This window comes from Anthonomus grandis, chromosome 14 (assembly GCF_022605725.1).
Source record: "Anthonomus grandis grandis chromosome 14, icAntGran1.3, whole genome shotgun sequence".
Taxonomy (NCBI): domain Eukaryota; kingdom Metazoa; phylum Arthropoda; class Insecta; order Coleoptera; family Curculionidae; genus Anthonomus; species Anthonomus grandis.
Genome location: NC_065559.1, coordinates 10,086,525 through 10,153,655, shown reverse-complemented (window position 1 = coordinate 10,153,655; position 67,131 = coordinate 10,086,525). Strand labels below are relative to the sequence as shown.

At 32.5% G+C, this 67,131-nt stretch overlaps 1 protein-coding gene across 1 annotated transcript; it reads left to right on the top strand.

The window, feature by feature from the left end:
• The first annotated feature begins 12,935 nt into the window (after nt 1-12,935).
• LOC126744494 (membrane alanyl aminopeptidase-like) lies at nt 12,936-66,045 on the top strand. The gene is made up of 15 exons (XM_050451930.1): nt 12,936-13,071; nt 30,897-31,302; nt 34,543-34,771; nt 34,923-35,049; nt 35,294-35,478; nt 42,676-42,859; nt 42,917-43,152; nt 43,289-43,451; nt 48,639-48,828; nt 48,892-49,172; nt 49,465-49,649; nt 64,941-65,114; nt 65,189-65,335; nt 65,405-65,483; nt 65,538-66,045. Exons 2-15 carry the CDS (start codon nt 30,921-30,923, stop codon nt 65,952-65,954), a joined length of 2,979 nt encoding a protein of 992 aa, XP_050307887.1. The 5' UTR covers nt 12,936-13,071; nt 30,897-30,920; the 3' UTR covers nt 65,955-66,045.
• The last annotated feature ends 1,086 nt before the right edge of the window (nt 66,046-67,131 follow it).

Genomic DNA, 67,131 nt, shown 5'->3' with positions numbered 1-67,131 from the left:
AAACAGTTACAAAATAATTAAAAATATACTTCAAAGAAAAAAAACAAAAACAAACCTAAAAAAAGAAAAGAAAAGTTACAATCTGAAGAATTATCCAAAAAATTAAAACAAATAACTATTAATATAATATAAAAACCCAGTTATAAAAGTTTAACAAAAATTAACTAGATAATCATATATTCAGCAAAATTAACAAACTCTAACGTACTTGGTAATAAATGAATGTTAATCCCAAGAGTAATGATCCACCAAGATATTGACAATCACATGAACTGGAGAGAAATTTATATCACACATGTGACAGATCCGATTAATTATAGCGCATATTGCATATAGTGGCGATTTTAATAGGATGTTAGTATGAGGCCTTGGTAGAAAGAAAGTTAGGGGATGTCTAGCATTAATTTACACCAGATAACTTACACCAGAAAGAAGTACATGACTATCAATTAATCCATTCAATAACCCATGCATAAATTTTAGAGAGAAGATCATTCTTCTGAGACGTAATGGATGTAGATTGAAGCGTTCCAATATTTTGCCTCTAACTGGATATATGCCATCCTACCTAATCGTCAAATACTTAGCGAATCTACGCTGAACAGATTCAAGGAGACCAATATGGTTTTGATAGAGCGGGTTTCATATAATGCTGCCAAACTCCAATTTTGATCTCACAAAGTAAGAGAAAAGTAATCTTAATGTAGATTCTAAAGTAAAACTCTAAGATTTTCTAATTATGAACCCAAGCCTTCTCAGAGCTGACTTGACTACGTTGTTAAGTGTGAAATGAATGTAAATTCAGAATCAAAGATCAGTAATTTGCTCTAATCTATTCAAAATAGTATCCTTAATGATGAAATTAAAAATGTGGCTAGACAGACAGGATAAGTTAGTAACATAGGTCTACAGAGATGAACTCTTTTGCCTGACTAAATAGTAACCGATTTAGGATAATTTCAAAAATTTTTAAAAAATTACAAAGTAATGAGATTGGAATGCAGTTCATGATTTAAGTAGAGTCCCGAGCTTTTAAAATAGGTATTATTTTAGCAGTCTTCCAAATACCAGGAATCTGTTGTGTTAGCAGTATTAAATAGAAAATGTAGGTAAGCGGATCAGCCAGGACACCAATGCAATCTTTAACTAAGAAGCTAGGTACACTGTCTATACCAGATGTTAACTTATTTTTGAGTTTTTTACTAGCCAAAATAATCTGCGAAGCATCAACCTGGAAATATCAAAGTGGGGTACATTATCAGACGTCGACGAATGGTTAATGAAATTTAATTGTATAAATGTCTCACCAAAGAACAATGCAAAAGCATCAACTATGTCTTGTGGGTCTTCAATAACTATTCATACCAGGAATCCTGGTCCCACCCTTCTTAGAACCGATAAAATTCCAAAAGCTAGATGGATCCGCAGAAATATTCCTTTCAGTGTTTGATATATATAATTTATATTCGTTGCGTATTTGTAGTTTGATAAGGCGTCTAAGAGAATGGGATTATTTTATGGATATAATGGATTTCGAAACAATGAAGAATTGTACCTTTAGTCCTTAAGGGCCTTTACCTTCCTATAAATATTACTAATCAATTCTCGAGAACAATAATTTGAAAACCTTCTTTTACGTTACTGCTTGAAGATAAAGATGGTGAACAAGTGATAGGTTATTTTAGTAAAATGCTATCAAAACCAGAAAGAAATTATTGTGTCACGAGACGAGAACTATTGGGGGCTGCAAAAACTATTGTACATTTCTATAAACATTTGTATGGTCAACGCTTCATCCTTAGGACTGACATACTTTTCTGAAATTGCGATTTCAGTTCAAAAACCCTAAAGGACAAATATCAATGTGGCTTCAATGATTACAATTATATTACTTTACAATATAACATACGAACGGTGAATACCGTCAAAATGCTAGTGCTTTATCGAGAAGACAGTACATTAAAATATGTCAACATTATCTAAAAAAGGATTCGAAAGAACATCCAGAGATATTTACTTTCATATTTGCCTTAACAATCCTGAAGAGTGACACGCAGCTAGTTTAATCCAGGATCAGTGTGATAAGCCAGTATTTGGTCTTATTTACGAACTAAAGTCTCGAGAAATTTCAAAACCAGAATGGAAAGATATTTTGGACAAATCTCTAGAACTTAAAGCTTATTGGTGTCAATGGAATTCCTTGGTTATAGAAGATGGATGGTTAAAAAGAGCCTGGGAGAGGGTAGATGAAAAAGAAAATACCTATCTGACAGTCCTTTCTCGAAAACGCATTCTAGAAATTTTTGAAGTTCTCTCTATGGTGGTGTGGGCGGAGGACATTTTGGAGTTCGTAAGACCTTGGCAAAAGTGAGAGAATGGATTTCCTGGCTGAAAAGTCATGAATGTGGAACGCTAGTGCCAACAATGTGAGCAATGTACGTCAAGCAAGAGAAAAAATTATGTAGTATCTTGTTGTTGCACCCTTTGAAAGAATTGTCATAGACGTAGCTAAACCTTTTCTTACTGACGGTTTCGCAAATTGATATGCTTTTATTGCTATAGATTATTTAAGTAAAAGCCAAGGTTCATCCCATTCCAAATCAAGAAGCAACCACAGAGGTTAAAATGCTATTCCAGAACTGGATAGATCCAGATAGACTCATTCAGACCAAGGAAGGAACTTTAAGTCACGAATATTCCAACAAGTAAACCACTTGCTGGGAATCAATAAGCTCCACATAATTTCCCTACACTCTTAGTCTGATGGAAATATATTTCAAAATTGTGGTAAGCTCTAAGCAGAAAAACTGGAATACCTGTGTACAATCATTCTTCTATCCACAACTCTACTGAAAAAAGCCTGGGAAAAGTTGTATTTGGTAATGAACTTCGTTTACAAAGGGTCGATGAAAATGGATAAGATATATAGAACTCCATATAGAATATCAAAAAAATGTCACGGAAGTCAAAGAGTAAGTCACCAAAGGTTCAGAAGAAATGGAAATATCCGTTTCGTGTGGTCATGTTAAAATGTTATGCTATGTTAAAATGTGCATTTTAAGTGCAGTAAATGTGCATGTTAAAATGCTAAAATGCCAGCGCCTTATCATGACCTAAGTAGCTCGGGAGGTGTTAATTGATTGGGACGATGAAACTTGAGAGGGGAGCAGTATTATGAAAATGTAAATAGGAAAATTATTGTTCTAGTTTTTGTACCATTTTATTTATATTTTGTAGTTAAACGTTTAGGGTTCTACTTATGTTTAGTTTAATCTTTTTTATAGTGTCTAGTTTTTCAGTAGTTCATTTTGTTTAACAGTCCTATTTCGGCCCCAATTTAGATTATTTAGGTTATATTATTGTAAATCCCTGGATTTTTAATTTTCTAGATTGGTGTACTTGCTTGTTTTGATTGTCAGTATTCTCTTAAAACTATTGGTCTCCTTCGTCAAAAACAATAAAGAAAATTCTAGACGTTTTTAAAAGGGACGCGTTTCGTAATATTTTATTCATTTTTAATTGTTTAAACTATCTTGGAAATAATTAAACGACATTCAATGCGAGCCAGGTTAAAGTTTTTGACGTTGCTTATAAATTTGTGTCTCTGAATTTTGTTAGAATATGTTTGTTACAGGATTACAAAATGAATGAAATGGGAGCTAGACGCTGCCCGAAGCGTTATCATCGCTAATGTAGAACATGGTTCTGGATAGCTTTCTTGTCCGCCTAAATAATTATTGATACTACAAAAGAGCTTATGCAGATGACTTAGTTATTTTGCAAACGGGCAAATTCGATTACTCGCTTTGCAAATCTATGCAAGGGGCTCCTCAAATATTAGAGAAATTACACGCGAAATACTCCCTTTCCTAATCTTTTAACCTCAAAAACTCTAAGATAGTGCTATCCACTACAAAGAAAAAATTTACATCTCTATAAGTATCAGAAATATAAGACTATAAAAGTATAAAATATAAATTAATGTACTTTACTAACTTTTGCTTCGGAAGTCGAGTACACTCGACAGCAACCTACATTGAAAAATCATATCACAAAGAGAATACAGAAAGCATTTATCTCGTATAAATAGTGTGGGTGTACCATTTATTACAACAAGAGACGCATCAACTAGAGCTTTGAAGGTAATGGTGTGACTGACAAATACCATTAGAATGGTAGGTATAACTTACACCCTGAAGACCAGCAATTAAACATTGTACCGGGTATACACCAAGTGTTCTTCAAAGGGAAATATATGGCGTAACCTTGGCGGCATAACATCTTATTAGTAGTAACGTAATTGACAAAAGAGTGTATATTCATACCGAGGACAGACAGGCAGTTCTACCGTTATCAAGAGCACTAAGCCAGCAATGCTTCCGCGGAATCTCGTTCCGATAATACTAAGGTAAGAGTTACCTGGATTAAGGAACATAACTCTAAAACGCCTATCAGGCGGGCAAATCCACGGACCTGGCCCTACACCACCTCGTTAGGAAGGTGGAGGGTGCTCTGGGTAGTGACAAGGCCTGTCTGGGTGCGTTTCTAGACATTGAAGGGGCGTTTGACAACACCCCTTTCGCATTAATCTGCCAAGCATTTGATTAGCTGGATAGAGGCCATGCTCTCGAAACCTCATGTATCTGCCCAGCTCAACAATGATATTGTCGAAACGCTGGCGGCTAGGGGCTGCCCGCAGGGAGGAGTATTGTCCCCTACCTTGTGGTGCCTTGTGGTCGACAGCCTGATAAATCTTTGAAACAATGCTGGCCTATACACACAGGCCTACGCTGATGATCTGGTAATCCTTTGCCCAGGGAAAGACGCCGTCTCAATGCGGGGCCCTATGATGAGAGCCCTGCGTATGGTGGATATATGGTGCCTCTCGGAGGGTCTCAGGATTAACCCCAAAAAAGCAGAGCTCCTACTATTCACGAGGAGACGTAACTTTGGCACGCCCCGTGTTATATCTCTAGGTGGCATGCAGCTGCATTACTCCAGGACAGTTCGATTTCTGGGAATCAAGTTAGATCCCAAACTCTGCTGGCACGATCATGCAGACACCAGAATAAAGAAGGCCACCTGAGCGCTATGGGTCTGCAGGCGGGCTTTCGGCAATACCTGGGGTCTGTCTTCTAAGATCCTCCACTGCGCATTGTGAGACCTCTTCTCACATATCGCTATCGTTTGGTGGCCATGTACGGAGAAAGCGAAAATTCGTGCTCAACTGGACAGAGTCCAACGTCTTGCATGTCTCAGCATAACGGGTTCCATGCGGACGGCGCCAACTAGAGCGCTTGAGACTCTGCTGAGCCTTCTGCCTCTGGACCTTGTTGTGCAATTCGAGGCAATGAGGACTGCGTACAGACGAACTACGTGCTGGCGAGACCGGTCACGCAAAAATTTGGTCACGGGCCATACAGGAATGTCCTCTCCTTCTGATGGGCAGTGACTGCATGGCTCCAGTGACTGTGGACTGCGAGGGATTCGTGACGCAATTTGCAGGCAGAGGGGAGTGGCAGCATTCCAACAGACCTGCATTGCTAAATAGGGGGACCATCTGGTACATAGATGGCTCCAGAATGAATAACAGAGCTGGATCAGGGCTTTGTGGTGGGATCCCACATACCAGTAGTAGGGCTTACTCGCTGGGGGAGTACGCCACTGTCTTCCAGGCCGAAGTATTCGCTGTATTAAAATGCGGACAGAAAATCCTAAGTTGTGGACACCGCAATACAGTCGTATCAATATGCTCGGACAGCAGAGCTGCCATTAAGGCTATCACGGCCGCAACCGTCTGCTAGACAAGTGGACCCACCGAAGATGGACTGAGTCCCCTATATGAGACAGGCCAAAGCGCACATAGGTGGACCCTCTGCCTGTCTCACCAAAAATCTACTACGCCTAAAAAGATGCGAAATTCGGCTAGTGACAGGTCTTTTAACCGGTCACTACTTAAGAAGCCATCTCCATACTATCGGTATTGCGGACAACCCGGAATGCCGATGGTGCTGTGAGGAGGATGAAACCGTTGACTAAATATTTGAAAAAATACTTGGGTAGTAACGTAATTGGGTAACGGTCCATCAGGAGACCTATATGCACAACTGCCTTGGCAGCCCACTGTTTCGACAATTCAACCCTAAAATCGATTATCCTCGAAGTTTTTCGTGGGTCTGACAGGAAGGTTAAAAAAGTTTTAATTTCACCTAAAGTGTGATTTATGCAATTTTTGATAAAAAAGAAACAGTAATATATAAGGTGTACGACTCAATTTACTATATTATTTTAAAATATATATACAAAAAACTTTTAAAATCTTAGAATTTTGTTCTGCAGTTTAAGAAATATCAATGTAAGTTTCATCTAATTTTTGGAAATCATAAGTGATCAATTACCAAAAAATGTCAGCTGATGAAACTCATGATCCTTAATATATTTGGCATTAATAAGCTGACTCAACGCAAACAAAATACAATATGGGGAAAAACATTTTTATCAGACATTATAAAAACTTATTGCTGATAAAGAAACAATTTCCTTGTGCAATAATTATTACCAAGGTATTATTAGGCATAAAAATTACGCTGCAGTGTCTAGATATATTTCTAATACCTACTCTATGATCTAATTTATAATTGCCTTTTGTCTGATAAGGCTAAAATATAAAAGAAAAAAAAAATTGCAGTTTAGTAATAAAAAGCTTTATTCGAATAAGACTTTTCTATAAGAGAATTAAAGATGAATAACGATGAATTAAATACATTGCAAACATTGCAATCTAAATATAGCTCTTACATAAATGTTAGGTCTATTGGTGGTAACATAAATGAGATTAAACATTGTATTAATAGATATCTTGATGAATTTAAATGTGTTATTTCTAAAAAATTGTTGGAGTGTGCAATTTATTATGCGTGGGCGTTTTTAAAAATAACATGCTTAATTTTGATAAAGCACACACGTAAAAGTTTCTTTTCTTATTAAATGCTTATAATTTAAATCTTAAGACTAAAATTGGATGAGGCAGTGCAACACTTATAGATTTTATCTTATGTTTAACATACAATTTTTTATTAAATTTTAGTGTATCAGATCAATTTCTTGTTAAATACAAACACAAATTTAATGTGTTTAGTCCCAAACCGGTTTTAGAAACTTACATGCACCTTATTTCTTTTTGAAGTGCCCTTTCAAAATATTAATGCAAAATATTATTACAAAAAAAATTGGAATCTCATAGTCGTTTATAAATTAATAATTCAAATGATAACTGAAAACTTCTGAAAGAACCTAATGAATATTTCAAGGCATCTACTTTTAATCTATCGGATTCTTTGCAAAGATTGACTATTTCATGAGTCTAGCAGTTTGCCTCGAGCAGAAGCGGATGAATTTTGCTATGAGATAAGAAGTACTCTGGACCAATTGGTAAGGAAACTACCAAAATCAAATTCATGTTGAGTATTATCCAGCTACTATAAGGAAACATGGACTTTGTACCTTGTACAAAACCTATTTCATCGAACTCCTTTAGGCCACGAAGGTTAGATCCTCCGATAAGCTAGTAAGCTTTGATGTGAGTCCTTATACAAATCTTATCGGATAATCTCTTAACATTATTAGGGAAAGACAGGACGCAACACTTGCAGAACGTATTAAGCTTCCACTGGAGAGAGTGATGGACTGTTTGGAGGTTTGTAACGCTAACTTTTTAAGAAAAAAGACTTCCAATAAGCTCGTCGTTATCTCCAGTGGTAGACAACATTTATATGAGAGGGGTTGGGGGAGCATATTATAAAGATAGCTCAATCTAACAAGAACGTATCACTTCGATAGGTTCATCAAACATTGATTATTTGGGACAAAAGCAGTAGAGACCTACCGAACTTTCTGCAGTACATTAATAATATTATTCCAAGTATCAAGTTTACGATGGAGTTATAAACTGAGTTAGCACTGTCCTTCTTAGATGTTCTTGTAAAAAAATAATAATGGACGCCATAGGACACCAGTCTGTCGCAAACCAACACACACATGACAATACCTCCACTACAACTTCAAGCATCCTGGTTAGACAAAGGTAGGATCATTAAAATCCTGTATAGAAGGGCAGGCACAACTGAGAATTTTTTTTTTAATTGATGACAATAAGAATTTTTAGGGATTTTTTTTTTTAATTTGAGATCTACAATATTGCTTTATTTTAAGACAGGAAAATGAAATATGCAATAATGAGAGTAGATCAGTAGAGACCATTATTGTGATATAAATTTTATTATAAGGTTACAAAAATTACAAAAAACATTTAAGTTTTTCGAAAACTGCGTTAAAGTTTTCGAAATACTTGAAAACTACCGTTACCACATAATGAAAATGAAATAAATAGCTGCATTCTGAAAAAAGAAACGATGCTTTTTAAGCCTAATATAAGCATACTTTAGACATCGATTTTAGACTCATCAGACAGATTCATGGCATTATCGTTGGAACTATGTACTCATAGGTTCAGTTAGAATTTCAGTATAGAAATAAGAAACCTCACTGGTAACATCAATATCGTTCAAAAGCTTTTTGACGTCGATTTTTTTAAGGTAACTAACGTAGTTAACTGATGAAAATCTGCTATTGAACTGCCGATATCTGATTTGCATTTTTGACTCCTTTTTTCAAAATTCTATATAATAGAAAAATGTAATACCACTACTTGAGGCACTAGTATAGCTACTTATCTAGATTTCCCTGTGTATGATTAGCCATTATTAAAATTATTACACAGTATGCTACACAGTGGTATTGTGATATCGAGGTCATTTCATCAAATATTTGAGATGTAGTAATAAAGCTTAAAAACTAGATTATGTAAATCCAGTTTTAATTTTTTTAAATGCCATAATTTCCTTCCTTTTGTAAGCAAAATAGTAGATGATATACGTATATTCTACAGTTTGATAAATATACCTTGCCCATATACGGTTAATAAATACACCAAAATCAAAAATGTACTAAAAAATCGTTGAGTAAACTTACCTATATTTAACGATAAAAATGTATGGTATGTGGCTTGGGATGTCATATTTTGTATAAGTAGTACCATTTTCTACAGGCGACTGCCTCATTTATTTTCTGATATCTAACGACACGAGCTTTAGTTATTTTAAAAGGAAGTTTTTCCTCAAAATATTCTGCAATATGGACTAATAATCAAATGTCTTTAAGTCTTGTCCCCAAACATTCACAGTTCCACGGCTTCTCAATATTTCGCAGTATTTCCTTGGCACTAAAACTTCTCTTGTTTTTAAATCTGTTTCTCAACTCAATCAATTTTTTTAAATGTCTAAGGCTTTTTTAAAAAGCTAATAAGAACATCCATCGTTATGTTGTTCTTATTATGCGAGCTGCAAGAGTTTGAAAATCTAATTGGAACCTTGCCTTTATATAATTTACTTTCAACTTTGCTAATATAATGTAATAATTCAAAAGCTATTTCGGTACATCCCCGACCTGCCTGCGTTTCCAATCAAACGTAGAAGCTAATATTATCTTTTGTTTACTTTATACCTTGATGATGCACAATACCAAAGAAAATTTAAAAGATTGATCTTTAAAAATGACATTGGACGAACCTAGACACATATTTTTCAAAATTCTCTAAGCAAATTTCAAATAATAATATTTACTTATTAACCAGTTCATTTCTTGCTAATTCTCCCACTTTACAAACTACGCCTATCGCTTTGTTCTCGTAATTATTACAGTAAATCATCGATCGATTAACCAGCGAATATTATAGCGCGTAATTTTCATATACTTTCACATTTAAAGTACGAAACCCTCCTAGTTACGCTAATAATCTACTAGTAATTTTCCTACAAACCCCTAGTTTCGGTTTGCATTTATACCTTTTTACATTTAAATACCAGCATTCAAGACTTACGAACCCCTACATTTTTTACTACGCACTCCTACTTTTTACTTTGGAGCATTTTATTTTTAAAGATACAATTACGAATTCATTACTTATTAAGTTTTTAAGTAGACCACGTAATTATCGAGTTTCAAAAAAAAACGCAAAAAATTGTCTATACTATATCTTTTGAATTTATCGCGTTTTCGGGTATCTGACACCAACAGTAGATCAAGTATAGAATTTTAATCTTAAATCTATGTATAACTTTTTTTCGGAAAAAATTTACTTATGGTTTGTTTAGAAAATAGTCGTCAATTTGCAACAATAATTTTGGTCTTAACAGGAAATTATAAAATATTATCAAAGACTTACAACAGAACGGGTATTCAATAAGGGTATATTAAGCAACAGAGATAACAAGAAAAAATATACAGTCAACATGTATTCTTTAAATTGGAAATATCCGTTTTGGTATTCTGTTATTTTTAATATTCAGTTTTGTTTCCTTTTCGTATAGGTCATACACATTTTAGTTTCCGCTATCTAGTTTTGCTATTGTCTATCATCCTACACCTTCATATAAGTCATTTTCAAAAGTGGAGTTCTCATATTCAAATTTCAAACACTTCCATCATCAAATGGCCGCAAGAAATGAGGAAAATATTATATCTGTGTTGGCTTATGTTGCAGTAAATCCATATGTTTCCATTCGTACTATCGCAAGAGAATGTCATGTTGCAAGAAGTACCAGTTAGCGAATTCTTGGGCAACACCAACATCGCCCTTTTACAATCCACCTAGTACACGGACTTCGTCGTACTGATTACCAGCGAAGGTTAAAGTTTATTGCAAACTCTTCGGCTTTTCATTCATTACAATCCCGACAAAGTTTTGTCATAAATCTGTTGTAGTGATCAAAGTAGATTTCATAATAATGGGATAGTTAATAGACATAATGCACAATATTCGTCTGAAAACAATCCCCGGTGGATAATGGAAACTCGTTTTCAAAATATAATTGGCATAAACGTGTGGGCCCGTGTATTTAATGGACATTTTATTGGACCCTTTTATAAAGGTACATTAACTTCAGAGCGGTATTTAAATTTTCTTTAAAATTCACTGTGTAAACTATGAAGACGTGCCTATTTGAGAGCGCAATTTGATGATTTAGCAACAAGATGGCGCTCTACCCCATAATGGCCAAATTATTACAGATTATTTAGACAATATATTTCAATAGGTGTATTGGAAAGAGGGTCCTACAAGGTGGCCAGCCCGCTCTCCAGATATGACCCAATGGCTTTTTTTGTCATTTGTTTGGTTATTTAAAAGATATTGTTTATCAGCAACTATCCAACTACTGCTCCTATGATTACTGCAACTTGAACAAGACTAATTTTTCAGCGATATGAAGCTTGCGTGGAAGCTGATGGAGCTCAATTTGACCATTTAATTGAATAATAGATTTAAATTTTGTAAAACAGGTTAATATAATTTTAAAATATTGTATTATAAATAAATTATATTTAAAAAGAAACTTGCTATTTTAATTTTTGCAACCGAAAGCAAAAGCCCTATTAAGAGTATATAGGTTTTTTAAATTTTTCTCTCATTATACTTGTTTCAATTATTTACCCTTTCGGCACCAGGTTACCTTAATTATTGTATTAAGGCGTGACTGCTAGATGGCGTCACGATATAAAAATAAAAAGGGGATACATTGTTCCATGGTTTACCTTTCAGATACAGTGACTTTAATTCTCTTTTGAATAAAGTATTAGAAATTATTATAGAAACATATGAACTATTATAGGAACATTTTAATTTTAAAGTTTTAAAATTAAAAGTTGGGGTGGTTTTTAGGGAATGACTTTGTCGCGGGTAGTTTTTTTAAGTAATTTTGGAAAGCGGTCCTATAACTATTAAATAAAAAAGTTACAATCTATGCTGTTGATTGTGGGATACCCTGTATTAGAGCCAGAAGGCTAATACAATGGTCAAGAATCAACCAACAGAAGAAATGAAGATCGATCGTGGTGTGAGAAAAGGTCGCATCCTATCACCGCTGTTTTTTAACCTCTGTAACAAAACTTTTTAAACACTGGAAGATGAGTTAGCGGGAATATTATCGCGGATATTATAGCAGAGTTAATAATCGAAAAGTATTAATCATATGAGGTACGCTGATGACACCGTCCTATAACCAAACAATCGTAAGGGCACAAAACACCTATTGGAAAAGTTAAATGATCAATGTATACGATGTAATAAATACAGACTAAAAATTAATCGATAGAAAACCAAGTTATTGGTAGTTACAAAATTCTCAGCGAATCTAAGCCATGCGAACCTGCCGATGGCAAATGCCGCGATAGAAAATGTACGGATATAAATGTCTAGGAACTTGGAAAGAATAATTAGATGACTGAACAAGAAAAATAAGAACGAGGATAAAGATAGCCAGATCCACATTTGAAAAAATTAAAAATACCTTTACGCGTATTGGGTATTATGTATTTTTTCAAGCTTTTGTTTGAAGTTTAGAACCATGGATAAGTGAGAAACCTTTGGAATGTTGAATGTTGAAAGACATGGATGCCTAAAGGGCGTTTAATAAATAATTTTTTTTGATACGTTATAAAAAATGTCTATAAAAGTTATTATAAAAAAAAAAAGATTTTTTTAGACTTGAATACGCTATATCACAGAGGCTTAAAACCTCAAAAAGTTTAGAGCACATCTGTTTTGTATGTTGAATTTTTTATTTAAGCCACCTGAGGATTCACCCTCTTAATGAAAACCATCTTACTATAAAAACCCGATATGTCTAATGCATTTTAATTCAAAATATTACAAATTAACCTAATGGATTCTAAAATTAAAACACTCCCAGAAGTATTATTTTATCGATACAAAGTATTTACGATACATTAATGGAAATAAAACCAGAATGAATAAGAATACAAACATTAAAGGCGACTTAATTGTTTATAGACTTTATTTAAACGCATACATATATAACTATATTGTCGCAGATTTTTCAGCCGCAAAAAGATTAGATAAAAGATCATAGTTAAATATATGTCGCTGTGAAAGATCGAGCCACAGTGATTGTAGACGTGATCCCTTCTTTTTAATATTAAGAGAATACATATGAGGTAGGTTTGATAAATTTATTTTTAATTATTTTAATTAAATTTGTGAATGACTACAAATATATAATTTCTTTATATTATTAGTGCACAATTTAAAAAGAAAATAAATTGAAAGACCTTATTAATGTGCAGTGTTTGATGTGAATGCTCGTAATCGAAAGTGTCCCATAAATTAGGAACTACATAATATGAAATCAGCAGTTAGTTTTTGAAAAAAATAGCGAAAATATGTTGATTTGTTTTTAAAATTTTATCCCGAATGGGACCTTTTTTGTTTCTTATATATAGGTAAACTATATATTATATTATCCCAATTGGCTTTGCATAATTTTAAATTTTTATTTAAGATATGCTTACTAGACTTTTCCACAACTTCCATCTTGCACGAATGAGATTAATTATAATAAAAATTCTTGGATTAGTTACTCAGATTTGCTCTCAATGTATGTCTTCCAATATGATTTACTATGAAATGTAAACATTAGAAAAATGGTTTGTCAGTGGTTGCATAATATAAAAAAAATTATTTCTATCTTGTGTGTGTGAAATTAAAATAAGTATCTAAGATAAAAATTAAGATGCAAAGTAACGATTTAGATTTATAAAGCTATTGAGCAAAAGTATTTTCGTCATTAAGAATTTACCTATTCCAGGGGAATGCCTACTGCTAAAAGCACTTTGCACTTTTAATTTTTTAAGAATTATTCAGACTGTCATTTGTTGGTTGTTTCTGGACTTTAGAATCTAAGGCTTATTAACTACTATAGCAAGAAAGTAGATAAGTTGTTATACACAAGTATTATAAGAATTATAAGGTAAAACATTATGTATGATTTTCGTCAAATATTCAGTCCTTAAACTTTTGCACTACATTAACTAACTATTAACTAATAAACGTCTTATTATTATTAAAAGTATCCATAATTATGAATTTGAGCTTTTTCATTTATTTTTATCTTGAACCGAATTTTTCGAAAAAAATGCAACTTAATTATTAATAAAGTGCTAAGAAAACGTACTAATATATATTGAAATCATTTGTTTCTCTGAACAATTACCTGTATTTTGTACTTAATATATAAAAATAATAATTAATAAATTTAAAAGATAAATGAAGAAAATTAAAGAGTATATTTCTTTCTTTGGGATTTTACATTTAAGTCTGTTATTAGAATTAGGTTAGCATTATATATTTTTTTAAAGTTAGATACATTTTATAATTCATAAAAAAATAATTTTTTTAAGTTTTATTTCTGATTTTTTGTTAAAATTTATAAAATTAATTTTATAAATTTTAATTTTGATTTTTTTGGGAATAAATATTTAAGTGGAAGGAAAGTGATTTTTAAAAAATTGGGCTTTTTAAAAATTTTTTTTAAAGATATCTTATATTATATTATTGATATTTTTTCTTAGATTATGATTATTTTCTTTTTCGCATTTTTTATATTATCCTGGTTCTTAATGTTCTTTGCTTTTCAAGTTTGCTAAAGTCATATAACTTTATTTTATGTATTAAATGCCTGGTATAATTCAATAAAAAATTTGGTTCTTAAAATTCTAAAGAACCACTTCTATTCTACTTACAAAAAAATGAGTCATGCCTAATATTAGTTTTTAATCTCCCTTTCCAATCGCTTGATTTCCTCAAAACAAAGTGACTCTATTGTAACAATTTGTCATGTAATTAAAATATACAACATGATGCATTCAAAAACCAAAAGTTCTTACATGCAAAGGGTTGCTAGATTTAATTTCTTCATCCTAAAAAATAAAAATGTAAAGGGGTGAGACATCTTTAAGAATATTGCAGTACGAGGGTGGTCCCAGAAGTACCCGGCCTGACCTAGAGATGACTGTAGTAGTTTGAAAAATATCAGTGTATTAGAAAGTATACAATCTATAAAGCATATGTTTTAAGCCTGAAGACGCCACGTTGTTTAGTATTTGTTTGGGAGCCATCAATAGTGAACGTTTTCAGTGAATTTGTGAAAATGGAGAAACTTGGTCATTGTTATGTGATACATTTACAATACATTTATTTGAAAGGCCTCAGCCCAATCAATATAAAAGCTGAACTGGATTCTATTCTGGGTGAGTCTGCTCCTTCGTTAACAATAGTAAAATATTGGGTAGCAGAGTTTAAACGTGGTCGTACGAGCTGCCAAGACGAGCATCGCAATGGTCGACCAAATGAGCTGACAAATCCAGAAATTTTAAAGAAAATTCACAAAGTGGTACTGGATGATCGTCGACTGAAAGTGCGCGAGTTAGCGGACATAGTAGGCATTTCAAAAAGTACGGTACATCGCATATTAACTGAAAATTTTGACATGAGAAAGCTGTGTGCAAGATGGGTGCCGCGTTTGCTCACACTCGAGCAAAAACAGTGTCGTGGAGATATTTCAATTGAGTGTTTAGCGAAATTTAATAGCAACAAAGCAGAATTTTTGCGTCGTTTCATAACCATGGATGAAACATGGGTCCATCACTTCACACCAGAGACAAAAGAACAATCAAAACCATGGACCTCAAAAGGGAGAACCGGCTCCAAAGAAGGCGAAAACCGTTTCATCTGCAGGCAAGGTCATGGCGTCGGTTTTTTGGGATGCGCGAGGGATAATTTTCATTGACTATCTTGAAAAAAGTTAAACTATCAACGGCGAGTATTATGCGAACTTATTGCAACCTTTGAGCAAAGAAATCAAGAAAAGACGGCCGTAGTTGGTTAAGAAGAAAGTGTTGTTTCATCAAGACAATGCACCAGCTCACAAATCCGTTATTGCAATGGCCAAAATTAACGAATTAAAGTTTGAATTGCTACCTCATGCACCCTATTCGCCAGATTTAGGCCTATCAGATTATTTTCTGTTTCCAAACTTAAAAAATTGGCTCAGTGGTCAAAGATTTTCCAACGATGAAGAAGTGATGTCTGCAGTTAATGGCTATTTCGAGGCGCAAGACAGTTCTTATTATAAAAAGGGTATCGAACTTATAAAATATCGCTGGGAATAGAGCTGAAAGGAGATTATGTTAAAAAATAAATTCATTCTTATCCAAAATTTTCGTGTTTTCTTTCTTGGGTCGAGTACTTCTGAGACTACCTCGTAGATATAAAAACCTAATCTGGCTAAACAGTTATTAAAAGACATATTAAAAGTTATTAGGAGATATAATCATTTAATTAAGAAACAAAATAGCAAAGATATTTATTCAAATCCGTTTTCAATCGGATTCTGGATCTTCTTAAAATCATAACTTTAAATAATAAAAAAAGAAGAACTCCCAAATGCTTAAATGATGATGGTCCCTCTAGTTCAAAAGCGTAATACAGATAATGTGGAGAACTATTGCCAAAGCTTCTTTCTTCTTCCTATAATTTCGAGAATTGTTTGAGGGTCGAAGTCTGTTTGCTTCTTGCCTGTGCTTTGGTTTTTATAAAAATAAAGCACAGCTCAGAGTATCCTTGATCTAGTTCCTTACATAGTGACGAATCATGATTAACGATGTGATGTTATGCTTTTTTGTGACCTCAGTAAGGCATTTGACTTTGTTGACCATGGACTTCAGGCTGCTACTTAACCTGAAAGCAAAGCATTCAACTATTGAAAAATTAGTTATCAGAAATATACCAGATACTACAGCATGGTGGGGTGTTATTGGCCAAAGGGGAGGTTACTCTAGGTCAATTCTGTTTATTATATATGTAAATGATTTAACTCTAATAAATCTGTCAATACGCCACTGGAATACATAAGTAGAGAGTGTGGCTTCAAAGTTCAACAAGAGTATAAATATTGTATATTTTTCCACATTTCACTCAGAACTATCTTATGCCATTCTTGTCTGAGGTTCCTAACACCAAACGTCTTTCTAATCTTCAGAGAAGTGCTATTAGGATGGTAATTTAGAATGTAGGGATGATTGCAGAACTGGTTTTATGGAGCTAGGAATTTACCTTGCCATTCTTATATGTTCTTAGAAACCCACTACATTTTTTCAAAAAATAGAGATGTATTTGTCACACACGGTGACAGTATAGACGCGATGCAAGCATACGAAACCAAAAACACGAACAATGTCATACTATCATACTAGCGTATAAAAAAGTGTCAAAATGGACCTATCTATTACGCAATTAAATATTTAATGTTTTAGCAGAGAATACAAGGAGATAAATGTATGCCTATAAATAGTTAAAAACAAATTTTAATGGAAAGTGAATTTTACTTAACTAAACATTATTCTAGTTACGTCTGAACATAAAATTTCATTGAAATTACTTTAAATGTCTAATTGACAAAGTATTGGTATTTCTATTGCTGTAAGGTATCATGTAATTTTAATAGATATTTGTGTTCACTTTACTGTAATATGTAAACATAACATTTGGTATTTTATTATAAAATATAGTTTAATAAAAATAATTAAATAATAAATATTCTAGTTTTTGGAAAAAAATTCACGTAAATATTGCTTATTGGAAAATGTAAAGGATTGGGACGAAAGTTCAATTAAAATTATCACTTAAGTTTTATATCCTTTTAGTTAAACATTACTAACCTCGCTTACCACTGTTACCTCGACATCTATGTACCCAAACAACTTAATCAAACAAACTGCCTTTACTGAAAAACGAAATCACAGATTACATTGGGGAAATAATTTTTCTTCAAGAGATAATTTTTCTTCGGAGAAGAAAGGGGAAGGAGAGTTCCAAGGGAGGGAATTTTAAGTCATTCTTCCTTTTTAATATTCAGTAACATTTGTCATTTTCGACTAGAGTTTTGGTAATGTTTTCTTGTTTTTTGTTGGGGTTCTCCAACGTATGAATTTTTGTTATCGTTACTAAGTATGTACAATTATTTTCTTTTGGACAGTTTATGTTTTTAAAAATAAAATCGTGTAATATGAGCACTGATTTTGCGTTTTCCTATAGCCCCTTTTAATATATTTTAATCTATAATAGAAGAGATAAGTTAGAATACTTGTTACTATGTTATTTTGGTTATTGTTTTGTTATTGTAAATATTTCTCTAGTTTATCAGGATTAATCTAATCTAAAACTATAAGAGAAAATAATATTTATTTAGATTTTATTATGAATAAAAGCACCAAATGCAATAAGCTTATTAATTTATTATCACATTTGCTCTATTAATTAAGGAGATATTTATGATTTAAATAGATTTTGCTTTTAAACGGCTATAGTGGTAATTCACGAACATAATGATGCGGTTTAATAATTACTTAGATAAAATATATGTTGTTGTGATAATATGTAACATATTTTATTTAACTCAAAGAACTTTTGTAGCACTCATATAATAGGAGAAACTTCTAAAACTATACTAATGTTGTTCTTCTACTATGTGGAAACTAGCCTAATAGCTAATAAATTAATATTATTAATTAATGGGCATTTTCTTAAAAGCTTAGGAATTTTAAATATTAATACAAGTAACAAATATTGTTGAAATAAGTTTGTTATTATTATTAAAGAATATTACTGTGAGAAAAATTAATGGCATTAATTTTTTAAATATGATTTTCATCACATACTCGCCTTGACTAAGAGTTATATGGTCCTTTCGATCTTTATTTACTTACATTAGATTTTTATCTATTTTGGCTTTTTTCAATAAATCTGGCCCTGTGGGATCAATAGTGGCTTAAATACCGGGCGGGCCATCGAAAACGTACCGCAAAGCATCACTGCTAGAGATTTTTTTTTCAAAAAACTCAAAAACACGTCAATATTGTTTATAATAGGGACAACTTCTACCACAAGATTAATTGAAAAATAAAAAAAAAATTGAAAAATCTTCAACCCCTTAAGTGGGGGGTGTCATCGATACCTTATTCAAAAGTGCTATTATAATTCCCTATACGTTGCTGCTTAGTTTTTTGATAATCGATCGACTGGTGTAGAAAATATAAAGAATTGAAATTCAAAAAATACATATTTTAAAAAACGCATAAATTAAATCAAATTAAAAAAAAACTTATCGAATTATTCAAGCAAATGCTAAAAATATTGCCCGCCAATCTCCATACATTAATACAAATTGACTTCAAATCGTTCTCGAACATTGTGAAGTACTTGCTTCGCACTTCGCGACAAATATCAATAATTCGTCTTCGTAGGTCTTTTAATGAGGCAGATGGAGTGCGATATACCTTACTTTTATGTGTCCCCACAGAAAAAAGTCTAAATGAGTCAAGCCGGGTGACCGGGGAGGCTACTCAATTGCACACCTTCGACCTATCCACCGACTTGGAAAGGTATTGTTTAAATAATGGCGCACATTTTGAGAGTAATATGGGTACCGTCTTGTTGATAAAATAATTCCTCTTCAATGTATCAACGATTGTTCCATAAAGTATTTTCCAGTAAATCCAAGACATAGCGCCTAAATTTCCAGGAAGGAACTAAGAAGCCACAATGGAATTTCCAAAAATACCAGCCCACACGTTCAATTTCTGAGGGTTTTGTGTGTGTACCTCGTGAATAATCCTGGGATGGCTCTCGGAACAGTAATAAAAATTGTGCTGATTAACTACACCATTTAGAAAAACGTACACTCATCCGAAAAAGACACATTAAATAGGAAATTGTTATTATTCGCCACTCACTAAAATTTCATAATAATTTTTAATAAAATAAAAAAAACACCAAATTTTAATGCGATCTTGTACCAGTAAAAATTGTGTTTTTTTAATACTCTTCGGACACTTGTACGACTCACGCCGGTCTATTGGCTAATTTTTTTTTATACTCAGTGTATTATCCATGGCAACTTGGCCCAATACTAATACCTCCATAGCTTCATTTACTACAGGATTTTCATTTTGCTTTTTTTTTTATTCATAACAAAACCTGTTTCCCGCAATTTTGCTACTAACTGGTGAACAATTTTGCCAGATAGGTGTTTAAGAAAATGGCATGAAGTTCAATATTTTCTCTACGAGTTGACAGATTTTCAAAAAATAAGCAGCAGCGTATAGGGGGAATTAATAGCACTTTTTAATTAGATATTATTAAACCCTTATTCCCATTTGAACAAATGTAGGGAATGACACCCCCACTTAGAAGGTTAAAGATTATGCACTCATTTTTGGGGCAAAAATTGTCCTCCTTACAATCAAAATTGAGTGTGTTTTTGGGAAAAAAAATCCCTAGCAGCTATGCTTGCGGTATGTTTTCAATCACCCACCCGGTATTTATAGGCTTTCAATGCTTCAATAGTTAATAGTTGGTCAGCATAAACCAATTACTCAACATATTCTCATAAAACGTCAGGTCAGATAAACGTAAAGGTCAGTTGTTGCCAAATTAATTTTGTAATAAATGGATGGTTAAAGCCGCTGTATTCAATAACAATTATTCGCTGTATCCATAACAATAACAATCGCTGCAATCAATAACAATTACTCCGATTTGAAGTTGTTAAGGATCGATTCTGGGACCTCTTTTATTCTTGCTATATACGTAGAATCTTCCTTTAGTCGTAAATAAGTTCTAAGGTGTACCAGTACGCTGACAATATTCAGTTCTAGGTTTAACTATTGATTCTTCTTTAAGATTTCAAGGATATATTAGTGCTATCTTGCAGAGGTGCTATTTGCGTACGCGTTTGCTAACAAACATATTTTAAATTTTAACACAAGAAAAAAACTCTCAGTATCGTTAGTGTTAGCCATGTCAAATTACTGATTTATCGTTTATTATCCTGTCTTTGTCTTGATAAAATAACCCAACAGAAACTGCAACGTGTACAAAATACGTGTTGTCGATTTGTGTGTAATTTTAACAACTTTGATAAAATGTTTATACATATCTATCGATTGCAGTGGATAAAAATGTATTTCTTTTTTCAGTTGTATTTTCTTACATTTATGTATCGACTCTATATAAACCTACAAACCACAGGCCAAAATATCTATCAGAAAAATTAATTTCAAGAACTGCGATTCATGATAGAGATATACGATATAATACTCTGATATTGCTACACCATAGCACAGCTCTTTTCTCACGTAGTTATACTTACAATGACTTTTACAAGAGCTTTTTTAAGAATTTTTAAATTTCAATGTCACGCTTTAAAAATTATTATAAAACTTTGTTCTTGGAGGAACAATTGCACAATTAGTTTATTTTTTTCTCTGCGGATTTACAAATATTTTTAATTAGTTTTTTTTTGTTATTTTCTTTCAACTTGTTCTTTGGTTAATTTTTATGTTACTACTTGTTTGTCAAAACATTTGTAATTATTATTATTAAGGTTAAGAGATAAAAGTCTAATCTTCGCCATTTTGGGCAAATGTGCATTTGATACCAAATAAGGACATAACCAAATATCGTCGATGTTTAATTTTTGGGAAGAAAAAAATCATTCAGCATGTAACATCAATGATGCCGCCAGCATGTAAACCGCATAAAACAATAAATTTTAATGGATATAACGGTGATTCGTTAACAGCGTTTGAGGATTTTCTTCGCTCTATATATGAAAATTTTGCTTGTGGATGAAGCCATTTTGCCACAAATGAGCTTCACCAGTAAACACAATTCTTCGATAATAATGCTCATCTTCTGCCACTCTCAAATTAGTCCAATCGACAAAAATGCAACGTAAACAAAGGTCATTTGGCTTTAATTCTTGCATAAGCTTTATGTTATAGGCACGTAAATCAATAACCCTCGATTCCAAGTTTCGATCGGTTTTTGAAATAATCTGGTTTTCACTGAAAAGATTTTAACAGCAGAACGAATATTTGAGTAATAATATCAAATAACTATTAATAGAAAGAAACATCAAATTCTGGAACCCATTGTTCATCCACGCGCTACATATTTTGGTGAAAATTTTGTACTTATGCACGTCCACATATTGCAAGAAAAGCTAGAAACATTTTGAAGTAGCACAATATTTAGGTATTGCCATGGTGTGAGCAATTTTCTGACTGGCAAGCACGTTTGGGATCTGTTGAAAAGCTGTGTTTTAAATCAAGGAACAAAGTTCTGCAAGAGCAATGGCTGTTACAAATTGAGGAAAACGATATTGATACAGAACCGTAGCTAGAGTTCAATTTCAGATAGAGCAGTGGTGGTTACAGGTAGGGCGCAAGTTACAAGTAAATATTTTACTTAGTCTGATATGGTCAATCAATTTTTACCGTATTGCTCTTACTTGATTTGTAAATGTGAGTTAGTGAGTTACTTATAATGATCGGAATATTTATTTATTCGGGCTTATATACATATAGAGTAATTATATAATGAGAACTCGTATTTAAAAAAATCTGAATTTTTCGATTCCCAATAATAATAAAAATGCGAAGGACTTTATTCAATTCAACCGATTTCGGTCTTTTCTTTTAAAAGGATAAAAATACCATGTCTGCTATTCTTTAATGCCTAATGATTGAAGTCAATGTTTTGAGCAGTGTCACATCCTATAGTCGCCACAGAAGCAAAAAGTGTATTAGACCACAGTACCCTCTTCCTTTAATGGAATTGTTAGACCTAAAAATTAGTTAAAATTATGAACTGGATATAATTATATTACGGTAATATTTTACAACGAGCAGTATAGTTTTGTTTCATTTTCGTACATTCACCTAAGTTGTGTAAAGATATCATTTTTATCCACATACGGCTCATTAAGACGTGCTATTAAATTTATAAGATCGTCGTTGTCCGAAAATCTTCTTTGTAATTTAACAATTTTGAAAAAGACTTCTTTCGAAATACTCAGATTTAAATGGCTGAATATCTTGTTCTTCTATATTTTGTCTTATGGCAGATGCAACAAGATGAACCATGCTGATTAATTACTTCTCCCTCCGATTTTATTTCTTGATTTGCCTTCTTCGCCGCTTATATTATCGACTTAGCTACTTCCAAAAGTCGACGATACATTTCATCTGATTTCAGTAAATCAAATAATATTCCTGTAAATAGTTAATATAGAATGTCGATTTGAAAACTTCTCACTCCGATTATCTCGAAACGGGTTAGATTTTTATACAATCGCTAGAATACGTTAATTTTATTATCGAGGGGGAACAGCTTTTATATAGAAATCACTTCGCCTCTTTCAACCCTACCCCACAGAACTTCCCTCTCAAAAATCCTAAATGGCAATAGGTGTTAAAAGATACCTTATTTAAAAGAAAGTTTCTACATTTTGGCGCTATATTTTTTAAATTTGAGTGCTGCACTGCTAAGTTAGGGTTATTTAAACATTGTATATTACTTAATATTAGATATTATTCCTGTAAGTGTTTTAATCACGCTAAAGCTAAGATTTGTATTGGAACATGTTTTTTTTTCAGGTTAGTAAATTATTTTAATAAATCAATACATCATTTTACTAACCTATTAACTCACTGTTTTTTGACATGACCATAAAGAGAACAGGTGCATTTATCACTGAAAGCGTTTATTAATCTGATAGATTCTTTCGGTCATGAAAGATAAACATTTACATTTTTTACGTTTCTTTTTTGTTTATTTCCGTTTGCAATGGAATTCGTCTCAATACAGTTTGATAATATGATCCGAAATTCAAAATCTTCATTAGTGAAATTTCCAGTCAATGTCACTAGGTATTCAAGTCAGTTAAAATTTATTGCGATTATTTGTGTGGTATTGTTAGTAACTAAGATATACACGCGTAGGTAAATAATTAAACTGATTTTGGTTATGGCGAACAAGAAAGATATGCAGAAAGAACGGCAGAAGTTTTTAATAACAGAAATCAACTTACAAGTTGTTACATTAAAAGATCTTCAAGAAAATATTTTACAGCAGCACTTCTAACTAGAATATTACATGAAAAGCATGAAAAGCAATAAAGTAACATAAATATCATCCGTATAAGATGCAAATTTTACAAAAACTTCATGAAACGATTTTGATAGGGAATAAAGTTTTGCGAAACAATGCCTAACTTAATACTCGTGAAATTCTGGTCACCAACATTTGCTTCAGTGATGAATGCATCTTTTTCCTAAATGGCCATGTCAATAAACAGAATTGTCGATACTGGAAATGACGACAATCTCCACATTTTGAAAGATGGTGCTATAAAAAAATATTGTTTGATCGGGTATTGGTACACCTATTTGAAGATGTAATTGATCCTTTAATAACAACTATACTGGAAAATCAAGTTGGTGGAAACATTTTGCAAGAAAACGAACTAAACTTTTAGCAAGATGGAGCTCCGCCGCATTATTTTTTATTTACATGGCCAGTGCAAGAGTGGTTGAATAACAGATTCCTCAACCAATAGATTGCTAAAAGGGGACCGATAGAATGGCCTGCTAGGTCATCAGACTTAACGCCGTTAGAGTTTTTTTTATGGGGGAATATAAAAACAGTTGTTTACAAAACACAGCCTGATAATACCGATGATTTAAAAAGAAGACTCACAGGGGCATCTTGCAAAAGTGGTATTTCAAAATGTTTAGGAAGAATTTAAGAATAGACTTTATTTTTGTTTGGAAAACAATGGAGGACACTTTGAACACCTCGTAAACTAAACGTGTTAATAAAATAAATTTTAAACGTGCTTCTGTAAAGACTATTATTAAAACAACTTATTCAGTCATAATTTGTAACAACTATGCAAAAGTTTAATCAAAATAATATTACCCTACAAAGACATGTTTGGATAAATAATCTTAGCTTTAATGTAACTAAAACACTTACAGGAATAATGTCTAATAATTTTTTTTTAAATGAGTTACATAAACATAACCTATTTCGAGATACTAGGGGTGGGAAATTTTTAAATTGACACTCTGTATATTTATTTTTAATAAACAAGGTAATGCTATTTTCACTATCTATTATTTTATTTTTAATGTTGGCGAAACTGCTAAATATAGCAACCGTGATTTCTTTATATTTTATTAAAGATTAACGTGCTGTTTGTTCGTTTTATTGTGTTAAATTAACCGTCGTTACCCTTGTTTACACAGTTTATTTTTGCAGTTCACAAATATAATTATGAGACATTTTAAAACGACCTATACCAAGAATTTTATTAGTGCATTTTATAATTATTTATAATTTTACAAGGGAAATACAGAATTTTACAGTTTTACTAATGCTAATAGGTACAGATGATTTTTAAATAATTTTGGCTATTGATAACTGCACTTGGTTCGTTTTTAAATGTCTATCCTGTATGTGTAAGAAAAAAAACTTTTTTTAGATTAATTAAAATTAAAATACCTATATTTCTAATAATTATTAGTTCTATAAGATTTAACATATTTTAATTTCTCTCTATTTATGTTAACCTCCTCAGGTAACGAGAACAAATGAATCAATAGTTGTGTTCCTTAAATAACAGTTTTTTTTTGCACTGAATTACGTAAGTAAACCGGCTTATCAGGAAATTATAAAAACATGTACCATATAGTTTGTTACGTAATTAAAATCTGGGAAATATTAACCATTATTGGTGCTATAAAGATGATGATCGTTTATTATTTTATGAGCATGAACGGATAATTAGATGTTATTTAATATTATTTCGTAATGCGTTGAGATAATTTTTATAAAATTCGAAAAATCATAAAATGTCGATATAAAAAAACGGTGTACATCTTGATAATTTTCATAAAATAATTTCTTTAAACTGAATAAACTTTTCATATTTAATACACTATATCTTAACTGCATACAATTATATTATTTTCTTTTGATTTGATATCATTGGGTAGCAGATTCTATACACATTATAGAGTAGTCATTTAACTTATCAAAGTGACGTTAGCTGGAGGTGAGAAGGTGTTTGACCAAACTTTTTTAACTGAAAAGTTAAACTTCCCTCTATATATATAAATAAACATGATTTTTTTTAATAAAGTTATTAAGGATTATTCGTTTTGAAATGAAAGCAGTGAGCGCGATTTTGCCATATCTATCCAAACTGATCTTAGGTACTTTTGTAATAATAGGAATAATATTTGAGCTGCTTTGATGGTATTAAATATAATAATTATGAATATAGCTATTATATATTTCGAACTATTGAGAGCTCTATGGTAATATTCTTGATGATGTAATTGATATTGAGGGATATCACTTGTTGGGACAGGATAGATCCACACGGGGAGGGAGAGTTGTTGTTTATATGAGTTTATAAAAGCAAGATAGTAATATATATTGAATACCTTTGGATTAGCGTGCTTATTATTAACAGGGGGAGCTGTCTTATCCTATGTGTAATTTATAGACCCAATACTAACTATAATGAATTTTTATCCTGCTTTGAGAACACTTTATTGCAATATTTCATATGCGTTTGCTTGGGTGATCTTAATATTAATTTTTTAATACTCTACTAATACTGTGGCCTTAAATAACATTTTGAAAACGTTTAATCTTAGTCAGTATATGTGTGAACCAACTATATTGACTTAAAATAGCAAAAGTCTAATTGATTTGTTTCAAGAGTGACCTTAGAATTGATATTAGGTATGGTAAAAAAATATTAAAAATATTTCTGATGTATAAGATGTTCTTCACCTGATCAAGAACTTTTCATCAAATATTATAATTTCAAAAAATTAATATGGGTCAAGTTTAGCAAGACTTGGAAGCAGTTGAGTGAAATGCTGTTTATATTTGGCATACAGTACATGAAAGAGTTGAAGTTGGTACTAAACTATACTGTGCGTGATATACTGATAATCTTCATTTATTAAAAAGACTAAGAAAAGATACATTAAATTGAATTCTTCTTACAAGTTTTCCTCAACATTAATAATATTACAAACAACTTCGTAATACTTTTACAGCAGCATATCGCGCAGAAAAAATAGGTACATCTAAATTTAAAATTCCAAATTCTAACTCTAGGCAAAAATCGGCCAGGTACTAATATAAAACATAAAAACAAACTCTAAAAGAGTATTAGATGAAATATTGCGTATGAGAAAGGAAAATACACTTAATTGTCCAACAGCCCATCATCTATTAAAAGGTCTTCCAGTTCTCCATCAATATTTTTTAGTTGTAATCGTTTTGTTACTGATACGTCATGATCTTTATGTTTTCAGTAATATCCAGATAATACTGCTGATATACAAGAGGTATGTATTTAAGCAGTTTTTTAATATCACCAATTTTTTCTGCGCATCTTCTGTTAAATTTTTGTTCGAAAATGGGATATTTTTAAGAAAGAAGACTTACTTCTAGAAACAGCGTCGTTTCTAGAAGTTGTTCTGGACAATAAAACTGCCTTAAATAATTTTGATGGCTTGATACCTAAAATCGGTGTTCAATGTTTTTTTTTCTCGTACCAACTGTACCCATAGCATAATAAGCTGCAAATTTTTGTTCAGTCCTCCACATTTGTCTGTATATACTATCAGATCTTCTTGACCTGTAAAGGATCGGGATGTTAAATGTTTTAAAATGCAACTTTTTCACTGACACGCTTGGCAATGTCCTCAGTCCACATATACATGACCATTACTACAGTTGTGCACACCAAGATTATACATCCAAACCTTACGCAAATAAAATGCTTGATCAACCGTAAGTAAAGAAGTGGGTAAAGTTTGCTGCAAATCAAAATAAATGTCTAACTTGTTATCGTTTAGTTTCGCATTTTCCGTTTCCCGTTTTAAATCTTCCTGCATTGCAGCGGCTCTTCTCTAATAAAGTTCAAGTTGGAACTTTTTGTCTTGGTAAATAGCGTGATTTTCCTTATTTGCAAATAGCGTGATTTTCCTTATTTGCTTCAATGACATTATTAAGTTCATCACACGTGGCACAATTATCTACTTTGGGTAATTTAAATCCAATATTAAATTTTGGGGAAAATATGCGCCTGTATCTGTCTGCTTTTACTGGTTCTCTTCTTGACATCAAGACACATAAGAATCTTTGTAAAGAATCGAAATATTTATTTCATGGTTAAGATATACTTTATTTTTGGAAAAAAGAGAAAATTTCTATCAATACAACATTCGGTCAAAGCAGAACTATAATATTCAACATGTTAAAACCACTGCTTTACAAAAATCACTGTTTTTTGAGGGAATTCGAATGTTTAGTAACCTACCAGTAGAGATTAAAGAAGCAACATCACTGAAAATGTTTAATAGAAAGGTGTTTAATTTCTTAAAGAATCAATTATAATTTAATTTTAAGGAATTTATTATATTACACACATGTATATTAAATGTTTGTTATAGCATTATGTACTAGCCAGGTGCTAAATAAAGGATTATTATTATTATTATTATTATTATTAGAATTCTTTTGTTAGCTGTAATGGCTCACATATTTTGGAATAGACTCTATGTGCTCAAAGACTGACCGGATTCGCTTCTTCTAAATTTTATTAGAATGGTGTTTTCCGCGTGTATCTGCTTTTGCTGTAGATTGTCCGTCAGAGATTTGGGCTGTTATGTTGCGAACCCGCTTTACAGAATTTTGCAGTTCATTTACTGCCAAAAATGGCTTTTTACATATTGGAATATTAACTCCATTTAACAAAAGTAAATGTTCTTGAAGATTCTTGCCATTTTGTTTTTTTTATACGGCATTTTTTGGAACAGATGTAATAGAAGCAAATAAATATGTAATTTGTTTTTCGTAGGAACCTAATTCTCAAAATGAATGAAAAATCGACTCTTCTCTGCCTTGCAATTTGGTCCTACAGTTCTTTTGGCACGAACATGGGGCTCCCAAAGTTCTTGGTTCTACGGTCTTTCCTCTTAAAAATGTATATTATTATCCCAATTTTTTTTCATATTTGATTTGTACTTCTTTTGGCACTTTCCGTTAGATTGTGCCCTAGAAGAGCCTGCTTTTTCGAGATTTCTGATTGTACCTCTTGATTGCACGGCTTCATCTAGAACAAAAAATAAATCCAATTAATTTTATGCAGAAAGGGCATAAGCCACCTACAGTTTAAAAGCGCATTTTCTTATTAAAAAGTATTATTTTTAACACATTTGGTTAAATTTGTATTCATCAATAATATACAGGGTGTCCCGAAATTACATCGCAATATTTTACCAGCCGCATCTTTGTCTAAAAATAAGACAAAAACTTCATATACAGGAAGCTTGAAAAGTGAATCGTTTTCATGTTACAGGCTGTTTTATAATTCCTATTAAGATGGTTTTTTGTTAATATTTTCGAAACGCCTGGTCGTTATTTTTCGAATTTTTCATCGTATACTACTGTTATTGTTACTAACTGATTTTATAACATTTAATGCTAAACAACCACTATAAAATGGCGGCCATCAGGCAGTGGTCATTTTTGGGTATCGTGGGCATGTGCATTAGCAGTCCAGTTATATTTATTAAGGTCGTGCTTTCTTGCTACAAAAATTGGTCGCTTGTCAAATTTTGTCAGCAAGGAAACTTTTACACAGTGGCGCCATCTGCTATCAAATAGTCAACATTTTAGTTTTATCGTATAGGGACGTGATATACCAAAGCTCATTTTCAGTGAAAATGTGTTTCATGTAACTTGTTGCCCCGAGTGATTCAATTTAAGTAGATACTTTATTAGTAATAATATTTTACAGTATACACTAACTGTATAGTGTAAAATATTATAAAAAGGTTCGTAAGCATGATCAACATATAAAAGCTCATACATCGACCAGTCAGTATTAAGTATTTTATGATATAGTAAGGGGAAATTTGCTTTCCTAAAATTAAAAGATACCTGTAAAGTTTTACAAATTTCGAACGGCTCACATGATTGAACACTAGTCAGAAAACTGTCCACCCTCGATATTGATAAAGTATCCTCAATAACATCACTAATTTAATTTAAATTAGAATAAATTTGATCTAATGTATGATCAAATATTAAATAATTTATTAGCAATTTAAATTTAAAAAATGAATTGCATTAATCTCCATGTTCGGCGCTTTTAAGTCACCAAAAATTAATAATTTTTATTTTGGAAAGAATCTTGTAAACACGGAGCTTCAAAAAAAGTAATAAGCTAACAAGCTAATTTTACAACCTACGACCTCAATTAAAGAAAAGTGACTTAAATCCAAAATAATGATTGGTAGAGGTTTATAGGCACTCAGTTTATAAGTTTGAAAAAATTTTTAAGCGGATTGCTTTGCAGCCAGGTCTCACTTATGGCATAAATATCATAAAAAATTGTTACCCACGTACAGCGTTGTATATTGATTTAGTTTTTTGTATTACATCCACGAATGTTCTGGTAATAAATGAATATTTCCTTTTGAAGGCGGCTCTATTGGTCTAAGTCACCTACTAGTATAATTACTTTAATCAATTTACAGTTCTATGCCTATATCTAGAGAAGTCTAATAACAGATCCTTACTTTGTCAGCATTTGTTTTCAGAAAAAAAAGCAAAAGAAAAATTTTAATCTACGATTTTTTAAAAAACTATTAATCGCTTTCATAATAATCATCGACAAACTTATTTTTTGTTTTGTTTGGTGGGCAGGTTTTTTACGTCTGACCAAAAATCTTTTCGCTTCTATCGTGACCCGTAGTCTTCTAAAAACAATTGAATTCTTGGGATTTATAATAATTTAATAAACAACCGAATTCTCGTCTTTAACCATAATAATTATTACTAGCATCTTAAGCAATAGAAATATTATTAAATGTTCAATAACGTTCACGTAGCCACCAATATCGATGGTCAGAAAAAAACAATTGCGGTATTCCAAAACATAATTTCGCTTCGCGGTCATGACATTAATAGTTAACCATTTGCTCATTGTTATGCATATTTACTAATATTGTTATCTGTAACTAAAGCAATTATTGTTTCGCAGGTAACGTCGCAGGTTCACATCAACATGGTTCTATCAAGAGCTTTAACTGCGTTGCTGTTATTAGCCCTTTCGTCTTCCGATGGTTATAGACTTCCGACAGTATACAGTCCCAGTTTTTACAGTATAAATATTACACTACCTTCGGATATATTTACACAAGAAAATGCTACGAGTTATACAGGAACAGTAGACATAACGTTTAAGGCTTTGGAAAATGTTTCAGAGATTGTGCTTCATGCCAGTGCTAAATATATTGGATTAACAGAAATAACTTTGATTCATCAAAATGATTCTGCCTTAAATATAGTTGCTAATAATTCAATAAATGCCACTACAGATATTTTAACTATTACGTTGAATGATACTTTGGATAATAATACGACTTATGTACTTAGCCTGGAGTTTAGTAAGTATTTTCAAACTTTTTCTATATTAATCATAACTGATATTTTTACTAAACTACCATCTTTAAAAATCTTAGTTAAGGGAGTCTATTTTCCAAATTATTTAGTGTATTTTAAAATAAAGATACTGTCTGTCTTGACTAAGAAAAACATTAAAATAGTAAACCAGTAAGCTGATTTATATAAAACTAACATCATTAAGGCTTATTCTCTTCTAGAATTCTTGCATTCAGTGTAATTTACTTGATTTTATATTAACAATTATATACCTAGTTAGCCTAATCAAAAGACCTATTACTACTCTATTTTAAGAAATATACAGGGTGTCTGCTAATTAATGGTACATGGAAAAACCACAGACTCCTGATGTAAAAATATTACGATTTAACTATATTTACCTATATCCAAAAGTTGATATTAACTGAGATACAGGGTGTTAAACTTAAAACTTTTTTTTTGTTTTTCCCCAATAACTTTAACAAAAGTTAACTTTTTTTCACAAAAATTTGTAGTTAGGGGTTTTTTAGGTCGAAAAATTCATTTTTTTAACAAATTGAGTGTACAATGTAAGGGGCGCTGTCTGCGACATCTTTTTCTCTTTCATAAGGTCATAACTTTTTTGTGCTTAACTGTATTTAAGTTTTTATTGAAAATAATACTTTTTTCATATTTTTTACGTAAAAAAGGTATACTAAGTTGAAGTCGCTCAGAGTTACCGTTTTGGAGATATTTGTATTTAAATTATTTAGTGCACCATGCACTCGACCCCGGCTGAATAATTAATATAATCGGGAAATAATTCGCTTTTTTAAAGTGAGCTATGAGAAAGCAAATGAACTTTAGAGACGCAGTTGTTAGGAAACCGCCATGTTGTTGTTGTTTGTTGATTAGTTTAAAAGTTGTCAGAAAATATTTAATTGGTGTTTTCTGTGATTTTGCATCCAGTTTACTGTTTTGCTGAATTTTTAAATTTTTCGTAAGTTGATAAACAATGCCGAGGCACAATCTTTTTTCAAATGCCGAAATGAGGGATATGTTGTGTGTATATGCGCAGGCAAATTTTAATGCACGCGAAGCCTATAGACGATATTCAGAACTCTATCCAAATCGAAGACAACCTGATTTCAAGATCTTCAAAAATCTTAACGATCGATTAGGAGAAACAGGTACATTTCGTCCTAAACGGAATTCCGCAGGGCGCCCGAAGGTTGCCCGTTTTTGCCGTGCCCAAATAAATGCCGACCCCATGTTTCTGAATAAGATACTATTTACTGATGAAGCAAAGTTTACACGTAGAGGCATTTTCAATTTTAGAAATAAACACACATGGGCATTACAAAATCCACATTCAGTACACAAACGTCATTTCCAACATGAATTCAAAATTATTGTATAGTGTGGTATATTCGATAATCATTTATTGGGCCCTTTCGAACTACCGCCCAATTTAAACGGGGAACTCTACCTTGGGTTCCTAGAAACACATTTACCAGATTTTCTCGATGATATTCCGCTAGACATAAGGCAACATATGTATTTCATGCAAGACGGAGCGCCAGCACACTTCTCTAGAGCTGTCAGAGAGTACCTGAACAACCGTTTTCCTAATCGCTGGATAGGTCGTGGGAGCCAGAGGCCATGGCCGGCGCGAAGTCCCGATTTTAACCCGCTGGATTTTTGTGTATGGGGCTATATGAAGTCACTCGTTTACAAAGAAATAGTGAATTCCAGAGAAGAACTATGGCAGAGAATTTTATATGCTGCACAAAAGCTACGAAACGAACACTTATTTTTTAAAATTAGGAGATCTTTCAGCAAAAGAACTGTTAAATGTATTGAAGTGAATGGTAGACATTTTGAACAGTTTTTGTCAAAAGCAGATCTATTTTTTTACTAAATCTCGTCACAGTTTCAAAATGGAAAAGTTATCAGTCGCATAGTTAAGTTTGTTTTCGTTAATGTTATTTTCTTTCAATAGATTTTCTAGTGTCATAGTTATTTTAAATAAAGTTAATTAAATGATAATCCAATTTTTGTCTGCATTATTCTCAATGACTTATACTAAAACATTATTTATGATGTAAAAAATGATTGGTAAAGAGTAACAAGACATTATTGCTTGCTTGAGCTGCTGTACTAAATAATTTGAAGGCAGATATCTGGAAAACGGCGACTCTGAGCGACCCAAAAGTAGTATACCTTTTTTACGTAAAAAATATGAAAAAAGTATTATTTTCAATAAAAACTTAAATACAGTTAAGCACAAAAAAGTTATGACCTTATGAAAGAGAAAAAGATGTCGCAGACAGCGCCCCCTATATTGTACACTCAATTTGTTAAAAAAATGAATTTCTCGACCTAAAAAACCCCTAACTACAAATTTTTGTGAAAAAAAGTTAACTTTTGTTAAAGTTATTGGGGAAAAACAAAAAAAAAGTTTTAAGTTTAACACCCTGTATCTCAGTTAATATCAACTTTTGGATATAGGTAAACATAGTTACATCGTAATATTTTTACATCAGGAGTCTGTGGTTTTTCCATGTACCATTAATTAGCGGACACCCTGTATATTTATATTATTAAATTAAATTCCTATTAAAAAAAAATAAACTCCTAATATAATATGCATTATATAAATGAACACAAAATAGATATATTTCTTAGATTATATCTCTTTAGGTAACAAATTATATGCTTAAGGCCCAATATTTATTTGAGGTTACATTATTATAATTTATTAATAAATGTTGTGTTTTATAGGTAAATTGGTCAAATGTTAAAGAAAACTATATTGTCAAAAGGTAGTTCATTATGATCTTTAATATTTACCATAATTTCATGTGTCTTTGTCATATGTTGCATCTTTTCTTACTTTATAAAGGGCATCGTTTTTATTGGAATTAATTGAATTTTTCTGATATTAATTTTTTTATTTCTGAATCACTTTTTTCACCTTTATATTCGATATCTGTTTTTTATAGATGTAACTATATCCTTTGCTATCCTTTTTTTAGAAAAAGGAAAAGGATTTTAATTTTTAAATATCGTGTTTCGGCTGCTTAACAATGCAACGTACCTCTTCGGTTAATATTGTTTTGTCTAAAAAAAGGTTTTCTTTACGATTTATTTCTTTAATTAATGAATATTTAAGTTATAGCCTGAGCGTGCACTTGTTAAGCAGTTAATAAATTTTAAAATTGAACTATATATTGATTATTCATACCCTTCATTAATCTTTCTAGATGGAACACTAAGTACCACAGACATGTATGGTTTTTATAAAAGTAGTTACTTGGACGACACAAATGTCACTAAATATTTAGTGACAACTCAAATGGAATCAACTAATGCTAGAAGAGCTTTTCCTTGCTTCGATGAGCCCAGATACAAAGCTCAGTTTAATATCTCTTTAACTTATCCAGCTGGATTAAATGCTTTAGGAAATATGGAGGGAAATACAACAACAAATAAGTAAGCACAACTATAAGTACTATATAAAATAATACGTATACTTTATTATAAATAGTTTTCTACATTTTATATTAGTAATAAATATATTATATGTATTTTAAATAGAATACTTAAACCTACTGGTAAGTTAACAGTTTTATTTAAATTTTAGTATAACTAATATGACCACGACTGTTTTTGAACCGACCCCAGTAATGTCGACCTACCTAGTAGCTTTTATTGTATCCGATTTTACTTGTACCAATGGCACTTTAATTGAAGGCTCTCTGAGTAACCAAGTATGTACATTAAAATAAAGTAAACTAAATCTTTAATTAATTAACTCTATCAATAAAATGCTAAATCTAATTGCTAAATCTCCATATAGTATGTTATATATTTTCTTCTTACTCTTTACATAAAATTGACTTACTTAAGCATACCTTTCTTACCTCATTCGTATCATGCTCTATCACTAATTAGAATCTATCCTAATAGACACACTCTTATTTCAAAACTTCACTGTTCAAATATATTTTTTAGGTTTGCTCAACAACGAAATCAAACTCTACAAGATCATTTGCTTTAGAAGTTGCACCGAAAGTAATTGATCACCTAAATGCATACTTAAACATTAATTATAGCTCAAGAATGACAAAGCTGGATCAGGTGGCAATTCCCGATTTCTCCGCTGGAGCTATGGAAAATTGGGGACTAATTACATATAGGTAAATAAATTTATTAAAAATAAGATATGATATTTAATTTTAGCTTTAATTAATTTAGTTAATTAACCACCGTACCTTTATATGGCATCTTTGATTGATTTCCTAAGTTTCTGCTTAAAATACAGCCAAAGTTAAAGCAAGCAATTATAGACATTCGAAAAAATTTATACTATAAGGATTTACAATAATATAACCTAAATTAAACAAGATCAACTTCTAAAACTAGATATTATAAGTGGAAATATGACTTAAACCATAAAATAGGCGCAAAATAGTATTAAAAATATTGAACGTATTTACATTTTCATAATACTGTTCCCCTCTCAAGTTCTATTAATCAACAGGTCTAGCATTACCATATCTTTGTTCTCTGTGGTTTACATAACCACACTCTGTCCCTAGGATTAAGGTCGGTAGAATTCGCCTTTATGTCATAACGTGATTTCGTTCTGTTATTCTTTAGTTGAAGTTTATTCTGTGCCTCTTCATGGAACATTCGCAGACACTCTTGTAGATGGTCGATATACTCCTCAAGAGTTTCAGCCTTGACGCGTCTCCTAATTATAATATCGAAAGGTAAATGACAGTCATCACCGAAGACAATTTTTGCCTGGCTTTTTTTAGTAGATTTGTGGATAGAAAAACGATACGCCTTCGAATTCTTCGAATTCTTAAATAGATTTCAAAAGTACGATTAAATGCTTCAACCATCATCCCATTAGACTGAGAGTGTAGAGAGGTGTACGGTTCTTATTGATTCCCAGCATCCGGCATACTTGCTGAAATCCCTGTGATTCGAAGTTCCTTCTTTGGTCTGAATATATTTCTCAGGTAACATCAATTCAGCATATCTAGTTGATTCTTATTTTACAGGAACTTGTAGTCCATAGCAACAAAAGCATATCGATTTCCGGAATTCCTAGTAGGAAAGTGTCCTGCTATGTCTATGGCAATTTATTTAAAGGGTGCACCAACAAGATACTGCATCATTTTTTTTTTCGATCTGGGTTCTTGATGAACATTGATTCAGAACACTGTTCAGCCAGTAAAACCTTTCTCTAACTTTTGCCAAGGTCTTAGTAACTCCAAAATATCCCGCCATCGATAGCTTCAAGAACTTCTGGAATCCGTGTTAGATAAAGGACTGCCCGATATGTTCTTTCTTTTCCACCTATGTTTACCCATATTTTTTTTACAATCCATCTTGTATAACCAACGAATTCCATTGAGACCAGTAAGTCTTTATTTCTGGAGATTCTTAAAAAATATCTTTTTATTTTGGCTTTAAAATTTGTCGAGATCTAAGTTCATAAATAAGGCCAAAAACTGGGTCATCACAGTAATCCTGGATTAAACTAGCTGCGTCCTACTCTTCAGAACCGTTAAGGCGAATACGATGACAAGCAAGTATTTCTGGATGTTGGTTAAATTTCGAAGTACTCTGGTATATTTATTGATAGTTAAAATCCAGATATATACATAGTATCTAAATAATCCTGGGTAATTGGATTGTTGGTAAGAATGTTAATATCTCTTAAGATTATTTTAGTCTAGTGTATAGTTTTGTGTTATATAATCAGAAACTTTTCTCATAAAACTATGCACATTAGTTGGATATAGGTGATAAATTGACGTTACACTGATTTTTTTTGTTTTCAGATATCACTTCGGTCCTATTAATTATGTCTTATGCTAAAATATATTTTTGGCACGAATAATTAGGACCATGTTTTATATATATTCTGACTCTGTCTTTCTGACTAAAGGATGGACCAATGTAAAATTTTGTTTAATCTTGTATGTTAAAGACATCCGAAATATACAAAACCCCCGTTTCAGTCAACACAGCTACGTGAAACATGAATAAATTAAAACTGAACAACAGGACTTGTATTTTTTTATAATTTGTATTGAAACTCCGTATGTTTGAATGAAAGACGTTAAAATAACTATTGCTTTGTTGATTCTTAATTAATTTCCAATGCGTTTATCTCATTATCTTTAAAATACCTCGCAAAATTATTATTGTTCATTTTTTAAAAAAAAAATTTCAATCAATGACTTAAATAAGCATAAAACTTAAAAATGTATAAGTATCGGTCTAGAAAAGAATAGGAACAACCGTCGTAAAAATTAACACCTTTTATAAAATGAAAGAATAAGACGTGTTAATTACTGGTAATCACAAAATGTTATAATGTATATGTCTGAAAAAAAACTTTTAATGAAGAATGAGGCTAAAATTCAATTGTTTATTAAGGTTTACGTTACCAAAAAACGTTAAAATATGTACAGAAATGGATAAATAATAAGAAATAAAAGTTTTTGACGTAAAAGGGAGTATTTAAAAGAGAACATATTATTTTTGGTTATTTTAGTTTCTCGAGCGAGTTGAGTTTTCTCTGAGCCTAGAGTTCAGTTTCCAGTATTCAGCTCTTGAAGGCCTCTTTTGCGTAGGTGGTGCTCTTTTGCTGCTTAAGTGTGGTTCAATATTTTTGCTGTCCCTAAAAGCTGATATCGGCGGAGCACTATTGTTGCGGTAAAGCTGCTTTTTATTATTAAAAAAATCTACAAAAGTGACCTCGATCGATGCTTTCGGATCTTCTAGCGTAAATACTTCACCGTTGACAACAAGTGTATTATTCAAATGTTTTGCAGCAAGTGCTTTTTTCTATTTTGTAGTAAGTGTAGAGAATTTTATGATTGTCTTGGGATTGTATATTGATCGACAGAGTATTTGCAAAAAAAGCCAAAATCTGTTGTTATAGCCGGTTATCAGTTCTTCTTTCAGCCCAAAAATCACAATTTGTTTTTTCTTGTTTGTCTCTTAGGTATTTTACCTTTCTTTAAATGACTTCATTTTCCCGTTCCAATTTGCAAACTTTATCTCCTAGTTTTTTAATTTTTTGTCTGGATCTCCCAAACTCTGCTTTAAAGGATTGTACGTCAGTCTGTTTAGTGCTGTTTTGCTGTTTTACTTCGTTTAGAAGCTCAAATATTTGTTAATTTCTTATTGTCTCCATTTCGTTATACTAATTCCGGCCGACATATACTATATAATGCCTCGCTGATTGTTGACTGCGTTATCAACGACCTTGTAGTATACTAGTTCAATATATTTATTAATATCGAGCATAAGATTTCTTACTATTATCTTGGTATATTATTATTATCTTGGTAATATATAATTAACAAGATATTTAATTTAACAATTTGCTCCTAACCTCCTAGCCTCCTATTTAAGCCCATGTGTTGTCATACCAATGCGGTACCTCTACGTTTCTTTCAACCGCATCCGTTGAAACCGGATCATGTATACCCGCACTTACACTACCTTTTGACTATTAATTTGTACTAACAGCTTTATATTTTATTTTTGTTTTAACGGAGTAATATTAAAAAATGTTTACTTTGCCTGGGCCTACGATGATCCGGATCAAAGGCCCCAAAACCTTCGAAACTGGTGTTTGTCATTTTGGTTGTGGTCAATTTTCAATTGCTTTTTCTTTATCTGGACCGGTCTTGTCACCCTTTTTTTATAACATGACATCGGTCATTAAACGTCTTTTTAAAATAAGTAACATTTTTAGGACTTTGAGTTTCAGGTTGGCCTCTCTGAGCTTAACAATTACCTCTGATATATTCTTTATATGATTTTCAAATGATTTTTCCAGTATGTTGACGTCATTGAGATTAAGCAAGCCATTCCATATAAGACAGTTTCAAAGAGGGCTGGAGCACTACAGAGTCCAAAGGACATGACTGTAAACTGTTAAACTCCTATTCCAGTAGAGAACTACTCCTACTCCTCATCTTCTGGATGCATTTTTTACTTGGCAGTATCCACTCTTCAGATGGATCATTGAAAACCATTGTGGACCTAATATCGTATCCGGGGTATCATCAATTCTTGGTAACAGTTATCCCTTGTCTTTCTTGGTAATGTCATTTAGTTGCCAAAAGTCTACACAAAAATTGGTAGATCCTCTTCTTCTGCACTAGTTCAACAGGATATGTTCAAGGACTCTGGAACTCTTTTGTTCTTGTTTCCTAAAACATTAAGGAAACTTCAGCAATAAGGAAACTTCTTCGTAAGCTTGTTTTACCGTCTTCGATGATATTTCAATGCTGCACCAAATACTTTCTCAGGCCATGCAAGAAAAATACATCTCGATTTTCTTCTAGAAAATGTCGTAATTTACTATTTAATAATCCATGGGTGAATTGGTAGAAGATTCTTCAAAAAAAGTTTTGTAAACATACAGGAAAATGTCTGCTTGAATTACGAATTCTATTAGACTTTGTTTTTGGCTACCTCTACTTCGGCGCATAGCCCCAATGTTCTCTGCGTGTTTCAGGTGTTCACTATATCGTTTTAAGTTTACCATTCCAACCAATTCAGCAGATACCTTCTGGGTGGTTAACGCTTTTGCTGGAAAAAATCCCTGACCATATATTTTACAGCTTTCCATGGGCTCAATCAAAAAAGTTCTCCATCTTTTATTCGAGTTGTGGAATTAATACCTATGAATTAGCTGGTATGGTAGTATCTCTTGAGATAAATTAACGACTCGGGCATCTCCATTACCTTCATGGAGATGGTGCAGAAGGACCTTTTTAGTTTTCGTCATCAATATGCGGGTATACGAGGGCGGACCGACAAGTACATAACCTCACCGCCTAGTGGCGCAACTATCGCAAGAGAAATGTACTATCGTGTAGTACATTCTTGTCAAAATTTCAGCCAAATCGGATTTGTAATTCTGTTTTGACCGTGTGTGAAAAGAGTGGTGTCCGCAGATTTAAGAAAATAGAAATAATAGTAATATCGGTCGGTGATTCAATTCTTGTTTTTGAAAGAAAAATCGCTCAACGAAATGAAAGATAGCTTGCATGCTGTGTGCGGTGACTCTTCTCCTTCGATGGCAACCGTTAAAAATTGGTTTAACGAGTTTCAACGTGGTCGCACGTCAGTTTTTGATGAGTCACGACACCTGGTAAGGAAATTCCATGATCTCGTATTGGCAGATCGCCGATTGAAGGTGTGCGAGATAGCTGAGACAGCATCTCAAAAGACCATCTCGAAAAGACTGTGCATGTCATATCCTACGTGAAATTTTGGACATGAGAAAGTCGTCGCCGTAATGGATACTGCGTATATTCGCTCTGAACAACAAGCGCAACCGTGACACCACTTCAGAGCAGTGTTTAACAATGTTTAAGCGCAATCCGAAGGAGTTTCTGCGTCGTTCGTAATAGTCAGCAAAACATGGATCCACTGGTACACTACTGGCATACCAGAGACCAAGGAACAGTCGAAAAAATGGACTTTACCCGGCAAACATGCTCCAAAGAAGGCGAAGACGGTCCCATCGGCGGGAAAGGTAAATTTTTCACCGTTTTTCTAGGTTTCACAAGATGTAATTTACATCGACTACCTGGAGAAGAGCAAAATAATCACAGTGCTCTACTATGCCGAATTTATTATACCATCGGCTAAATTGGTTGAATTTGGCTACTAACTTCTGCCCTATTCGCCGTAAACCTTAGATTTGGCCCCGTGCAAGTTCTTCTTGTTTTCAAACTTAAAAAAAATCACTTGCCAGGCAGAAATTTGAATCAAATGAGGAGATTATCACCGCTGCGTAGGCATTCTTTGCAGATTTCCTGAAAACGTATTTTTTAGACGGGTTAAGGAAGTTCAAGAAGTACATCGCTGGATAAAGTGAACTGAGTTGAAAGGAGACTATGTAGAGAAATAATTTTTCACTTCTCTCAAATTTTGTAGTTTAAGTACTTATAGGCCCACCCTCGTATACATCCATTTTAAAGTGCTGAGCATTCATAACATCTAATTCTAATATAATGTCATCCATAATTTTTGCTACTGTTATTTGCTGTCAATAATATAGTAGTCACTTTAACTTCATGTAATCTAATAATAGGGATCAATTTTTTATTCGCTGACTTAAGGATTATATTTGGTGATTGTGAAATTCTGAAGTGAGCTACCATGGTATGACTGGATCCTGTATCCATCACCATCTCATATTCGCAGCCGTACATTTACTCGAAATTACCAAGCTCCCTCCAAGACATGGAGGGTTTATTCTGATACGTGGCGATTGCGTCCCATAAAGCTGATTAGTTGAAGTTTTCCTGATTCCTTGGGTCTATCAAAGGCTTGGGGTAGTGAAGTTTTAGGTTTCGTTCCTCGTTATAATTCACAACTTTGAGAAGATCTTGAAACGAAGCAACGAGAGTCACTGACTCACTTCAAAGCAATAGTTGAAGAAGAATTTGAAGAAGTACATTAAAAAATATGAGAATTAAAAGTAAAAGTTAAGGCTGAAACCCTTGAGGAGTACGTCGACCATCTACAAGAGCGTTTGCAAATGGTCCATAAGTAGGAACGGAATAAACTTCACCTAGAAAGTAACAGAATGAAATTACGTTATGACATAAAAGGCGAATTCTACCGATTTCAATCTGTCTCGAACAGAATCTAGCTAAATTATCCACGGAGAACGAAGCTCCAAAAGGACTGGAAAGGTCTATTTCATGTGGTCACCAGAATCAACGACGTGATGTATCGCCTTCTCATGACTCAGGTGGTCCCATCTTTGACCCTGGAAGTGTTGATTGATCGGACCGATGAAAGTTGAGAGGGGAGCAGGGTTGAAAATGCAATAAGTTAATATTCTGTTTTACTCTTATTTTGTAGTTTAAGTTGATTAGTTAGGTTTATTTAGGATTCTACTTTCGTTTAGTTTACGTTTTTCGTTTTTCGTTTAAATTATAGAAAATTTTAATTATCAACAAAGTAGTTTAAGCTTTACTTACTAAGATTTAAATGTTAAGCTTATAAATACTTTTATTACTTCTAGTTTCAGTGTTTCGGAATTTCTTGTTTTAATATTTAAATTCAATGTCCTAGTAATATTCTTGAAACTTAATTAAGACTAATAGTAGTAACGAGATTATCTCTTTTATGATATAATTTGTTTCATTCCATCATCTGAAATTTTGCTTAAAATTTAAAGCCATAAGAAACAATAAGAAAGTAGAATTCTTTGGTTTACGGTATCTATACATTCCTTTAGAACCCAATAGGCATATGCTTCATTAATATATTTTAATTCTTAAATAAGATCCACAGGCTTAATATTTTTTAATATTTTTTACTTTTCTTTAAAGGGAACGTCTACTACTGTATGATGATAATGAAACATCCAATGCATACAAACAATCGATTGCAGAAGTTATAGCACACGAGTTAGCCCATCAATGGTTTGGAAATTTGGTGACTTGTAAATGGTGGTCCGAGATTTTCCTTAATGAAGGTTTTGCTGATTTGTTTGAAAGTCTCATAACCAATGAGGTAGACTCGTTAAAAAATATTGCATGAACAAAAATTTTTAAATAATTTTTATTTAAGATTTACCCTGAGTTTGAAGAGGATAAGCAAAATGTGATAAAAACGCTGCAAGGTATCTTGGTAGAAGATGCTTCCACCACCGAAGCTCTGCGGACTAATGTCACAACACAAAGTGAAATTGATTCTAGGTTTGGAGGGATTACTTACAGTAAAGGTTCAAGCGTATTAAGAATGGTGCAGCATATTATGGGCAACGAGAACTGGAAATTAGGGCTAAGAGACTACTTAGATATTTAGTAAGTATTGACATCTTGTACTGGTTAACTCTAATTCATTTCTTTTGCGGACCTTAGATGTGGTACAAAATAATATTATTTTGCTAGACTTATTATTAGTATTGTTAGTTTTTCATTTATTTGATTATAATTCTAGCCAAAATTCCTCAGCAGAACCTGAAGATTTATGGAATACTTTAAATAAAAACGTAACTAGCTTAACAGTAAATCTGACTGAAATTATGCAACACTGGATTAATTACCCAGGATTTCCACTAGTAACTGTTAGTCAAAACGGTTCTGTTTTAACGTTTACGCAAGTAAGTTTAACTTATAATTCTTGAAACACAAGCTTTTATATCTCTGTATACAGGATGGGCCAATGAAAAGGTACGCACCCTATTGGTAACCCTCCTGGTATAATTAATTTTGATTTTTAGAGGAATGTCTTTTCATCTAGAGCCGTATAATACAGGGTAATCTAAAAATAAGATGTTACTTTACACTTTAAGAACTTAAAATGAAAACCTCATATTTTTTTTTAATTTATGAATTATATATTTAGTACCTTTTGTTTAATGAAATATATACCTTTAATCTATGTGAATATAGTAAAATCTAAAAATCTAAAGTGTACAGTTGGGTTATTAAAATTTAACTAGCTTAATACTGATAACAGTGGTTTAAAAAAACCCAACATCATCATTTTATTATCGAAAAACTTTATTTTTGATTTTAAATTATTAAGTTATCTGCCTAGTTGTAATAAATATTGAACAATTATTTATTTAATTCAAGAAACGGTCAAAATAACAAAATTGTATTACCAAAATAATAAACCTTCAGAACTTGATGAAATTTTAAGAGAAGTGATTAAACTAAGCATAGAAAACGAAATAGGCTTCAGAAATACCATGGGAACAAGAGAAGTCCTTCAATGCAATGACTCAAAGATGCATTGACATCAATCAACCGACGTATGCCTGTTTTCTTCACCACAATAATTCACTTACTTAACTTTTAAACATAAAAGATAGAAAAATAATTAATTAATGCTGGAATCAGACGGCCAATATCAAAGTTCAAAATGAACTTTCAGAAGAAGTAAAAATGCAACCTGGTGTGAGGCAAGGGACTACTGACGGAAATAACAATGGAAGTAAAGGTTAACTGGTTTTCCGGTAACAATATCCGGTATGCAGACGAAATTATACTGAATGCCGGAAAAATAAAAGATTTACCCAGCTTGATTGATCAAATAGTGACGAGTAGGGAGAAGATCGGACTGACCCAAAATACCAAATTAATAACTGATGAAAAATTAGTTAAGCAACAGGAAAACTTATGGATCATTAGACAACTAGTAGAAAAAGTCAGTAAATACAAATACTTAGGAACAACGGTCAATGAAGGTAATGAATAAACTGAGTATTGGACAAGCCAGAACCATATTTAACAAAATTAGAAATAAGTTATGTATTGTGGATCTTAATTTACAATTTAGAAAATGTAGCATGTCATAATACTAAGAAGCTACGTTTTCTCGGGGTTGCTATATGATATGGAGTCCTGAACTTTAACGAATATAAGTGATCGATCGGAAACATTTGAGATGTGGTCATATAGAAGAATCCTATGGGTAAGTTGTTTGGACATGGTAACAACTGAGGAGGTACTGGGGAAAATGAGAAATGAAAAGGAAATATTAAACACAATTAAGATGAGGAAGCTGCAATACCTAATGAGGGGAGAGAAATATAAATTGTTGCTGAATATTATGCATGTGAAGATACCGGGAAAAAAAAGCAGTGAAAGAAGAAGCATTTCCTGGTTAAACACCCTAAGAAAATAATACAACTGTAGTTCCGTTGAGTCGTTTAGAGCTGCAGAATCAAAAAATAAAAGCCAACCTTCTAAGAGGAGATGTCACTTGAAGTAGAAGAAGAAGATTACCAAAATGGGAGCATTGCAAGAGCTACTGCCCGGTTGTTCAATGCGTTACATCCAGAAACGAATATTAATAATAACAAATTCAAAAGAAACTATGTCTGTGTCTAATATTCGCCGTTATCTGTATCAGTTAGAAAAAAAATCCGGAGAAATAGCAGTTTTGGGAACCGTAGCACTTGACAAAACCCAAAGCACTCGTAGACTGTCTATTTTTTCAGGATTTACACGTTTAACAGTACACTCAAAAAAATCAAAGAATTTTGAGAGACAATAAATTTCACTTGTACAAGATAAAACTTGAGCCTCATGAAGACGATTTTGCTTGAAGGTTGTAGTTGTGCCAAAAATCAACAACGCAAATCTGTTACTTAATATTTGTTCCTCGGATGAGTGTACATTCTATATACATGGTGCAGTAATAGATAATTTACAGTCAATTATTCAATAGTCAATTACATTATCAATATTGTAGTGACTGAAATTCACATTTGTTTGGAAAGGTACACTCGCAATATCCTGGAAAAATAAATGTGTAGGTCGGCCGATTTGGTAATAATAATGTAGGACATTTTTTGATTTCTGAGAGACGTGCTTGGAGATCTTAGCAACTACAATAGAGCCATCAGTGGATCAGCATAGAAGGTCCCATTGATTTTTGATCCCGTTGTATTCTGTCTTTATCTATTTAATCCAAGCATGGCCCATACACTACGTCAGCAAAATTAAAATGACTGAACACTAGTGCATCACATAAGTTTATTTTTTGTAATAATGAAAGTAAATGCCTAGATGGAAACAACCTTTCTAAATTTGCATAGCCCAATTGAATATATTTACTTACATGCTGTTTGTATCGAAGGTTAGTGTCAATATATAGCCCCAAATTACGAGAATAATCAGAATGCGAAAGTTGTTCCGCAGAAGTTGATCTTCTTTAAATGCTCTACGATCCTTACCAAAAATTAAAAAGTTTGATTTTGATGCATTTATAACTGAATTGTGTTTAATAAAAATACTAATCAATCGTTCCAGATCGTTATTAATTTTGTTGGTAGCACTTTGTTTTTGGCTCAGGAAAAAATGAAAAATATAGTTGTGTATCATCTGCATACAAATGAGCTTTGCAATGTTTTAGGCAACTAGTAAGGTTACAAGTATAAATGCAAAACAAAATTGGCCCCAGGATAGAGCCTTGTGGTACCCCACGCACCGGTGTATCTTCGGATGATACACCTTTGCTGGTTTCAACAAACTGTTTCCGGTTTGTTAAATAATTTTTAATGAGAGAAAGTGCATTATAGTCAAACCCCACATAGCTCAAAATCGCATAAAGCAGTTTGTGATTAATTCGATCAAATGCCTTGCTATAGTCTAACAGCAATAGTGCAGTAGATTTTCCACGATCAGTGGTTTCATTTATATTATCTGTTATTTTCAGAAGTGCTGTTGTACAGCCAAACCCCGATCTAAATCCTGACTGATATTCTGGTAAGATTTTGTGGCAATCAGGATATTCCCTTATCTGAGCATTCATTATCTTCTCCATAACCTTGGATAAAACTGGCAATATACTTATGGGCCTAAGATCATTGTAATCATTAATGTTTTCTTTTTTTAAAAGTGGATAAATCTTTGACACCTTCCAAACATCAGGAAAACATTTCTTTAAAATACCAGAATTGCCAATATGAACTATGTACGGCAAAATCGTATCCACACACAATAGCAACATATCAAGATTTATTTGATCCGCTCCGGTAGCAAGCGACATTATTTCAAACAAATACTTTCGCACAACATCGGTGGATACGACACGAAAATTAAATTTAGTTGTTGGCATCTCAAGTTTTTGATTGTTTCTGTAAAACTCTAAAAGTTCTACATCTATTGGGTTATTTTGTACTGATGTTTGAATAAAATGATTATTTATATTGTTAGGAATATTTAAATGCTCAGGTATTTGGCTGGCTATATTATTAGAATAAATGTTAAGTTTTTTAAGCTTTTGCCAAAAAAGTTTTTTGTTATTAAAACTAGAGACCACCGCATGACCAAGATACTGTCTCTTCTCTTGAATTGCAACATTAGTCTGATTTTTAATTTATTTGTAGGAATTCCAGTTTGCATCAGTTTTTGTCTTTTGGTATTTTTTATATGCCGTGTCTTTTAAGGTTATCATTTTTTTAATAGTAAAAGTTAACCATGGTGGTTTTTGTTTTTTAAACTTAAATTGAACCACAGGCGCCAAAACATCAAATATATTAATAAAAAAATTATTAAGAACCGCAACCTTTTCATTAACAAGTTGTAAATAAATTATATTATGAAAGCGCGTAAGATTTAAAAACTAATTCAATAATTCTTTATTAATGTTCTTAAGATTTCTAGACTGAAAACATACAGGTTTTTTGTTTTTTTTTTTTTAGTTTTAATATTGCAATATGTCAGAAAATTATCAAAAATGCCAACATCTTTAACACCAGATTCAAAACTCGACTCTCCATCTAGGATCAAAATTATATCTAAAAGCGCCGATGTCGTGTCCGTAACTCTGGCAGGTTCCATTATAACCTGTCACCAATTTAAAGACTCAACATGTTCAAAGAAACTAGAAATGTTCTAATCACCCAAATTCAACAGATTTAAATTAATACCACCCCCACAGATTATATCCACTGGTTGAAAACACCTCTTTTTAAAATTCTCCAAAAACTCCTCCACCCCGCCCCCTTCGAAGGTCTATAAATAACACCAACCATATAAGTCGTATTCACATATTTCAACTCGATCCATAATTCCTCGCATGTTTCATTTGATGTAATATCGAACTTCAAATTTTTTAAGTTGTTCTTAACATAAAGAGCCAATCCCTTTAGATTTGTTTTTATGGTATTTGAAAAGCTAAGTTAAGATTCTATTTAAGATCTTCGGAAGCAGATTACGGCTGAATATAAACAAATAACTCAAGATATGCTTAAAAATGTGAGGAATAGATTCGAATAAAATTTTCATTTAAATAGACACTACTTTCAGCTATTATTACCACATTAACTACCTTTTGCAGTAAATTCAGTTTTACTTTAACGTTAATCTACGTGTAAACCCGAAGTTTACACGTAGATTAACGTTTAAGATTATTTAATATTCGGAAAGTTCTTTAATTTTAAACTAAAGTCCTGTTACAATGGGAACAATATTGATTATTATTTTTAGGATATAATCCCCGATTATCACACTTCCAGCATTTTATTTTAAAATAAAAAAGCTTTTCAACAATTGAAGAGATTACAAGAGTATATATAAAAATTTTATATAAAACACAAAAGTTGGAAAAATTGCGGTTTATATTAAAAAAATCTAAAGTGTAACGCAATATCTTATTTATTCGGATTTAGATAAAAATACAGCTAGAAATCAAAATTGACGTTTTCAAGTCTTTTTTTAAAAACATACAAAGAACGTCACCCTATAAATGTCATTTCTTTAGTAAATTGTAATATTCTATCACAATAACTCTAAGCTTACAAGCATCGACTTTAAAAAAATTAATATTTTAGAAACGATTTGTATATAGTAACTCGACAAATGCTAGTACAACTTGGTATGTTCCAATAACGTACACCACTTCCGAAAATAGTTCAAATTTTGATAACACCACACCAGTAGCATGGCTTACCCCAACCGATAATTTGAATGTTACCTTAAATTCTAATGTATCATGGATTGTAGTAAATAACTTGCAAACTGGTAAGATATGACTTAATTTATTTTCAAAAGGCTTCTCACTAACTGTTTTAAAACATTCTTTAGGTTATTACAGAGTAAACTACGACTCATCTCTCAGGTCTAAATTAAATTTAGCTTTACAGCAAAGTAACCATTCAGGAATCCCAGAAATCAATAGGGCACAGATTGTGGATGATGCGTTTAACCTTGCTAGGGCTGGATATATTGATTATAGTGAGTTGTTTAGTACCACTGACTTTTTAGCAAACGAAACATCTTATACTGTATGGTATCCGGCATTTAATGGCTTTGGTTATTTGTTGGATAGAATTGGACAAAACACCACATTGGGAAAATCAATTTCAGTAAGAGTTTTTTTAAAGCTTTTTTTTTAAGTACTATAAAGGCACATGTACAAAATATAAGAAATTAATAATCTGACAGATTCGTAACAACTCATATAAATAATTCCTCCTTAAGCTTAAAAATTGAGAAACTAGCAATTTGCACGTGAGTCTTTATAGTTCACTTGGTACGACTTAGTAAAATTTTAGCATTTTAATTAATTATCAACGTTGTGTCATTAAACTTGGACGCAATTAAATTAAAATTTTGATAAATTATTGAAATGAATTTAAGCTATATTGTTCTTTGTAGAATCATGTGCTGAATTTGACTGAAAATTTAGTTTCTACGGTGCCAATAGCATCAACGAATGCATCAAATCATATGTATACTCTTAAGCAAGTACTGGCGCAATCTTGGGCATGTAAGCTGGAAACAACCAATTGCACAACCGAAGCAGTACAACTTTTTGAAGCATATAAAAATAGCTTAACCAGGTAAATATTCAAAATACTTAATATCTATCTTATCACGGTTGCACTTGTTGCCTAAATATATACAAACTCCAAGTGAGTATTGTAAACGTAAAAATAATTTTAATAAATTTACAATTTTTATTTGTTTTTAAATTATAGCGTAGTTACAATGTTTTAAATAGTTTACCATACCTTATCACAAATGCTGTAGGTACCGAGTGCCGTCGGTTTTGTTATTCTGACATGTGTTAGTAGCAGTGTCAGTGTATTTGACGCGTTTATTTTTGAGTTATCGTACAGCTAAAGTCGTATAAAATGCCACACATCTATTCAAATTTTGAATATGACAAAAATGACCAGCTCGCGAAAAATAGCTAATTAATTGATCATTCCATAGAGAAGAGTAATCACCACGCTTCACGAGCAAGGCCTATATCCAAATCAAAGCATTTTTAGAAGATGTTCTTCTAAACTAAATGTATTATCGGCACGATAGAGCTCTTGTACATCTCGCTCCTCAGGTCAAGCAATATTTGGAAGAAAAGTTTTAAAGACTATGGATTGGGCGCAGTAGTCCTATTGATTATTTGATTTGTTATTGCAACAGGGCAAGATCCTAATAAATCCCTGAAACTGCAGCCGAATGCTTATTGTATCCTCTTTTGCAGTTCCTTAATTGAAAAGATCACTTATCTTTGCTTGGCCCAGTAGCTTCAAAGTCTTAAGAGAAAGTTGTCCTTTAGTAGGTTTTGTCTCCTCCAGCGAGAGGCTGATTCATCGTCCTCTTCCCAATGGCTACACTACGGTTCTTTATGGAATATTTCTATTGTGTGTAGGTGTTTTCTCAATGTGCAGTGTCCAGTGAGTAGTCCTATTATTATTCTAAGTTGACTACTGCTGATCCTTAATATCTCATAGGTAAAAGTGGCTGATAAACATTTCAACATTGTTTTGCTACGATTCAGCCTCGGTAGTTAGTTCCAGTTGTTTTCGTGAATCTCTTTTTGTCTACTCCTTAAGATTGCCACGGGCTGAGGTTTTTTTTATTCCAAATACAGGTTTAAGGTCTATGAATAGTTTTTCAAGTCTTCGCCTTGCTAGGAAGTCTATTCCTTCCACGCCTGCATTTCCTCTAAGATAAGGGTTATCCTGTTTCGACTTGCCAGGCTGAGGAGATGTTCTGTAAACAGTTACAGAACATCTCCTCAGTCCAGAATAATTGAGACCTGATGTTTAAGGATATTAGAACTTTTATTAACGCTTGACTGTCTTTAAAGATTGTTATGCCTTTGTTGATATAGCCTCTTCCCAAGTGTTCGCTTAGGCACATATTTAGCATTACACCAATAAAGCATAAATTTCTGCTTGGAATACCATTTTATGTTGCCTAAGTGATGCAAACAACTTGACTCTCGGGTTGGGTTGGGTTGAGTATCCATCTTCCACCCATCACTATTTATCTTTGATCTATCAGTATATCATACTAACTTATTGTTTTGGATTAGTGATTGTTTCGCATTATCCTCCCAGTTCAGCTGTGTCAGCGATTTATTCATTTTGATTTTGGTCGTTATAGTGTGCTTGTTATTCTTGTTTGACCTGTAGAGTTTTTCATACCAGTTGCTATAACATTGAAATTTGTATGCCCCTATTCCCAAGTAGTAAGATGACATCAAATGGCGTCAACCAATGTCATTTTTAGAATCACAGAGTTTTCGTGAACTATAGTGACGTCCGGACGACATCATTTTAGGAACGTCACCTTGACGTCTGTGAAAGCACACATCTAAATTGATGTCAATCTATCAATTTATTTTATTTATTTCATAAATCATTAACAAAAATAAGTAAAATAAAAAAAAAAAGAAGAGACAATATCGAAAATTGAGCCCAACATCACCGGCACCATATTTGCTGCACAAGAAACACACGCTAAGCTGGTTTGGTTTATTAAAAACCAAAGCCAATTAACTTTAAGTAATCTATCACGTGACTAAAATAAAATATGCAATTGATGGCGCTGGCGCTGGCCATACCATCGCTACCGACTGACGACCGTTGTTTAGAGGTTAATGGCGAGATTTTTGATCATTAGTTAAAATATCGCTATAATTAAAACTATGTTAATGTAGGAAATTACATTAACATAGTTTTAATTATTTTTAGTCTTATATGCAAATACCAAAAAGCTTTAAGGAGTGGTAGGGGACATAAAAAGAAACATTTTTGTTGATTAAATATAATATGTCCTCAAATGACTTATTTCGGTTGTAGTCCAAAAAAATATTGGCTGGTTATCATTTTGCATATTAATTAAATCACTGTTTACCTATTTATAAGTTTGCTTTATTTACAAATACATATATTAAGGCTTAAAATAATTGTTCATCTTTATTAGGAACAGGGATTTTGTAGATTAAACTTTTAAGACAACCTCAAATTAAATAAACAGAAAGCAAGTTTTTTTGTTCTCTCATTCTGTAAGCCCGCATGCTTTACATTGTCATGCTTTTAAAATTCATCTTCATAAAATCTATTGAGTTCCAGATATTTTAATTAATTAATTAACATTTTTGCACTATTTATGGAATGAAGCTATTTTTAAAAACCGACTTAGAATATATACATGCTTGGCCAATTAATGCCTTGAGTACGGAAACCAATCTCAGAGGTAAACTGTACACATAAATGTAATTTTACAGGAGAGCAAAAATAAGAAAATAGAATTGAATATGTTGCCATATTTTTTACATTTTTATGGTTTTTAAATTCATATTTGTATAGCAGTAATATGATTACTTTAGGGTCACAATGTTTATGTCTTAAAAAAAAAACAAAAACAAATTTGTTTTAGTGGACTTGGTATTTTGCGCTTCGGAAGAAAATAGTAAAGTGTGGACATAGTATATTTTTAAAACTGGTTGGTGACTTAGTTCATTGTGCCTCGGAATATTTTTTTACAGTTTGCTTTTAGTACTGTTATTTTTAGATCTACATTTCACAAAATTATTTAATTAGGCAATAAAAAAAACAAAGTGTTTCGTAAAAGGATGTATTATTAATTATTATTAAGTATTAACCTCTGCAAGGGATTTCAATTTTTTTAATTTAACAAATATTATTAAAAACCTAATAATAAAATTAAATTTTAAAATTTAAAAACTAATTTTCACCATTATCCTCTGTTTTTTTATCGGTGTAAGGAAGATTTTGGTAAAAAGTATGAAATATTTTTGGAATCCACTTTAATAAATTTTGAAGGTCTTTGTATTTTTTCTCACTGACTGGGTTTGGTAGGTCTCTTATAACTGGAATTTCTTTTGGGAAAACTGACTTACGGGATACTCTATTTAAATCAAGTATCTTAAAATTAGTATCATTAAAACTGGTCTTACTTAAAACCTTTCCAAATTGGTCAGAACGAACCTGAATATGAACCAGCTGCGATATTTTAAAATCTTCTCCAGTTTCCAGTTTTTTCTCTGTAAAAATAGAGCATTGGTCCCTTGAAGTAACGACAAAAAATTTTTGAAATCCGATATCTCCATGTTAATAACATTAAACGAATTTTTATGACTGGCAAGACGAACTAACTATTGCCAGTTCCATGGGGTCATAATCTGAAATTTTGTTATTTTTTTCTCTCTCTTTCAATTAAAGAGTGGTCATTATCTACTTCTAAGTGGGTATGCCCTCTAAGTAGGTATTTATGATTTATAACTTTTAATGTTGGAATGTATTTTAAAATGGTAAAAGGAGCCAAAAGGGAGTTCATATTTCGGTTTTGAGAGGGGCAATTATCGGACCATATTGTAAGTTCTTCAATAGACACATCAATATTAGTTAATGCCCATTATACAAGTAAACATGACGCCATTTCATTTTCACCTCGTCCAGCGACGCTCTCATCCCACATGCAACAGGCTGTGAGGTTTTTTCAACAAACTTTAATTGTGTAGTTAAACGTTCATAATTTAATAGACTAAAAACTTTGAGCATTTGTTAAAGCGGGGGTTGGCAAACATTTTTCTAGGTCGACCATAATGTTTTTGATTTTCTTTAGCCTGATTACTTGAATCACTCAAGTGTAAATCGTACTCTTTTTGGATGGACATTCTTTCATCAATTATTGTAGAGTCTTTTAATTGTATAAGATATTTGTCACACTGATCACAAGTGTCGTTGTCCGGAGGCTTAAAGGAATAGTTAAATTCATTGTTAAATATTTCACTGTATAACCACGGTTTAGGAATATCAATTTCGGGTGTATGTTGGTCCAACATTTCCTGTTTGTAAGCATCGTACATTTTTGTTATATTTAAATTACTATCAAGGTATCTTCTTGAAGATCGTTCTCTACTATAATGGAATTCTACAGTCGGAAATTTTAAAATATAATTTCTTATAGTGTCCTTTAACTCAAATGATATTTTATTTGAAGGAGTGTTTTTTCCACGCTTATCTGATTCCACTATGTCTCCATCACCTCTCTTTACTAATGCCGTTGAAACGGAAGTTTGCGAGATCTCTAAAGTATTCAAAAAAAATGTTTTACAAACTTGCACCCGTCGTTTTTGAATAGTCAAAAAGAATCCTTTGGTGTTACTTTTCTTGTTTGCTTTTTCTCCAGTTCATTCTTGTCTTTTAATTTCCACTAAATTAATACATGAAGCAACAAACTGGCGTTTATGATCAACTGATTTTGAAGTTGACCAAAAATTTGCAAATATGTTTTCTCTCTCTTCTTGGCTAATTTTTGTGGTGCATTTTTGCCTGCAAACATCGTTGCAAGGCATTTTTAAAGATTTCGTTCCTATAAAAGTATTCTGTTTAGACATATGCTCCTCTCCAGAAAGGCATTTTTGTTTTCTGATATTGGCTTTCCAGTTGGCGGTGTTTCTTTTACGTTTTCTTCCTTTTCGAACTTCCATTAAGTCTTCTTGTGAGCCCTCTCCATAATCATTTTCCGTCATATTTGCGACGCCTCTTACATCGTTGCTTGTGTCAGAATCACTTTCGCTATTTACCTGTTCATAATTGGGGTCCTTTAGGCTGTCATCTGAGTTTTCCCATTAATTCTCATCGATTGCTTCTGGGTGGATCCTGCTCGAAGTTGAACTCGGAATACAAAGGATTAGAGACTCTGGTTGGGGACAAACAAGCTCTGTAGATACTTTTTTGTATAGGGTTTCAAATTCAAAAAAAAGTACAGTAAAATTAGTTCCTTAATAAAACTTCTCAATATTATCATATTTACCTTTTTTTAAAATTGTTATGGAGCTGTGCACTGGTACTTGTTCAGCTTCAGTCACATTTCCTTTTTCTAATGAGAGTGACTGGGGTGGGGTTCTTTGGGACTAAGACTAGAATTAACCACTAAAATATAATAATTGGTGTTAGCTCTTTCCAAATGATACTAATTAAAATATGAAATTATTACGTTTACGTGATATACATACTTGTAGGATTGGACAGCACAGTAGTTTTTTTTCCAAACAGCTGGATATTCAGTAAGGTGGACCAATTTTTTAGGCGACGGCGACACATTTTTGTTCTCTGCAATAACAAGCCTGTTAGTTTAATTACTAATACAAACATTTAGCCACGGAAAATAATGCATTATATTAGCACTATTGTAAAATTGTTTTAAGTTTTCTTACCTAAGTCGGTGTCAATATCCACTGTGTGAACAAGTGATTCTGGGCTTCCCACTAGACAAGATGTGTCCAAATCACTTGAGAAAGCATCTCTGGTATCGCCTAAAAGACATTGTATTACCTACTGAACTAAGGAATATTTCGTTTAACTAATAAATGGCCCATAATGATAGGTTTGTTCTAAGCGACGAGAAAACCGTTGCGTTACGTTATTATTTTTTCCTACGAGTGTCCTGAAAAGTACACTTTTTCGCACCAAAAATTCCCGATTTTTATATTCGATATTTATGGCTTAATTTCGTTTATAATAATGTTGTTTTATAATAATTAAAAAATAAAATACTTCTGTTTTAAAAAATAGGTACAGGGTGTTATTTTTTGTCAAGTCGATTTAGGGTAATAATTATTCTTTTTTTTAAGAGTGTAAAATCACTCAAATGAAAAATGTTGTACTTAACTTGCGCGAAAGTGCCTTTTCCGCAACTTAATGGCTTATCCGCAACTGCCATCGCGTGCGGAAAAGTACCACTTTCCGCACTAGTTAGGTAAATAACTATAACGCAATAACAAAAATAAACATACTGCGCACTTATTTCGCCTATTGCGCATGAATATTTCCGTTCAATGTACGGTTTTCTTGTCGATTGGAGCAAAACAATTAAACCAATTAAGAGCAAAAAAAATTTACATACTTGTATTTGGCACATTCTTACTTATATCCAGAAATTTACAGTTTTCTAAAGCTGCAAAAATTTTCGCAGTTCTCGAAGACATAACCGCGTAAAACGTCCACATTCATTAGAAGCTAGCAAAACACTAAATTTAATTTACCGAATTATTAAAGCGTTCCACGGTAGCAGGCAAGCCTAAACGTGCTAAATATGATGAATAAAACTATATCAAGTCCATGCCACTGGACATAACTTTTTTAGTACGCTGTGCTAAGTCCATATAGTACGATTTACCTCTGAACGCGAATGTGACTTAGTACAGTTTATAATTTAATAAATCAGCAGGGGTTTTAAAATCTAGAGTTTGGTATTATTTTTTTAATAAAGTATTAAAAGTTATGTGACTTAGTACAGAAAACTCAATTTTGGTAAAAAGCGGACTTTAGACTTAGTACAGTTTACCTCTGAGGTACTGATATATTAACTTGTAATAACAAGTCTAGTCTACAGATATTTGGATATTACATAAAATCCAATGGAGAATACAGAATAACCTAGGAGGAAAAGGTCTCCAATTAACGCAGACCCGATACCTGACTCCTTTTATGCTAAATAGGTGTAAAAGGGAGAACTGGGAACTGACAAAAAAAGGTTGTAATTTACAAAAAAATTGAATGGGCCATAGACACCTTCAAACTATTCAAGTCTCTCGGAATATCGTACTACAGCAGGGCAAAGAACTGTCTGAGTAATCTGACTTACATTATTTCTCTTGAAAACAGGGGAAAATCTTATAAAATGGGATATCAGAGACGATGTTGATGGCTAGCCCCTTATATCGACACCAATATGCCTAACAAATAGGTAAATCTTGTAATTTAGCAATCCACGAGATAACCCAAAGGATCGAGCAATCTCTAAATAACAAAGAAATTGTTCTAGGAGCCTTCTTAGATATTGAGAGAGCATTTGACAACACGTCATATGACGCCATCAACAAATATGTTAATCAGATGCTCTGTGACTGTTATTCAGATACTTAACAATACACAAAGAACAGCATGTCGGGGTATAGCAGAAGCGATGTCAACGATACCGACCGCTGCCCTTGAAAATCTGACAGGACTTCACTATACCTAATGGTACGGGCTGAAGCAATAACTAGTATAGGAATTGTTTTGCTCCAAAGACAAGAAAACACTGGCTAACTTTATATACACAGTTTATTTACACATTATTTACAGATTTTACACTATCCTACTATAGTTTATAACTAAACGTCGTTATTCGTCTTAAAATAACCGTCTTTAATTGATGCGAGCGTCTTAACTTAAAATCGTCTTTCGTCATCTGTAAATATTCTTGCACTGCTGCCGATGGTTTTCTTCCTACAGGCGGCGGCAATAGATCGGTCCAGGAAGTTTTAGGATAGGGAGGGCGTTAAATATTTTATTTCTTTTCGTCTTCTAATTAATATATCCCACAACTCGGCCATCTTGTGCCACATTCGACCCGAATGTTCCTGAATCTTCTTCATCGTCTTCGTCGTGGTATGGCACCCAAGGTTTTATATATTCGGCAGTGGTTGAACACTTAACCGGTCCATCATGATATCCCTCTTTTTGCACATTATAAGTATCATTAGGTTTTGTCTTAATTATCTTATATGGTCCCAAGAACTTTGGTTTTAGCTTGGTACCTGGCCTTATTTGAGTCCTCTTTATCGCAACTAGGTCACCAATCTAACATTTCCTTGCTTTCTTTCTTCTTAAATTATACGTCTTTTTATTTTCTTCTTGTACTTTAATCAGTTGCTTTTTCGCTTCTCTTCTTAATTCATCTCTATCTTCTTCGAACTGGTTTTTTGCTTCTTGTTCTAGCAGCTCTTTAATTTTGTATTCTGTTTTATTCCTCATTCTAACACCTATTAGTAACTCATAAGGAGTGGTGTTAATGCTCCTTTGATAGGTCGAATTTATAGCCCTTTGTACGTCATCTACATGTTGATACCATTTTCGAGGATCATCCACTGATAGTTTTGACAAAACTGAAATTATAATTGAATTAATTCTTTCAATTAGGTCTTGGTAAACCTGTTGTAATGATATGATGATAAATATCGTTTTGTTTGCAGTAATATTTAAATTCTTGTGAAGTAAAAGCTGTCCCTCAGTCTGATATAATATTCACTGGATTACCAAAGTTTTTTCTTTGCAACTCTAACATTGCAATAACTTCTTTAGTCGTTGTCGATTTAGTAGGGTATAACCATACAAACTTCGTAAAAGAGTCAATAATAGCAAGAATGTGATGGTACTTTTTATGGGTACGCTCTAACGGTCCTAAGTGTTCAATATGCAGAGTTTGCAATGGGTAACTGTCTTTATGCAGAGGATGTAAGAACCCTTCCTGCTTTTCTCTTTTTCTATTTGACAAAATACATGGCACGCATGAACTTATTATTCTCTCTATCTTATATTTTAAAGCTGGAATGTAATACTCTTTTGTGATTGCATCTTCTGTTTTCTTAACTGAGAAATGACCTTCTTCGTGAGCTTTCCTTATTATGTCGCTTTGCATTTGCTTCGGCACAACTAAAAAATCCTCGTCATTAATCATCTTATAAACAATGTCATCTTTTAATATATAATTTTCAAAAGTCTTGTCATCTTTAATTAACTCTTTAATAGCTTTTATTTCAGTGTCTTCTTCCTGTAATTTTTTAATCTTATTATTTAGGCTATCCATAGCAATCATCATTATTGGATATCTACTCAATGCATCTACATGACGCATGGCAGATCCAGATCTATGTATAATTGTGTAGTTAAAGTCTTCTAAAAGTAATGCCCAACGAGCAGTACGTGTAGGTAATTCTTTCTTGGAAATAGTTTTTTGAAATGCGGCGCAATCTGTCACTATTTTGCATGAATGTCCTAACAGATACACTCTTAACTTCTTTAAAGCTTTATTGATGGCTAAAACTTCCAATTCGTAAGATGAATATTTTCTCTCAGCGTCTGTCGTCTTTTTGCTAAAATAGTAAATTGGATGCATTAGGTTATCATCATAAGACTTTTGCATCAATATACCTCCATATCCATCTATAGAAGCATCAGTGTGAAGCTTCATTTCTGCTCCTTGTTTATAAATTTGTAGAACCGGCTTTTCACATAGAATCAGTTTTAGTTGTTCAAATGAGTTTTCTTGCGCTTCTTCAAATTTAAATGAGTTCTGTTTTAAAAGGTCGCTTAAGGGTCGTGCAATTATCGAGTAAAATGAAATGAACTTTCCGAAATAGCCCGTAAATCCTAAAAAACTTTGAACTTTTTTTAAATTTTTAGGTCGTGGAAAGTCTTGCACAGCTTTCGTTTTATATTGAAATGGAAAAAGTTGTCCGTTTTCAATTCGATGTCCTAAAAATTCAACACTTTGCTTGAGAAAATTACATTTTTTCCAATTTATCTCCAAGCTATAGTCTTTAGCTGTATTTAACACCAATTTTAATCTAGTTGAACCTTCATCTTGGTTAGCAGCTGGTAGAATAAGATCATCCATGTATGGTAATACGATTCCTTTGTTTGACAAATCTTTAAAAATTATATTAATAAATAGTTGAAAAACAGCTGGCGAGTTACATAAACCAAATGGTACCTTAAGAAATTGAAACTTACCTTGATGGGTCACAAATGACGTATATTTACGGGTATCTGCTTCAACTGACACGTGGAAAAATCCGTTTTTTAGGTCAAACGTACTAAAAATTCTAGCGTCTTGTAGTTTGTCTAATTGATCTTCGATTAATGGTAACGGATATCTGTCCTTCACAATCTTGAGGTTACATTTTCGGTAATCTATGCATACTCTAGGAGAACCATATTTCTTTCTCACTACTACAACTGGACTTGCGTAGTCGGAACTACAAGCTTCCACTATGCCTTCTTCGATCCATTTTTGCACTTGTTCGTCAACAATTTGCCTTTCAAAAAATGGTAAACGTCTTGGGGATGCATATGTTAGTTCATCGTCTTTCATTATAATTTTCATTTCATAATTTGTCGTCATTCTTTTTTCAGGCACATAGTTTAATACGATATCTTTAACTTCTTGTTTTATACTTTCATTTAATAATCCAGTATCTAATTCGTCTTCATCAATCGTGTTTATATGAAGAATTTCTTTTTCTTCGCTCGTAACTTTCATAGATTGTTTTGTTACTTGCACGCCATTTTGTGTAATGCTCATTTCAACAGTCTCTAAAAATTCTAGTCCAATTATGCAATCATTCTTATCCATATTTGATCAGATACAACATAAAATCGAGAAGTAAATAATTGATTATCCATCAGAAAATTACATAAAAGAAATCCTAGTGTGGTAACACTGGAATGTCCAAAACCACTTAAAGCTATTGTTGATGTTTCTAGCAAAGGTGAACCAATGCTTTTGTAAATACTCTCTTTTAATAAATTAACCTGACTTCCTGTGTCTATCAAGCAGTTTATGTATAAAGCACCAATTTGTATATGTTTTCGCATCTTGTTAAAAGTTATACCTTCAATGTTATTGACATCTGTTGAGCGACTAGTTGATGGCTGTAGTTGCTACTGCGTCATATTCTTGCACTCAAAACTCTTATGGCCAAATTTATTACATTTAAAACACTTTGATCCTAAACCTTTTAATCTACATTCACTTGACCTATGGCCTTTTTGTCCACAATTGAAACATCTCAAATATTGCCTATTTTCTGAATGTCCTTGCCCTGACCTCAATTCAGTTTTATGTGATATAAATGATCTTGATGGTTTTTGATCTCTATTACTTTCTGTATGCCTTGAAACAGTTTTTGATTTCATCAGACTGTAGACACTCAACTTTTCTTTGAACTCATCCATAGTTTTTGATCCATAGAGTATCGATTTATTACTTATTTCAACAGATATTCCATCAATGACATAATGCATTAGAGCTTGGTTTTCTATATTTCCTCGACTAGCTAGCTCTCTCATGTGAAGAAAATATTCTTGCACGCTTTCATTCTTATCCTTTTTTCTTTCAGCCAACATCTTATGCAACTAAGCACTATTTAAAGTAGAATCATATTCTTTTTTAAGTACCTTTTTCAGCTGTTTCCATGTTTTGATGCCCTTTTCACCTTGCATAAATAATTTAGCAACATCAACCAGAGACTTTTTTGCAAAAATAAGTGTTTGCAGGTCACCCCAACTAAATAAGTCAGCCATATCCTCTAAATCTTCAATCCATGTCTCTACTGGGTAGGTTCCTTGACCATTAAATTTACAGATGGAATCTTCAACATATCTAAAATTCATTGCAAACATAACGTCTGATGTTTTTGTTACTGTAGAGGAAGCATGTTTCGTTTTTGTATTTTCATCTTCAGATTTTTCGTCGTCATTACTCAACTCTACATTATCGTCTTCTTCTGAGTCTTTTTCATCTTCGTCTTCGTTTTCTGAGTCTTCTTTCCCCTGTAGTACTGTTAAATCCATCAAACAGTTACAAATATCTTTTATTAAATCATCTTTTTCACCCTCATAGTTTAAACACAAAAAATTAGCAATACAAATAATGTCATTTTGCGTAAAATTGTCATTCATAAATTTAATTTTGTCCTTATGTTCTTGTGAATTATGCTCAAAAGTAAATCCGGTAAATTCATAAAGCCTCTTACGTCCAAATCGATTACCTTCAGCACCAAAAATTAGTTTATGAAGTTTTTGAATTACTTTAAACTTAGCAGATTTAATATTTTCATTAATACTAGGTATATTACGTAGACAATGCATTTTGAAAATATGTAATGAGCAAATCTTACAAATAATACATAAATCTAATAGTCTTCATACTAAATTTCTTTATCACTAGCTTATCTATTTAACTTGTACACTTTCTCTTACATTTTATTATACAACCTTTGATAAAACCTTAAATTAAAAATTAATTCGTCTTTTATAAAATAAAATCGTACAAATGATTTTATTTGCAAACGTTAACTTTTAAAATAACATTTGACTGACAGCAAAACGTCTAATCCAATAGTACTCTATCAATAATACAATCAGCAACATACAACAGTACAATCTTTGAATGTTAGCACTCAACAGTCATTTTCAATATTACTGTCTTCAGTCATTAATCACTTATTATCTTTAAAATATGTCTTTCATTTTTAATAAAAAAAAACACAGAGTCTTTGTTCAGTCTTTGCATTCAAAGTTTAGATAGGTTTAATGTGACTCACCTGGTATATTCTTTTTAATTTATGATACAGTCCTCCATAAAAGACATCAGTCCTAGTCACAATAAACAAACCTGAGCACTCATAAAAGTCAAAAAGTTAAGGGTTTCCGCATCACAATATTTAAGCAGAAGTCTATTTTTAACCTGCCTTAGCCACAACAAACCAATAATCACAGTTGATATCTCTATCTGGCTGATATCGCGGATTTTACAAACAGCGGTCTTTGTTATTTACCTGTTTTTTCGCAATAATCCCGGTTGAGCCCCCAATTTTATAGGAATTGTTTTGCTCCAAAGACAGGAAAACACTGGCTAACTTTATATACACAGTTTATTTACACATTATTTACAGGTTTGACACTATCCTACTAGTTTATAACTAAACGTCGTTAATCGTCTTAAAATAACCGTCTTTAATTGATGCAAACATCTTAACTTAAAATCGTCTTTCGTCATCTGTAATTATTCTCGCACTGCTGCCGGTGGTTTTCTTCCTCCACGCGGCGGCAATAGATCGGTCGATCGGGTGATCGATTCCAGGAAGTTTTAGGACAGGGAGGGCGTTAAATATTTTATTTCTCGTCTTTTAATTAATATTTCCCACAATAGGATGAGCAAAAAGGATCCTGTTGAATGGTGCAATGATCCTAACAAAAGTTGGAAACAATGCCCTATTTGACAAGATACAGGACCTTGGGCGTCAAAAATCACAAAGTCAGGAAAACCCTTTTGTAATTAAGGAGGGGAAAGGGGCTACTGAGGACAGAAGTTCCCCGGCTTAGGTAAAGCGGGTACTCAGTACGGTACACTGCATCCATATGATGAAAGATCGGGTTGGCAGTGGACATACTAGGGGATAGACAACAGGCCAGGCAACTCACGCTATACCTGGGTCTGAAAGGAACAGACTTCCAGGCAAACATAATAGGTATCCAGGCCTGTGTCAAACTGATGAGAAAAATGGCGCCAAGAGGCCGAACCTTACCGCAATCATCACAGGACACCAGGTAATAACAAACGCTCTAAGACAGTTTGAGGCTAGGTTAAAGACTGTACAAGACTTCTGGGAGGATCTCGCGGAGCTAGCCAAAAAGCAAAACAGGCCATAGATAATCCAACATTAAATGAAGGGGGCCAGCAACAGACTCATAGACCCAGAACCAACATGCTGTGTCAGCAATAAAACCTGGAAAAGGGATATCAGACACTCGTTGGAACGTGAGCATATAAGGAACTGGGAACAACTTTAAAAGCTGAAACTCTACAAACAAGTTTTGGGCAACTTAGCTTTTAGGAAGGGTGAGAACATACTGTGCCACTCATGGCAACAACTGCGATACACAGCTATGTAGAGTCTGTCAGGAAGAGGAAGAAACCACCCTTTACATTCTCCAAAACGTTCAACCAGACCAGGGGGACAATCCTGGGCGAAGCCAAACCTTCACCAGAGAGGATAAGATCTACACGACTAAGCAAAATACTGGACTTCCTAGGAGCAACAGAACTGTGGAAGTAAATCTAAAAGGCACAATAGGACTTCAACAGAGCAGGAACCAACTCGGTACCACCCAGTTGGGAAGTCTTAGTGGGTTATTGGGCACAAAGTCTTCTACACTACCGGCGGTTTCAGAACTACTGGTGTTTATAAATAATTTGTTCGCCGATAAAAAACATTGTATGCTGAATATAAATTAAAAATATAACCAATCGAGATTGCAAATATTAATCTTCAGAAAGAATCAGAAAACTTAAAATTTTAAATTAAAAAAAGCTATAAGTGTGCTATAAGTGTGGAAAAAGCAGAATTCTACAAAAGAGATTTGTGGTTCTAGCCATCAAGTGACAAAAACAGCTCTATACTTTTTCTATGACTATCAATTAGCTACTTAACTATTAGCTTTGTTTCAATTTTTTGCAACCTATTTTTATTTAAATTTTCAGCTCCAGATATCTTAATTTAGTGAGTATTTTTACACTAATTACGGAGTAAAACTTTTTAATAAACCCGATGTATACACATTGACCAATTAAGAACTTGGGTGCGGAAATCAATATACTAACATGCAATAGCAAGGCTATGTTACAAGTTAAGAAAAAAATGATAATGTCTTCCCTACGCATCCTCTACTAACTCCAGTCCTCTATAAGTATCTCGTATAGAAGTAATATTTCCTACTGATCAATGTCTTATCTCCTAATATAAAATGTCGCCTTACCTATTTTATCATTACGTGGATGTATTTATTTTATAATATCTTTTCCTTGTAAGTTTCTTTTAACTTCTAAACATTCACAGCTTAGTTTTACTGCTCTTTTATTGACCTGGATTAAATATTACTATTTAACAGCAAGTTAAAATTGGTAATTATTTGTCTAGGCCCTTTTGTAGCTCAGAAGTTCTATAAGATTTTTTCGCACCCTAGACCATTGAACCAATTTGATTCTCTCCTAGAATAATATTTTTTGCTTTTTCATTACTCAGTATTTTGCCAAATGATATTTTAATAATAAGTATACGTCCTAAATGAAGTAATGTGATAGTTTTTGTATTACTATCACAAAATCCAAGCACAATAAAATTATAGTTATAAAGGTTTCCAGAGGATACACATATACTGTAATAATAAAGGAAGTTAAGTTCTTTAGATGATTATAATGTTTTATACTTCTATAAGTGAGTAATCGAAACCGAAATATATATTCATAATCTTTTTTAGGCCTGACAAAAACTTGAGATTAATTGTTTATTGTTATGGTATAAAAAATAGTAATAATATCTCATCCGATTGGGAATTCTTGTGGAACCAGTACCTTAATACATCTCTCTCAACTGAACAAGTCACCATCCTATCAGCTTTGGGATGTTCCAACAATGAAACCATTTTAAAAGAGTAAGTAACAAAATCACACTGAAGCTAACAATGACGTGAATTACCTTATTAGAACAAATTTAATCATTTTTTAGGTATCTGAATAAAACACTAATAGATAACAGTGGAATCAGATCTCAAGATTATGTATCTGTGTTCTCGGCCGTTTACTCAAGAAGCGCAAATGGTGTGGATGCAGCTTTGGATTTCTTAACAGAACATATCACATCTATAATTTCCCGGTAAAAATCTTATGCAATAAAAATATAATTGTGGCTTAAAAATAATAATAATTTCAATTTTATTTTTAGTTATACAAGCTTAAACGCAGTCGAGAAAATACTTAAAGGAATAGCAGGCGCAATAACCACTAGCACACAAATAGCTAAGGTATTTACATATATCTTATGTAAGTAAACACAGTTTGAAAATATTAATTTTCAGCTTGAAAATCTAATTGAGAGCAATGTACTTAACGGAACTCATTTGGAGGCAGCGAATACTGGCCTAGCTGCGGCTAAAAAGAATCTTGAATGGGTCAGCACCTATCAGAGCAGCCTGAATTCATACTATAACCTAGAAAATAACGATACAGCAACCACTTCAAGTAGCAATTTAACTACCACAAGCAGCTCTACTATAACAAATAGCTCTACTACAATAAGTAGCTCTACTATAAGTAGCTCTACTACAAGTAGCCCTACTACAGCAAATAGCTCAACTACAACAGTAACAAACCCACCAACTACGGCTAAAGTAGAAACAACTACTAGTAGCTCTCATGCGTTGACGTTTGATGTATCACTTACAATAGTCGCTGTTATATTTTTGTCATATTGTTTTAATGTTAATATTTCTTAATTAAAGTGATTAATTTTTTTAAAAGATTTTCTTGATATTTTATGAGTTAACTAATTAATTTTTTCTTAAAATAAATATATGGTTAAAAATTTTTATGCATTTCACTTTTTTCACAAATCAAATAAAATAATAAATATATTGACTAACGCCAAAAACCAAAGATTAGGTAATAAGTTAGAATAAGACAAATCTGTCTCGTTATTTATCTGCGAATATATCTATCCTATCCAGATGTACAAGATTGCAACACATAGATTCATCTTGAAGAATATATTGTTTTCCTAGCGATATTGAGCTTTTCGAGACTTCTATCTATAATAAAAAGCAAAAGAGTTCAAAACTATAAATTCTCTTACATTAAGCGATCTCAGACCAATAAGCATTTTTCCAGTACTATCAAAATAATAAAATAAGAAATGGAAATACGATTTCAAAAATACGTTAAAGACAACTCAATTTTACCAGTGACGCAGTGAAGATTTAGATCGAACCACAGCTGTTATATGGAATTGGCTTCTCTAACTGATGATATTTTATAGGAATTAAACTCTAATAAACCAACACTATTAATAATGCTTGACTATAACAAGGCTTTTGATACTCTGAGCAATAAACTTCTAATAAATATTTAGTCTTTTTTGGTTTAGAGATCGAAGCAAACGCATTGATTGCTGTGTTAAAAATAGGTACCAGGCTGTTTCTTAAAGTACGGTCTGTTTTTTTAAGGATTTTTTCTGACGTGCTTTAAGGCTCCATCCTTGGGCCAATCCTTCTCTCAGTTTATATATTAAACATCGCAAAAATATTTCTATTATTAAAGCAGCACTCTTTTATTTGTTTGTTTCTTTAACGGGTAAAAAGCACAATAATAAAAAAAATAAATTGAATTAAAATTACATGCCTATCCTAAGATTAAACTATTTACATAATAACACCGCTCAGACAAAGTAATCATAGATAGGTCTTTAAATCATAAGATTCATTATGACTAATGCATTTTTTATTGAAAGTGCATTACCACAAACATAAATATAATAGATATGTCGCAGCCTTCTACTGTAATCGGTCATTACATAAAAAAAGTCATCCTAACCTTAAATGTATGTTTATTTACTGTTTTGCCAACGTTAGTGGCTTTTTAAGGTTTTAGTCTTTTTAATGTCCTTTTTTTCTTTCA

Coding starts and splice junctions, on each gene's coding strand:
- LOC126744494 (XM_050451930.1), top strand. CDS start 30,921: ATGGTTCTATCAAGAGCTTTAACTGCGTTGCTGTTATTAGCCCTTTCG. Junction 34,772..34,922: donor GGAAATACAACAACAAATAA/GTAAGCACAACT, acceptor TTTAAATTTTAG/TATAACTAATATGACCACGA. Junction 65,115..65,188: donor AATGAAACCATTTTAAAAGA/GTAAGTAACAAA, acceptor ATCATTTTTTAG/GTATCTGAATAAAACACTAA.